Here is a 72,089-nt window from a genome sequence, read left to right as displayed (position 1 = left end):
ATTGTATCGGGTAGAGCAATGTTTTCTGAAGTTTCTCTCGTACTGTTTCTGATGGAGAAGCTAGATAGTTTGTGATATTTTGATTCTTGTCGATGACGTTAAGTTGAAGATTTTTTTGGTTGTACACCATTTGAAGTCGATCGGAGCTAGTTGAAGTTCAAGACCGTTTGAAGAAACAGGTTGGTTTATTTATGTTGCGGATACGTTCCTACTTTGGTGAAGACCCGTTGTGATGAATTAAAAAGGTATCTCTTGGACACTTCAAGAGTTTAAAGAATAAAGATATAATACTACAATGTTTATGGTTGTGTGGCTATGGAAGCTAGCGCATACTATTTGGATAAAACATGGTGCATGAATTTGAGTGGGCTACAATTTCGGCGTGTTTTTCCATCAACCTTTTATTATGCATTGGCTATTTGATTTCCTGATGATCGGTGTGAGACTTTCTATTGGAGACAACTACATTATAGCAATGATAGTATTTGGTTTTTGCTCGTCTGCTACAGATTGAAATTAATTTCAATAGTGACAGAGTCTGTGGAGATGAAGGTAGAAATTTCTATTGAGAAATTTGGTTCAGCAATGATATAGTTTCCGTCAAGTTATTATTCTCTACATAGCATGAGAAGATAAAAGGAACAACGTCTTGAATTTCTTGGAGCTTTAGGAAGTTACCAATGGTTTATGATTATGCACTACACCAAATTCCTGGAATAGTAACAGGGATTCGTAACGGCTTACGGGCCGTTACAAATTTCCTGTTACAAATGGACGTTACAAAAATTTCGTAACAGGTAGGAGTCGTTACTAAATTTTAGAAAATTAGTAAAAAGTCTCAGCCGTTACGAATTTTTTAGGGTCGTTACGAATTTTTTTGTAGGCGTTCCACTCATACGGTTGGTCACACTTGGGTCGTCACACCTTGAGTATGTGCGCCTGCGACTCACACGCCTAGCAGTATATTTCCATCCACGATTAGTTATACGAGAGGATATTTCCTCCCACGAGTGTGCCATTCACGTGATATCAGTAGTATAACAGATCGAGATTCATTATGCTTATTTTTTTTTCTCTTTTTTCTCACCTCTCTTCTGCTTCTGCTTTTTCTCTCCTTTCAGGCGATGAAACCCTAGTTTCATCACAGAGATCGTATTAGCCGAGAAACATCACATAAATCTCTTTAATCTTTTAAATACATTTAAATCATCGATCTGTGTAAGTGTTAATCGTTATAAGTTTTTTAATTTTTAGGGTTTCATCTTTTTTTTTAATCGATTTGTTATTTAGGGCTTCATTTCATTTTTATTTTTCCAGTTTTTAATCCGTGAATCTAAAAAGCTTTGTTTCGTATGAGTTATGTTTTGTTAATCTTTTTCATATAAATCTAATTCGATTTTTTTTTCTAATTTCCTGTTAGGGTTTGAAGACTTAGAAGGTATAAGTTTAGAAAGATTGAACTGATTTTAGGGTTTTATGTAAATTTCGAAAATTTATTTTTTTTTTTACTTTGTAACCTAATTTCTAGTTCGTAAGCTAATTCCAATAATTTCTAGTTTATAAGCTATTGGTGTTGATTGACATCATTAGCTTCACTTGTATGTTTTAGTTTTTGATCCACTAGTCCTCATGTGTAAATATGCATATTGTTGTTAGACATGGTGTAGTTTTTTGACTTATAAGCATAGTAAGTTGACTAGGCAGATTGCTACCTGATAAAGGTACACTGATGAATGTGCCCATTGAATTTTAATATTCATTGCTAAAGTCTTATATATTATTGGAATGTTTGATGAGAGCTAGATCATTCTCTTTCTTATTAGTAAGTCAATTGCTTAAGAAGAAAGTAATTGCTTCTCTCATAAGAAAGAGAGTGCACCAGCACTCTCTAAATTCCGGTTTGTATGGGCTTAGATGACTTATATTTCTTATTCTAGTTTTGGTTGAGTTGGCGCAGCTAGGAAACGTGTTGATTATATTCGTTATGTTGCTATGTTTTACTATTATCTGAAGATTTTTTCAATAAGTGTCATAATGAACTTCAAGAGTGAGATTTTTGAGTTTCTTGGTTGGGATAAAATGCTAGTTACAACAGATGTCCATGATGATTACTGGAATTTTCATTAGTGTGTGTTGTTGTGACATATGCTTTGGGTTTATCATTGCAGAATAAATGGATGATTATAACTTCACAATGTTGAATAATGTTCCATATCTTCAAAAGAGATTCAAAGTCGATACATTTTAAAATTTTGGCTAATGTTGTTTTGTATCTTTGGTCTTTGCAGAGCCAGGAGAGGATCCTTTTGGGAAGAGCCAAACAGAAAAGAAGCACCGGTTACGAAATCTGTTAAGGTAGTAACCTAAATTCCAGTTTGTATGTTTCATAAATATGCTCATCATGATTTGAAATTTTACTTCATGTTAAGGTAGTTTATTAAGTTTAAATGAACTAAAGTTAGGAAGTTTTGTTTTGATATTGACTGATTCTCAGTGAGCATGATGATTACAGTCTTAGTGGTTATTCATAAAAGCTACTTGTAGCTCATTTTCTCTTCTTTGAGGGGATGTTTCTGTCGCTAACTTGCAGGGCTTCGGAAACCCTGTAACACTAGGACTAAGTTATTTTATTTGGTTGATTATAGTAGAAGTTGGTATTAGCGTGATTATAATAGTCTGTATGTTAAGTTGTGTATAATTAAGTCTGGTTTTATGTATTCTGTGAGCATGATGATAACAGTCCTAGTGGTTATTTGCAAAAGCTACTTGTAGCTCATTCTCTCTTCTTCGAGGGGATGTTTCTGTCGCTAACTTGCGGGACTTCGGCAACCCTGTACCAATAGGACTAAGTTATTTTATTTGGTTGATTATAATAGAAGTTAGTATTAGCATGATTATAATTAATAGTCTGTATGTTAATTTGTGTATAAATAAGTCTGGTTTTATGTACTCTGTGAGCATGATGATAATAGTCCTAGTGGTGATTTACAAAAGCTACTTGTAGCTCATTCCCTCCTCTTTGAGAGGATGTGTTTGCCGCTAACCTCAAGGGCTTAGGAAACCCTACCACTAGGACTAAGTGATTTTATTTGATTCTGTAAATATCAATTTTTAAGGGTAATATGTCATCTGATGTGATTAAGAAATGGATGAAGTGTCCTCGAAGTCTTTTGAATACAGACAAGGTGTGAAGTCATTCATAGAGTTTGCCAAGAATAATGGTGGTGGGAGTCATTTATTTTCTTGCCCTTTTCGTCGTTGTATGAATGGTAAAGGATTAGTTGCACTGATTGAGATCTCATTGCATTTGCTCAAACATGGTATGCATGAGCTGTACACATCATGGCGCTATCATGGGGAAATTTCTGTACAAGCAGCACAATTAACACATAAGGATAATACTACAACTGAATGTGCAGCAGATAATGATGATGTTACAGTAGGTTTGAATGGCAATATTACCACATATGTGGATGAGAATGTTAGGGAAGGGATGGATGAGAATGTAGAAGCAGGTGTTGATGAGAATGTTACAGCAAGTGTTGATGAGAATGTTACAGCAGGGTTGGATGAGAATGTTGGAACCAGCAGGTGTGGTCAGAAAAAGAGATCAGCGGCTGAGAAGGAAAAAGAACCATTATATCCTTCATGTCCTAATGGAAAGTCAGTAATGTATGCTGCGATAATGATGAACAACATAAAGAATCAGTATGGAATTTCATACAATGGTGTTACCGCAATATTAAAATTGATGAAAGAGTTGCTTCCCGAAGGTAACAACCTGCCATTTAAGTATCCAGATATCGAGAAGATTATCAAAGAGCTGGGGATGGATTATGTGACTTATGATGCTTGTGTAAATGACTGTATACTTTATTGGAAGGATAATAGTTCATTGGTGAAGTGTCCTGTATGTCAAGAACCTCGGTATGTAAGAGTTTTTAATGATGAGAGAAAACTTACGCAAGTTGCGCAAAAAACGTTAAGGCATTTTCCAAAATTGTAAGGATAAAAAGACTTTATAGTATACCATGGATAACAGAGGCAATGCTTTGGAATTCTAGACCACGGAGAGATGTTAATATCATGCGTCATCCGGTGGATTCTACAGCTTGGCGGTGTGCGGATAATTTCTGTCCTGAATTTGCTAAGGAAGCACGGAATGTTACTCTTGGGATAACAACTGACGGCTTCAATCCAAATGGATGCTTTGGTCTGAATTACAGCTGTTGGCCGGTGATACTGTGTCCGTATAACCTTTCTCCTTTGATGTGTATGAAGCGCGAATTCTCCATGTTATGTTTGTTGATATCAGGTCCGATAGCACCAGGTAAAGATATTGATGTTTACTTACAACCATTGATAGAGGAGTTGAAAGAGTTATGGAATGATGATGTTATGGCATTCGACAGCTTCACGAACTCTGAATTTCTGTTGAAGGCAAGGTTGTTATGGGCCATTCATGATTTTATGGCATTGGGTACTCTAGATGGATGTGTGACTCATGGGTATTATGCGTGTCCTACCTGTGGTGAAGAAACAGTTTCAGAGTGGCTGCCGTATAGTAAGAATATATGTTATATGAGACACCGAAGATGGTTGCCATCCCAACACAAGTACAGATTTGACAAAAAAAAAATTAGTGGAGGAGTAGAAGATGGTAAAGATCCATGGCCACTAACAGGATTGCAAGTTCAAGAGATGGTGAAAAATATGAAAAGTAAACAGGGTAAGGGTAAACCACCAGCAAAGAAACGTAAAAGAGGAGCAGAAGCGGATAGTTTGCAACAGGGTGTCGATGAAGATGTTTCTGACCACTCATTATTTTCTCGAAGGTCCATACTTCATGATTTGCCGAATTAGGGATCGAACGCAGTCCGTCATTGTACAGATGTTATACATACATAAAAGAACATAACTGAGCATATTGTTAACACTCTCATGGGTAATAGTAAGTCAAAAGATGGTGTAAATGCACGTAAAGATATGGAAGCGATGGGTATTAAAAGCGGTTATGGGTGAAAGAGGATAGTGCAACTGGTAAAACAACAATGAAAGATGGATCGTTTGCCTTAGCAAAAGATGAAAAAAATATCTTTTTATGCAGTGCTGAAGAACTTAAGGGTGCCTTCTAAATTCTGTTCCAATCTTCGCAACTGCGTGAGCATTAGTCCACAGGAGATAAAGAATTCTCAAGTCACACGATTACTATGTAATGATACAATTTCTGTTTCCATTGCTAGTTCATACTGAGACTTCATTACCTAAAGATCTGCGAGTTTCTCTTCTCCATATTAGTATATTTTTCAACATTTTGTGCACAACGGTTATTAATAGAGATGAACTTCTAAAAACAAAAGCTAGTCTGGTGGAAGCAATGTGCGTAACAGAAAAGTATTTTCCTCCATCCTTTTTTGTTATTAGTATCCACCTGATGATTCATCTGGCCGATGAAGCTTTAATCGGTGGTCCGGTCAGATTTAGGTGAATGTACCCCTTTGAGAGGTAAATACAACATCTTATTTTGTTGTTTAATTTTTAAGTTGAGAATTGTTATTATTGAACTATTAATCATCCTTGCTGATCTGTTAACTTTTCTTGTAGGTTAATGAAAGGTTTTAAAGGATTGGTGCACAATAAAAGGTACATTGAGGGGTGCATTGCAAGAGGGTATGCGCTGCGAGAAGCTAGCTTATACCTTATGGAGGACGTGTCAAAGGATGGTGATGGTACTCATAAGCATACTCGGCAGGCTTTTTTGGATGATGACTATGATGGCGACGATGAGATGCATCTTAGTTCTCGAATGAGTATTACTCTGACTCGAGCACAATTTGAACAGTGCCGCAACTGGATCCTATCCAAGTATGTTGGAATAGATAACTGGCAAAGGTAACTCTTACTTAACTCTTTTTTATCTATTCAAATATGAATTCTGTTTAGTCCCTCCTCAACAGAAATGAAAATATTCATGTTAGAGTCTAATAGCATGATGGTGACTTCGTGCATATTAGTACATTGTTTTTGTTAGTTAACATTGAGTTGTTGTCTGATTATTATGTTTGCATCAGACTTCATGTTTTTGTAGTCTTTGAATTGGTATTGGCTGTAGGAAGTATGATTCTTATGTTTACGGTGACACGTCTAATGGTTAGACCTCAAAGAGTTTTCATCTATGGTTGCGCGATGAGGTAATGTGTTACCCTAAAGCTTTTAGTAGTGGTTTGAATACATATTATTATGGTTTTGGTTGTGATACTAACTCTTCCATGTTATATAATAGTTATTAAAAGCCAAAGAAACTGATTCAATACTTTGGAGACTCGTGCAAGGACCACTCTTCAAGGCACAATCATATAAACAATACCAAGTAAATGGGTTTACTTTTAGTAAACTATGTTCTGGGGTGAAGAATATATCACAGAAAAACGGTGTGTCAATGAAAGTTGTTACAAGACTGCAAGCGAAGTCGACCGAGGAAGCAGAAATAACTTATTATGGTATCATTAAAGATATAATCATCTTGAACTATTTAGAATTTGAAGAAACTATTTTTTACTGTGATTGGGTTATGTTGGAGATAAGAATGCTTGCAAAGTTGATGCAGTTTCAAAGGTTGTAAAGGTCAACTTATCGAAAATGAAAAGCATAAATACATTGGTGGATGAGCCGTTTATCCTTGCATCTGAAGCTACTCAAGTGTTCTACTCGAAGGATCTTACTGAAGAGGGATGGTACGTGGTGTTGCACTCACGACAGCGGTTAACGTCTTCAGTAGATAAATTTGAAGTTCCTACATCTTTTCAGTCAGTTCTTACTGACAATGAGAATTTGAAAAAGTTGATGATTACTTATTCTATAGTTTGAACTTACACAGCTCAAACTGTGTAATTTACCTTACCCAACAATTATATACAATGACTTCTATATTTTTGTGAATTGTTTGCTTTTATTTGTTTGATCACTTATTTTTGAGGTGTTAGGTAGATCTCTTTTGTTAATGTGGATGCTCTCTTTTAGCTCTGTTTGGTTTTCCCTATTTTGAGGTTAATGAATATGGACAACCAGTTTCCAGGAACGCAACAACATTAGGTCACCGGAGAGACGGCTTGGCTCGTACACATGTGCCTATTTCATATAAAAGCTGGGATGTTGTGCCTCCAAAGTATAAGGATGATATTTGGAAAACCCTTGCGCAGTTCAAATTTCGTATGTATGCTGAATGATGTGCATACTACTAGGATCTTTATTTTTTATTTTTTTGGTGGTTCACACTTTTGTACGTATGCTAACTGATGTGCATACTCTTATGCAGCCGTGCATAGAAAGAGCTTTATCTGAAGCAACTTTTTTTGGTCCAATGTAACTTTTTTATATATATGTGAACACAAACCGGCTTATTAATGGATATTTTCTTTCAGTTCATCATTTATTTTGGATATATATGTAGGTGGTTTTTGTTATGTTATATGTAAATGCACAGGGACTTCACACAAGGTCAGTCGAAGCAGTAGTAGCCAGTCGGGGAAATATCAATCCCTGGTAAGTACTTCACTTGGTTAAACTCAAACTATTAAGTTTAAATTTGTGGATTTGACACTCAATTTATACTTGCGAGGTATTGCACTGGTGGGAAGTGGACTACAATTGGGTTGGCATCAACTTGTGTACCTTCTAGATTACCGGGTAAGTACTTCACTTACTTGATTGATTTCTTGTTTCTTACAATTATACTCAGTTCTGGTGAGACAGCTAATGGACTTTGGTTTTCTGCGGGACCAAAGATAGTGCCAACTTATGAAGCTTCATCTTACCTAATTGCAGTTAACTAGTTAAGTATCTTTGGCTCATTAATGAAATATAGCTCTATCTACTTGGATATCATGCCTAAGATTGGCTTCCACATATACTACTCTTATTCACATGTGTCGTTACCTAGTATTTTTAGTCAATGTACATTTCATATGGAACAAAGACATGGTATTTGTACTCATGAGCTACAATTTATATATTGTAACATATGATTGTTCTGTCTGCTTCATTATTGCAGAGTTTTTCAACATGATGCCTAACAACTATAAAAAGTGTAGTATATTTGATAGACGCATTTATGTGTCTAATTTGTCCTCAGTGTCTCTATTGTTAGTGCTTGATTTTGTACTTATTATGATGTTTTTATGTTTGTGTAGGTGTTTTTAGAGAAATACACTTATGTGTAAAAAGTTGCTCGAATAGTGATGCATGCACCTCTCTGAGAAAATTAATAAAGGCACCTGCACTTTGGATAGGGTCACCAACTTCTTCTTCATTTTCAAACAGAATATTGTCGAGAGTTTGGGGTCGAGAGGAGGTCCAGAGAAGCAGAAATCAAGAGTTGATGAAACTCTGTTTCTGCTGCTGCTGATGATGAAGAACACCAAGAACACGAAGAACATACTCGCAGGGACAGTCGTTTATCAACAATATCTAAGACGGACATCCGTGGGTCGTAGGTGTGGGTCTTGGAACCACAGCGACAACATCACTTCTCTTTTATCGTTCTTTTGTGACGCTTTCTGTGGGTCGCACATTAGCTGTTTACACCATTTTCTCTTCTTCTCTTCATTGTAAACACCATTTGAGCAATAAATAAATATTTTGAGCGTGTTTTTATCATGATGAGCTAAACCCAACACTGGGACGACGGAGGAGGGTGCATTTCATACACGGGTAAATTTATTTTATTCTTTTTTTATGACTTTTGCATTAATTTAAAATTGAAATATGATTTGAATTAATTGGTTGTTATTTAATTTGATGATGTATGGTTAGCTAAGTTGTTTTGATACATCATGCTTAGGACTTACAATAAATGTTTTAAGAATTTATCTTGACAAAATCAGAGTCTATGTTAATTTTATTGAGTTTTAATTGTCAAAGAATATATGAATGAACCTTGTGTAGTGAATTCAGCCAAATCCTTAGTCCAAATACCTCTCACCCATTGTTAATATTTTTGTATATATAATTTTATTAAATCTAAAAATTCCATTTCCTTCACAAGTCTGAAACGAATCCTATTTACTACAACCCCATCAAAAATCTTTAATCATTTTGGCGCCGCCGACGCGGAATTGTGCTTAGGTAGAATTTTTAGGTTTTTATTATTTTATTTTTTTTATTATTCCATTTGTTCTTTTTACGTCTCTTTGGGTGTGTCATTGTATTACAGGTTTGAAGTTGGATACTAAAGACCTTGGAATCAAAGCTTAAAGCTAAAAGAGAAGGAAAAAAGACAAAGCAGAAAAAAAAAAAGAGGAAAAAAAAAGACAGAATTATTTTTTTAAGAGACTTTCCATTTGTTTTTTTTTTGTAATTATTATTATTATTATTTTTATTTCTTTTCTTTGGACAATCGGGACAATTATTTTAATTTTAAACCCTACGGAAAGGTTATAAGAAAATAATAATTAAATATAAACTGTTTGCAGGGAAGGACGACGATTACAATATCGTCTCGCCCCTCGGGTTCGCACACTGACACCGGAGTCAGTGGCCCAAGTCGACTACAGCGGTTCATCGCCCGTCTGGTACGGGAGGTAAGTCTTTCGAAACACCCTCAAATCTCCTGCAAGCGGGTTTACTGTATGCCTTAAGGTGATTATATGTTGAGGACTGAACCGGCTGCTTTAAATTCCTAGTAAAGGGCAAGGCCTGACCAATACAAGATAAGGGTTCGGATTTCATCACCGTTCCCTTCTTGCCCGCCTTAGGAAAATGAAACCTAACGCGAACCCAAGCTTAAAATTTGATTAGAACGAGACCGATAGGGTAACGAGCTTGGTAGGAAAATCTTTCGAAAGTTATTGGTTGCTCTTTAAGCATACTTTGAAGTTCATGAAGGCATCTGTAAGTTGAAACGTGCCGCCTTGTAATGCCGGTGAGGCCTTGGGTACCAAAGCTCCATTGAGCTTCCCTCGCCTCTGTTTCACTTACATTAGCTCAGATTGATTCCAGAGGGGTTTGCTCAAATTGTAACGAATTCCCTTTCGAAGGAATAGAAACTGGTCTAGAAACAATCTAAGTGGAGCCATCATGCTTGTTGTTTGCTAGATTTTATAGGTTTGATTTGGTCGAGTCAGCATTGTTTGTGATTGTAGAATTCCCTTGCAATTAAGAATGTCGAACTGGTATGGTAGAAGCCAATACAATGAGTATCGTCCTGAATTTGATTATGGACATCACCAGTTTTATGACCATGGTGGGAATAGTAGTTGGGAACGCCAACCTTTTCAAGGTTATGGTTCATACCATAGTGAGCCCAATTACTATCCACACGCGAATTGGTCTTACGAGCAACAAAATAAGGAGTGTTATAGTTCTAGTTCCTCGTCTTTGGACAATATAATGAAAATGTTGAAAACTAGTCCCTATTATGATCCTTATGAACCTGTTCTCCCTCTAGAAGAGTCTCTCAAACAATTAACTGAGAATACAAATAGGTTTGTGTTAGAAATGAATAAACAAAATGCACCCGTGAGTGAACCTTCTATACACGATACCATAAGGAAGTCATGTGAGTCGAGTCACGATAACATAAAGTAGTCATATGAGTCGATTCAAAAGATTTTGTTAGAGGACCAGGAAAGAACTGCTCAAAATAATTTCCAATACAACGTTTCCAGTAGTACCTTTGAAAATGATGATATTTATTTGCATAACCAAGATGACAAGTTTATAATTGGCAACACTAGTATAGATGAGGTTCGAACATTTTCGTATTGTAATGATGATTATGATGAGGATAGTGTTGATGAAGAATCTGAAATATGTAGGCATAGTGATCAGGAATATGTTAATCCAAATGAGCCTTATAATGATTATATTATTTATACTTCAAATCCAAATAATTTTAATGATTATTCACCTATTCAAAAGAACGAGGATTTGACTAGGAATACCACCTTTTTAGACGATGTAGTATTTCCTGTTGATTACGAAGCCGATAGTGGTTTAGAGGAACGGGTTTATTCCGAAAATGTTGTTTTAGAGTCTAGCGACTTAGAAACAATAGTATTAGACGAAGAAGATAGACCCGTAGAGATGATTAAAGATGCACTACCTGATAATAACTTAGAAGAATCAATTGACCATTTTCAAGAATCTAATGATTCAGAAATTAGGGAGATTGTGACTAGTCTAGCTAGAGACACTGAAAACTCTAAGTTTGGGGGTGATTATCACCTTCCTAGTGCCTTACCTTTAACTCACATAAAGTCCCCTAACTTAGGACTTGATATCTCTGCCTCGACCATTTTACAATATTACCTTCATACTCGTTTTCCTGAACCTAATGATGTCCAGGAAGAAGTTCAGTCATTAGAAACCCATCCTCTGGTTGATGTGGTTTGCCCAGGCTATGATCCCCAGATTGACTTTATTTTCCCACCAAATAGTTTTCTTCCAACTGTGGGAACGTTTATATTCCAAATGTGTCGAATATTAAGTTGTGAGACTAAACCTAAATGCTTTAGGAAATTAGAATCGACACATTTTCTTAAGAATGACCACTACTCTCATTGTGGTCAGTTATGTAAGTCAAATCTGATTGACTTAGAGGATCCACAATTATTTAGGTTATTATTATGTGCTTCTAAGTTTTTATTTGAGTTTTTCCATACTCTAGGACCTAATAATTTGGATCCCACCTATGAGAAAATGCATCAGAGGAAAATATTTTATTTAGACCCTTTCATAGAACCTGAACCTGAGCCACAATTAGCGATAGTTATCAGGAAACTAGGTAAGGGCATGCTTGTCTTGTTCATTTTCTTGGTTTACTACAATTTCCTTTGGTCAACTCTATTTGGTTTTGAAGACCCACAGTTATTCCGGCTACTGTTATACGGTTCGAGTTGACTGATCCTTTCCTAAGTCTGGCTGAAGACATTAAACTTAGCACTTCTTGGGAGGTATCCCATGCTCATGCAACACGGTAATATATTTCCTTAAATCTTTTGCTTCAAATGGTAACGGTTTCTCCTTGTTCATGCTTTTAGTTTCATCTTTAGAACATTGAGGACAATGTTATATTTAAGTTTGGGGGTACGGGAGAAACTTTTTAGTTGCAATTATTAAACTCCAGAGCCTAGAATTTTTTGCCTATTAAGGTTTGCACTAACCAATCTAAGTGGATGGGAACATCTTGGTTATATGAGTTGAGGAACCAATCTGATTAGATGGAAACATCTAAAGAGTCTATTCATAAAAGCACAGAGCTCAGGTGTTAGAATTAAAAAAAAACATGGTAGTTTCGCCATATCTCGTGACGGAAACATCTAAAGAATCCTGGTCACTTCTTTTTTCTCTTTTGTTGTTACCAGTGCTATGGTGAAATAGAGTGATTGGGATACCAAAATAAAATAAAATAATTGAGACCAGACCATCAGACCAACCGGAATAAATTCAATAAAGTCAACAACTGGAACCCTTGTATATGCCAGCTGTGTTGAGCTCGAGTTAGGATTATCGACTACCGGTTCCCTTGTATATGCCAGTTATGTTGATATTAGTCAGACCGGTATCTCAGTCTATTAGGATAGGTTTACCTTAGTCAACATCTACGTTTTTTTTTCTCTTCATCCATCTTATTAATCTTTTCATGTGATTGGTTGACTCCGGTTATGATGTCCAGAAACTATCAGAGTAGAGATCTGTCACTTTATATGAATTTTAGTATGCTTGAGTGCAAAATCGTGTACAACAATTGGAATTTCGCATTAGGGTACTTCCTCCTATAGTCAATGATTGTATGCCAACCAAGGAGATTCTTTAGTGCCTTCCAAGGTTCTGCATAGATAGCTAGGGTCTGGAGTAATGGTTTTGTGGGTACACCTCTGGTAAACCCTCCAGAGATTAACTCGATTTTTTTTTTTAGTTTTGCTCGAGGACTAGCAAATAATAAGTTTGAGGGTATTTGATAGACGCATTTATGTGTCTAATTTGTCCTCAGTGTCTCTATTGTTAGTGCTTGATTTTGTACTTATTATGATGTTTTTATGTTTGTTTAGGTGTTTTTGGAGAAATACACTTGTGTGTAAAAAGTTGCTTGAATAGTGATGCTTGCACCTCTCTGAGAAAATTAATAAAGGCACCCGCACTTTGGATAGGGTCACCACCTTCTTCTTCATTTTCAAACAGAATATTGTCGAGAGTTTGGGGTAGAGAGGAGGTCCAGAGAAGCAGAAATCAAGATTTGATGAAACTCTGTTTCTGCTGCTGCTGATGATGAAGAACACCAAAAACACGAAGAACAGACTCGCAGGGACAGTCGTTTATCAACAATATCTAAGACGCACATCCGTGGGTCGTAGGTGTGGGTCTTTGAACCACAGCGACAACATCACTTCTCTTTTATCGTTCTTTTGTGACGCTTTCTGTGGGTCGCACATTAGCTGTTTACACCATTTTCTCTTCTTCTCTTCATTGTAAACACCATTTGAGCAATAAATAAATATTTTGAGCGTGTTTTTATCATGATGAGATAAACCCAACACTGGGACGATGGAGGAGGGTGAATTTCATACACGGGTAAATTTATTTTATTCTTTTTATGACTTTTGCATTAATTTAAAATTGAAATATGATTTGAATTAATTGGTTGTTATTTAATTTGATGATGTATGCTTAGCTAAGTTGTTTTGATACATCATGCTTATGACTTACAATCAATGTTTTCAGAATCTATCTTGGCAAAATTAGAGTCTATATTAATTTTATTGAGTTTTAATTGTCAAAGAATATATGAATGAACCTTGTGTAGTGAATTCAGCCAAATCCTTAGTCCCAGTACCTCTCACCCATTGTTAATATTTTTGTATATATAATTTTATTAAATCTAAAAATTCCATTTCCTTCACTAGTCTGAAACGAATCATATTTACTACAACCCCATCAAAAATCTTTAATCAATATTCTGATTTCATTTTTCCATGACTTGCAGGTATACTGGTTAGCTACTTAACTGAGAAGTGTATCCATAACCTCTCAGTGTCTTCATGCCTTAAAAGGAGTGAGATGCAATTACGATGGTGTTGGAGTTTATCCGGTCTCGATCAGTGGTAACGTGTTGTGATAGCAACAGATGTGAGCTCGAGGGAATGTTGTTCAGTAGGTAAGTCTTTTCAATCTAGTTTTGTTTTCCGAAAATATGAATTTACATACCCCAATGGGCTAGTGAAACTTAATTGGTCACTTAGTCTTATCCATATTATAGTATTAGATTCTATAACCCGTCGTTGTTGAAAGAGTTATAGCGAAGGTCTTCCTATTAAATAAAACTAGCATAAATTTGTGAGTTTATGGAAATTATGGCACAGTCAGATCTAGCATACTGTTATGGTCATGTTTGAAAATCTCGTACACTTTATCCGCCATTCGTCTATCCCAGAATCTGAGACTCCCTATAATGTTGCATGTTGTATTTTACAGGGTTTCCTACATCGAGTTTTATGATGCTCAAGCTTTCAACAAAGCGATCCTGCAAAGGGATTTAATGAACTAGCTGTTGTTATTTGAATGGTGCTCTATTTTATCAGAAATACTAGAGAACAAAAAATCTTCAAGATTTGTAAGTTCCATGTATTCAAGTTTGTATTTGTTCCCTTAGAAATTTGGAACCTTCCATGTATTCTTGGAGAAATCTGATACTTAACAAAAAAAAAAGTTCGGTACTTAGAGAAAATTCAGTTCTTTTGTTGTATGAACCCGAGATGAATAGAATGAATGTGATTATGAATTGAATGAATGTTATTTTTCTTAGATTGAAGAAATTTTTGTTGTTATGAATTTATTGAAAGGTGTATGCAGGGTATTGAATTTAGAATTCCGGCTTATTTCCGGCGGAAAAATTACTGTCGGTCAAGGCTGACCGACAGTAATTTTTTCCTTGTTTCAAAAAAGTTCGTAACGGCTCCAAACTGTTACAATCTTCCACATAGTAACAACTCCCCAGCGTTACGATAGTGGTGTTACAAATAAAATTCGTAACGGCCCGTAGATGTTACCACGTGGAAGATTCGTAACGACTAATACCTATTACGAGCGCCGTTACAACCCTAATTCGTAAGGGCCACAAAGCCGTTACGAAAATTTGTAATACCCTCTTTTGCAACAGGAAATAACCGTTACAACCCGTTTTAGTAACGACTCTTGCTTGTTACGGATCCCAAAATTTGGTGTAGTGATGGCTGGGTGTGATTGGGTCTTTATGTGAAGGACGGATTATCAGATTTCGAACGTTGGTGTACATTTTTGGGACAAGATTAGAAAAGGGATATGCACAAGAGAGAATGTGTGACATTATGTATTGTTACAAGGGTAACAAGAAATTCTTCAACGATGGTCACAGTTCTATCTGAGTCCGATTGTGTTGTTGTTTGATTTTCATGAAGTCTAAACTACATGCTTTCTTAAGAAATTGATAAAATACTATCTTGACAATTATGCCTGTAAAAGGGACATTGTTGTCAAAACCCGTTGAGGTTGCGGAAGTGGTGTAGTAAAAAGATTGGTGTATCAGTTCTTGAAGTCTCTGTGAAGCTGGACACGTGTTTGGTATGCATGCAATGGTTGAAGATATGATGAGATTTTTAAAGGAGTAAACCTCAATTGGGGAAATATGGTCGTAGAATCATGATCCAGTCGGAGATATGCTTGTAAATAAAGATTCAAAGAGATGAGATCGAGATTGGCACGCAAGGTAAATGATCTATATATTGGTTGTGTTTGATGTAGTTTTGAAAGTGATAAGTAAAAGTTCGTTGCTCGGACTTGTAAGATTCGATTTTAGACTTAATAAAATATATACAATGAAGTTGTCACAGTATCGAGAGGTACTGAGACTCAGGATTCCACCAAATTCCATTCATCTGATTCAAATAATAATTCTAGACATTTATAGCTCCAAAGATAACAATTATAGACTCTGTTCTTTGCCAAAAAGTAGATTTTTGAAAAGCAATGACTGTAAATCAAAAGCATGATGTATCAAAAATACATATACCAAGCATACATCATCAAACGAAATCACACACATTCAATAAAAATCATAAATCGATTAAAAATCAATGCAAATAGTCATAAAAGAATTATTAGAATTACCACATGCGTGAAATAGGGCTTCCTCCGTCATCCCAGTGTTGGGGTTTAGCTCCTCATATTAATCATGTTCTCAAAATACATAATTGATGCTCAAAATTTGATTAAAAGAGTGAAAAAGTATAAAACAGTGAATATACGACCCACAAAAGGCGTCCATAAATCAACGATAGAAGCGTACTTCTGTAAAACAACGATACTTATCTGCTGCTATTGACACTGTTGAAGAACGACGGTCCTAGGGCGTCGTCCTCTTCTTCTTCTTCTTCTTCAACAGCAGCAGGAAACTTTCCTGCAGTTCTTTGTCTTCGCCTCTGCAACCTCCCTGTGGTCTCCTAATCGACCCCAAAACTCTTCTAAGGTTCTCCAAACTCCCTATCCTCATTCTGGGACTCGTAACAACTCTTTATATACACAAAAACCTAATCGAATCCGAGTATATCTCGGATTATTCTTTTCTGCCAAGTTACGGACTCTTTTTTTTACACGTCTCCTGTTGTACGTTTTTTGATATGTTGGAATTGTTTTCAAGTCTTCTCACGCGGTCTCTTGGTCACGTCCAATCTCCCCTAATCGATAATAGAAATCCATTTTATATCTGGATAGAAAATCTTCCAGAAGTTCACAGCAGAAGCCGTGAACTTTTCACTCTGTAATCCTTTTCCCACTATTCTGGCCCAATCTGTTCGCTCCAATCCATTGTACCAAGTTTATTATGATGTAAGAGGTCCAGCCCAACACAAACCAGAGATTGAATCTCTCTGAAACTCGCGAAAAATCCAACTCCAAATATGTCTGGTGAGAAAACTTTTTCCCGCCAAAATTTGTTTCAAACGGTGAAGGTGACCTCCCCCTTATCCAGTTCTGGTGTCCCTTTAGCACATGTCCAAAATGGGTTACCCCTTATCCATAGTGAGAGTCTGAATAACACTTGCCCCTTGGGTGCCAATAGTAATTTTTCTGAGATATTTTCAACACTTTTTCAGGGTTCCTCCGGGGTATTTCTGGGGTGCTTCCAACATACTTTTGGGGTGCTTCTGGTACGTTATCTACGGAGGTTCAAATGCCACATTTTGAGCCAATTTCACCGCAAAAGCTTATTTTTTCAAAAACACCTACAAATACATAAAATAACCAAATAAGTACAAAATCTAGCACTAACAATATATACAATTGGGACAAATTAGACACATAAATGCGTCTATCAGTGTTTGGTGCGCAGTGAGAGTCATGTTCATTATGATTTGGTACATACAAGATTGTTATTTTCTTGGAAGCTAACATAAAGGTTGGTTTATTACAAAGTAACATGAAGTATCTCGTTAACTCGCTTTGGAGGACATGTTCGTGGAAAGGAGCAAGTATGTATTCATTTGTTTTAAGAAGCAATTAACTCGGCTGGAATTTAGAGACGAAAATGAAGATTGTGGTTTTGCTAAGGTAATGCTTAGGCAGACGCACGCAGGCTACTGTGGTAGTTTCATTTGCTTATCGAGTAGTTATGGATGTCAACCCTAACGGATGTGGTGCGCAACTTGGATTTAGTAGCTTAGAAGAGCAGAATATTAACTCTGGTGGAGCAAGGAAGGCCAAATCGGAAATTTTTTCATATTATGGAGCGAGTTCAAATGTGGAAAAGGCTCAAGGGCGCATAATGACTATAACCAAGTTCGATGGAAAAATATGAACAATGAACGTGTACGGTCTGATTGAGTTGGCATACAATACACCTAGAATGATGCCAATCAATATGGAGTTGTGAACATAAAAAATTAAGGTGTTTCTCAAGATGTTGCATAACAGATGATCATATGATGATAATTATTGAGATGGTCAGATTTTTCACCATGGTGGAGATTTGTACAATCACTGGTAGGTTGGATTGTTAAGTCTGAGTTGATGACGTTCAAGTTTGGTTTTCTCTCTTCTGGTGGAGGTTTTACGGAACAATTTTTGGATGAACTGCATTTCTGTTTGATTCCTATTGAGGATATGTAGGCAACCAGTGATGGTGCAATCGATGTTCAGAAGATGGAGGGATAAGAAGTTGATCGTCTCATGCATGAATACATGATCAAAGGTAGAGAATTATAAGGAAACGTGGCTTCCTAGTTGAGTTAATTACCATATTAAGATGCGATACCTAAATTTACCATGGTTTCCTAGTATTAGTCGGTTTCCTAATCTAAGGAGGCCAAGACTTGGGAACCAAGATTGTGACTCCTATATAAGGAGATCTAGGCTAAGTGTTTTAGTCATAAAATACTCAATGTAAATCTCGTAGAGATGTGAGGGATTCATCCCACCTATTGAGGTGGTTATGTGAGAGACCTAATGATGGTAGGAGTACATCATTATGGTGCTTATGGGATACTTATCGATGTTGGAAGATATGTCGTTATGGAGTATTCGTATGGTGATGTTGGTAAGACATCTTTTTGAGGAGAAGATCATCTTGGTGGTGTTGGATTAAATTATTGGTGTTGAGCTGAAGGCGTCCATGATAATCTATATCAAGGTGTGCATATAAGATCATCTCGTTGTGGTAGATAATGTGGTAAACGTTATCTCGTATGGGTGAAGATGCTACTTTGGATTTTATAGGGTGCTTGTGAGAGTTCTTATGTTCGGTCACATGGTAGTGAGTCGATGGATTGATATAGTCAGTCAGTTGTGTAATTCTCAGTGGTGATTCTATAATAAATAAAGAGGTCGTAGCCGTTGGTGGATGTAGAAAATATTACATACATTGTGTATATTGTTGAACCACGTTAAATTCGTGAGTACTTTACTTCTTGTTGCTTTGTTTATTGCTTGCATATATGTGGTTGTCTTTCTATTCTTCTTATCCTAGATCGTAGTGAGGTTCATGGAGCAATCCGAGAGATCAAGTGTTTCTTGTTAGCTAATATGTTTCCGCAGGATTAGCATGTAAATGGCTGTGAACCCCAACAAATGGTTGTGACTTTAACGGTCATTGGTGAGATGGTCCTTGATCACCAAGTCCATGGTTATCTTTGTGTGGCCTTGTTCATACATGTTAAAGGTGTTTATTAGCCAAATCATCCTTGTGGTGTTCAAATCATCCAGAGTTCACTGTTTTGGTTGTTTGTATGACGGGTAGAGGTAGAGTTCAGTTTTTAAAAATCAAAGTTACAAATAGGAATCAAACCCATGATGCATATTATATTTCATGATCCTCGTTTATTGTGCTTGATTCATAACTAGAAATTGATTGGATAATACACATTTTGCTGATTTTTTGGTGGATACTCAACAGTGAGAACCAGGAAAGGTGACGCCTTGTTATTCTTCGGCCTCAATTTGGATACATCACAGGATCCAACAAGATTACATGGTAGCTGTCCTGTAGTGTTATCGAAGGTGAAAAATGGTCTGCAACCTGTAGTGGATCCATGTTAGAGATTTTGAAACGAAGAACAAGAAGCACCGACGCAGGATGCATAGACGAAGACAAACATTGTGAGCAGTGGGCTGCCGTTGGTGAATGTGACAAGAACCCATCTTATATGGTGGGTACTAAAGATGCTGCTGGATATTGTGGGAAGAGTTGCGGCGTATGTTGATTCTCTGGCTGACAAGAATCTTAATGTCATATTCTTGAGTTTTGTTTTCCTTGGTTTACTTATAGGGTAAGTCATATCGGAGTCTGAGCGGATCAAACTTCCGGTTAGCCCTTTGGAAGTATAATAGTGTAGTAGTAATTATAAGTGCGTTTTTTTCTCCCTCTACTTTCTACAGTGAACCCTAGACCCAAAAACCTTCTCTTGACGACGACTTCCAAGTAAACCCTCCGGGGTTTACTCTACAGTCTCACAATGGTGGTGATGTGAGGAAGGATACGAGGTATTTCAACATAGTTTTGCAGATCTACTATACTGATTTTGTATTTCGTTTTTGTTTATCCTCTCTACACTACAAAAAACCTGAGCATTAGCAACCATACGAGTTTAGTTACCTAATACGAGATTTGAGTTGCCAAACATTAGGACAACTTGTGGTAGTTGCGGAGCTTAAGTTTCCGTATGGGTTGTTTCGAAATGTAAACGCAACTACTACAACTGCCTAGTTGCTATGTGCACTATTAGAAACTTAATTTGTAGTAGCCAAATAGGCTGTTTGTTAAATGCCATAGACTGGACCCACTAGTTTTTATAGTTGCTAGTCACTTGCCAAATAATCTAACAACTAAATTTTTGTAGGTGACAGGTAGTTGCCAAACATTATGGAAACTAAGCTTATATCTGTTGTGAATTTATTTAGCACTTAATTTGGTAGTGGCCAAATATGGTGCTTTCGTAATTGCAATAGACTAAAGCAGCTAGGTTGTAGTTAGCAGATAATTGTCGAATTATTCAACAATCGAAGTTTGAAGTTTCCATATGGTTTCTAAATCATTCAACAACTAAGTCATCAACAGCATACTTTGGGTTGCTTGGTTTCTAAATCATTTAACAACTAAGTCATCAACAACATACTTTGGGTTGCTTTAGGATTTGAAGCGAGTACATGCAGTTGCCAAACGTCATGCTTTGTAGCTGCCACATTTAGACCAATTATCAGTTGCCATATTTAGACCAATGAGTTTAACTGGTCAAACACTTGGACGAATGAAACTTTGTGGATATCAGTGCCAGACGTTGGGACAAAACCAGCATTAATTAATACATTTAATCGGTGGCCAAACCCATTAATTGGTAGTCAAACACTTGGACCAATGAAAATTTTGCGGATACCAGTGCTTTGGGACTAAACCAGCATTAATATAAAATTAATTGGTCAAACATCGCAAATTTCGAGCAATGGGGAGTATATAAGTATTAACAAAAAAATAATAATTAAATGAATAGCAGAAATAAAGCTAAATAAAAAATTCCGAAAAGTATTTTCTTATTTGTTTATAGTTAATAATACATTTATCATTTCCATTACACCAAAATATAGATAGCAGATGACATTAAGCATATCATAAAAGAAGAGAAAAAACAAAAAAACAAAACAGAACACTGATCACAATCCTTGGTCAGCTCGAGCAAATGGTCCTTCCCGAGAGATGCACTACAAAACAAAAGCCACACAAAAAAGAGGATCAGATGAAATGGTGGTATCCAGTGAATAATTTTTTATCAGGTTATCTTAGCAATATATGGCAAGGACAACAAGTCAATATCCAATTACATTGGAAGACAACTATGTATGCAAAATAGCACATTCGAATTTACTTGACAATTAGAAACAAAACAACAATTAAGGCTCAAGTGTGAGACGATTTCAATAAATGTGAGGCTAATATATTGGATACATGAACATATGAGTCTACAGAAAACTTATTATGAACCTAATAAAGGTGATTAAAAAGAGATTTAGCATAGGGAAACCAACACAAAATTTCAAACGTCAAAGGTAACTAAGTTACGATGATTTCGATATGCTTGCAATCAAAATGTACACAATATATATTTACAAACACTCTAAGAACTATGTACCAAAACAAGTTTCACATCAGCACTACATAACATGTAACAATTATACCAAAAGATTTACACATGTAACTAACAAGGGCGGAACTATATAGTGGCTTTGGCTGGCTTCCAATTTTTTTTTTACATTTTACAGTGCTGTTAAAAAAAATCAAGGCTAAACAATAGGCTTAAGCCAGCCCAAATCAATCCAATTTGTTCAAGTCACCCCAACATTCATTTTCTAGCTCCGCCACTGGTAACTAAGTACCCAAGCCAAGTGAGAACTACACCATAAGAAAATCCACAAATACAATTAAACAGGTAACTTAAATCAGCACAAAAAGATAAAATCACCCACATACTAATAAGCCTTCCCTATGAACACATCAACTTAAGAGTTAAGAGCATACTTAAATTTAACTTCATGAAAAATGCATTGAAGTATTACAACCAAGCTTGTTCATTGTTCATTAAAGTTCCAGTGAACTCAAATCCAAAAACTATAACTAAGGCTACCAAAATCATGTAAGAACCTTTTCAATTATTGCGAGGCTAATATGATGAATAAAGAAGCAGATGAGTCTATAAAGCTTATTATGAGCCTAATAATGGTGATTAAAAGAGATACTACTAGTATCTGGAAACCAACACCAGCTGATACTAGTTTAAAGCAAAACGATGGAAAATTTTCAAACAAAACCTAGATGATACACTCACATAATAAAGATTCAATAACTAACTAGCATTACATGAGAGTGAATATACAAGATTCAATTTCATTTACAACAACACTATTTTGAGCTAACGGATCAAAAGAAAGTAAACAAACAAAATTAGGAACCTACAAAAAGCTTGCTAAAAATCTAGTAGAAACCACAAAAAAATAGCTACTGGATCATACAAAGTACATATAAAAATGTTAAATTCACATAAATCTAATTAGAGTAAATCTTCAAAACCCTAACTCATGAAAAAATAAGGATCCTAAACATACACAGTGAAGAGATGCAAGATTTACAAGGAATCCACAACTTCACCAATTGTTTCAAAACGCTTTACCTCAGACTTCATTTTGTTATCTACAAAATCAAGAAATTCCATCTAAATTAAATTAGAATAAATCAAATGACAACCAGTAAATGAGACTTAACCCATCAAAATCAATCAAAAGACAACCAGTAAATGGACTTAGCTTTGGTGGAGGTGTTCTATCTTGTAAATCCTTAAACTCCTATGTGGATTTAGGGTTTTGAAACAAACCGAAATCGCTCCAATAATTTCAGTTCTTCAAAACAATCCCTAAATAACAGAAACCCTTAAATCTCCTTCGTTTTCTTCACTTCAACTAGTACCCTCAATGAATTTAATCTTCCACTTCAACAAAAACCATTAACCCTCAACGAATCTCAAAAGACGAAGAGAAGAAAAGATGGAAAGAGATGTGAGGAAGCGGCGCAAAAATGGGGTATTGAAGAAATTAGGTTATGTTATGGGTGATTATATCACTAAGGGCATCATACGGTGTAGCAGGTTGGATGATTATACAGCTCTGACGCCTACTTGATTGGCTGAGGAAGATTTGATGGTTATTTTACAACCACGTGTAAACACATTAAACGATCATTGGATGCCTTTCCTCACTTGGACGTGTTTCACATCACATGCCTCACACTTTAGTGGTACATGGGAAAATTAGTTATAAAAAAAAATAAGGATTTTTTTATTGTATTTAAAAGGTACAATTGTCGATATAAGAGTGGCTCACTGATAAAAATATTGGGTGATGGTTGTATTTAGTTGCCTTTAACTAGTTTCGAAAGACTTTGGCAACTAATTTTTTGCGGTGGTTGCCAGATTTTAGTGGCCTTTTCTCAGATTTTTTGTAGTGCTAGGTACCGTTTGATGTTGGTTTCTCTTGCTTTATCTTTTGATTGGAGTGGATTTTGTTGGTAATCAATCTTCTTCTTGTTCTTTGCTTTTGCTTTTGGTGCTGCAAATCTCTGGGTTTGGTCGATGAACTAAATCATTTTCCTTGATTCTCCTCTCTGTTGCTTGGGTATTTTCGTTTCTATTGATTTTCAAAAATTGATTTTCTTTTTACCTTTTCAAAATCTATTTGTGTTGTTTTTTCAAAACCTTTTCCTCCTCGTTTCCAAAAATCTGTTATCAAACAAAATGTTTTATTTTCTAGTTTCCTTCTTTCTTTTTTTTTTCTTAACACTTGATTATCCATGGCTTTTAAAACTCAGAAAAGGAAATCAGGGGTTTCTATTTTTTGATTGTGTTCAAGTAGAGATTTAAAATGATTTCTTTCCATCCATTTCCTAGATCGATTTTGATTTTGAGATTTATAGCTTAGTTGGGTCCTTTTGTATATCTAGAGATCAAGATCAAGTGAATAAACTGTTCTTCATTTCTCTAAATCAGTTCTGGTTTATTTCATTCTTATCCTTTGTAATGAAATTTCTGTTGAATGGAATTTTTGCCTCTATGTTAGTTCTCTCTTTCCGTTCGTATCCTTCCTCAAGCAAGTTTGATCCACCCGAGTGCGACCCAAAGTAAACTCTTCCCCTTTATATTTTCCTCTGTTGTAGAATTCAGTTCGATTAGATTAAGTTCTTTTGTAATTTCTCAGTTTTGTTAAACACCTCTCCTCTGCCAGAACAATGAAACCTTCTCAACACTTTCTTGTTATCATATCATCACATGTTACTGACCTTTCTTTATCCTGGTCTTTGGACCTAGATCATATAACCGTTCGTTCTGTGTCTTGGAAAATTGGTAAATCATGTTCATCGATTTGTCTATTTTCTGCCGAGAAAATTGGTTAGATCAGGATATGCTTAATTTCTCTGTCGTGGAGGCCTCTTCGGAGGGCACCGGATCACTCTTTTTTTTTTTCGAAATATGTTATTCTTATCTTGATAGATTTATCTCTTGGGTTAGAGCTTGTGATGCGGGATGAGACTAGAAATATAGTTCAAGGTGAAAGAAGATTGTGGTGGCTGATCGTTGTCATTTATTTTTCAATCAATGTAATTTTCAGTTTTAGTTTCCCGAAGAGATCTTGCCCTCGATTTGCAATCGGGCGTTTAAGTATTGTTGGTATTTTAGCGATTGTAATCCTTTGACAATCATGTAATTGCTGGCTTAATCAATGTATAAGTTAGTGACTTTCCAAAAAAAAAAAAATTAATCAGTTTCAGTTTGACAAGTATGAAAAAGAAGTAATAATAATAATGATAAGTGCTGATATTTCTTGCATCCTCGTATCGAACTTGGTGAAGTGTAATAGAATGTTGGGTAATAATGTAGCTGATAGGTAATACTGTAGATGTAATGTTTAAGTTGTTGATTTTGGTAGTGCATAAGTTGATAATCAAGATTGGTAATGGGGGTGACCAAATTCTTGGGTGGTGTGCCAAGCTCAAGGTAAAAGTTGTTTTGTTTTATATGTAAAATTGTTTTGTTTTATTTGAAACTTAGTACACCCCCACATAATTCGGTCCCCCATTAGCAGCCTTGTTGAAAAGTGGCACCATCATTTTGGCTTGCATTTGCATCCCTATAGTAAGTTTGAATCCTAGCCTGGGGTTCCCATTGATACTACTAGCAGAATATATTGTGTAGCGGTTCCCATTGAATCGTTGTAAATAATTGCAAATAAAATAAAATAAAATTTGAAGTAAGAAAACTGATCCAGATAACTAGATTGATTATATAAGGTTTTATAATGGTTGGTCCTCGTAAGATAAAAAATGCAGCTACACTAAAATAAAATTCCTATTTATTGTGGTGCTAACTTGGTAGTCACAATTTTCATGCGCAAATGCTTCTCATATGAAAAAAAGTGAAAAAATAATTTTTTTCAAGCTCTTCGTCATGGAGGAATAATTTCTTGGTTAACCTTCGGGTGATTACAGGGTTACGATCTATGAGGAGCGGATCTGTTGGTTTTGATTCGCATAGTGGTGATGAAATTTTAGTTTTTTTCATTTGTTTTTCATTTTATTTGCTTAAATTTTGATCCTTTTTCTTTCCGGGTATGAATGCAAGTTGTAATTCCATTTGACACAGGTATTTGCTCGGATTTCTTCCATTTCTTTTGTTTCTGAGTGAATCTCTTTTCCCCTTTCTAGGTTGTTGTGTGTATTGTTGTATTAGGTACAACAACAACAGGGACCTGATTTTCTTTCAAATTTCTTTTTTGTTCTTAATTAGATATAGCTCTGCTTTGAATCATCAAGCCCCCTTGATTCTTCTCCTGTTTTAGGTTGTCGTCGGTATGGTGATTTTTGATACCAAACAACAGGGTTCTGGAATTTTGAATCTACCTTTAGTCTGATTTCCTTATACTTTCTGATTATAATTCCTTATATAAGTGTACCTGGATTGTAATTGATTAATTAGTTGTTTATACCTTAGCTGTGTATGTGGATTTGTGTTTTGCAATCCATATTTCTTTGCCTAAAATCCCAATGGTGATTGGGTCCTGTTTATTACTCGTTGCCTTTATGTTGTTTGATAATAGTCCCGAACTGTCGCCTGTGATTAATGGGTTCTCATGCATCCTATTTGGTGTTGTTTGAACACCTGGGTCTCTCCTGTTTAGTTTGCTAATTTGCTACAAGAGTGTTTAGTATTTAAAGTAAGTAATTTATGGATTTTTACTCTTGTTTAGGTGTAGGTGCATCTGTTCAAGTCATATTTTCAAGACTTATCCATTAGGTAAACAAGTGTATGTGCACTTTGTTTTTAAAAGAATCATGCTTAATTTTCTAATTTCTATTCTAATCTTTCGGGTTTATGGGATTGTTGCTCTCGTTTATGGTTTTGAATTAATCTCCTTTCCCCTTCTCTAGGTTGTTGTGGGTATTGTTGTATTAGATACAAAAGCAACAGGGGATTGGGGATTTTTTCCTGTCTTTGGTTTTAAGCTTCTCCTCCCCTGTTTAGGTTGTCGTTGGTATTGTAGTAATTGATACAAGAACAACAGGGGGGTTTTGAAGCTTGAACCTGCTTTTGCTTATTTGATTAATCTGTTTCTTTCTGCTCTAATTGTGTGGTGCTTGATCCATCCTTATTTTTGGTTTGTTAAACCCCAATGAAGATTGGGTATGTGGAGTTAAAATTGGTAATCGTTTATATCCCAGCGATGATTGGGTTTAGTTTAGCCTTTGGCTTTGTTGCCTTTCATCTGTTTGATAAAAGTCCTAAACGTGGTTGATTGTTTTAATCCTATATCCAATGTTTGATTGGGTTCTCATTCATTTTCTTTTGTCTTTCCCTTATTAATCCCTTTGTTGATTATATTTTGCAGATCACTTTCTTTCTAAAAACATTTTTGAAAATTAATCAGTTGTTTAAAAAAAAAAAATCAATCTATCTTTTTATTTTGGATCTTCCATTAGTATAATTGAACGCTTGTTTCTCTTTTAAAAGTTTTAATTGGGATCTAGGAATGGTTCGTAATCTTAAACATTTCAGCGATGTTGATCGTTGTTCAAGTGCATGTGCACTTGTTACTTATATTTAAAAAAAAAATGAATTAGTATCAACTCTTTCTCCATTTGGGTTGCTTTATGAAACAAGTGTATGTGCATTCTGTTTTGAAGGAAAGAAGGAGAAATTTTTAAGTTTTTATAAAAAGAAGAAAAATGATCTCTTAATTTGTGTATTATTGTTCAGAAAATAGATAGGTCTTCTGTTGGGAAGGTTGCAAAGTTGTTTTAAAGAATTTTATGGTGTGAAAATTGGTGTTATTATGGGTTCTCTAGTCATTTCAATTGCTTTGGTATGGTAAGAAATAATGTGTGATTACCTCCATCTAGAGTTTTATTTTATGAAATTAAAGGATATGTTGTGTTCCTTTTAGCGTTTATGTTAGTATAAAATTCTTTAGGACACCTTATTAGGAGTTAATCTTATGAAGATTCAGAGTTGTCTTATCTTTGTAAGTACTTTTGTCAACTTTGTGTGTTATTGGTTTGCAAATTCCTTCTTGCCTTCAGGTTAATTTATTTTTTTCATGTGTCTGCCCATCTTTGTTAAGGGTCTAATAGAGAGGTACCCTGACTCAGCTCTTATTTTTCAGCATTTTAGTGGAACCGTTATTATTTTCTGTGTAGTTATCAATTGCATGTTTTCTCTTTTGGTTGATTGATTTTACGTTAGGAGATAATAGTGATTAGTTTCTTCCCACTATTCAATGTTAAGTATTTACAACTAATTAAAGTAAAATCATCACACATCCAGTCATAAATCTCAAATCTAAACCTCCGCTCCTCTGACCCGACAAAACCCAAAGGTAAGCTGACTTCTTCTTTTGATTTCTTCCTGCAATTATCTCACATCTTACTCTTCATTTTCTTTCGTCGTAATTTCTTGTATTCAAGATTTTCTTTATATGGTTCTGGCATTTCAATTTGAAAGTGATTTCTACGGTCTCAACAAACAATACTTTACAGCAGGAATACATGTAACAAAAGCTTGAGGGTTGTATCCCACTCAAGCTTTTGACTTCTAAACCTTTAATCAAGTAGTATACATCAGCCTAATTCTGTTTTTCATAATATCTATAATTTCAGTTAACAGATCAAGAATCATACTTGTTATTTTCTCGGCTTTACTCATTATAAACCATTAGAAACTACAGTTTACTGCTCCCTGCTTTATATTACATTCCTATGCACTTTATATATCCTGCACATTTCTGTGGACTGAGATTGTATCTAGACTTCTAAACCTAGTTCAGCAACATTAAGAACACCAACAATAGGATACTGCAACAACAACTATTTACTGTCATATTGATTGTTTATTTTTGGCCAATCCTGAACTGATCTGTTGGAGTCGTTTCATTGAGTAAAGACTCAATCTTTGTCAAGACTGGTTAGGATAACAGACTAAAGTACACCAACATTGTTTTACTTTGAACTAGAAGTTGGAACATAAATCAAACTTTCTCATACACCCTGACTTAAAATTCATATATATACTTTGTATCTGCTTCATTGCTTCCCTTAATTTTTAGTGACACAGTTATAAGCATTGTTAATCTTTGGCATTATCAGGGAATTGTCCTTATATTATGACCATGCAAATCTTAGCATGGAACACACAAGGGTGTGGACAGAAAACAACACAACAACACTTAAAATCTCTCTTATATACTGAAAAACCTGACATTTTATTCTTATCTGAGACTAAATCTCAAAGGAGTTTAGTAAGAAAAATTTTAAACTTTTTTCCTAACTTTCATATTGTTGACCCGGAAGGTACTGCTGGAGGCTTAGCCTTTGCTTTGGTTGATGGATTTCACTTTGAAATTCTTCAATGGAACCTCAATATGATTAATGTTATAGTAAAAAATAATTTACATTCAAAGGAATGGTTGCTCACCTGTTTCTATGGTTCTCCAAAGCATGACATGAAACTGGAGGTCATGGGAAACCTAGGAAACACTGCACAAAGAATCAATCTCAATTCAATGCCTTGGTTAGTTATAGTTGATCTTAATATAATTTTTAATAGTGAGGAAAAGGAAGGAGGCCTTCCCTTTAACAGAACCAAAATGGAACCAATTTTAAACTTACTTCAAAGAACAGGTCTAGAGGACCTGGGTTTCAACGGAAATATTTTTACTTGGAGTAACAAAAGAGAAGGCATGTCAAATATCAAGCAAAGGCTTGACAAGGCCATGGCTAATGCTCACTGGAATTTAGAATTTAAATAAGCTTATTTAGAGAACTTGGTATCTGTTGGTTCAGACCATGGATCAATATGCCTCTCTCTAAAACCTTCTTCCTTCTTTCAAATTTTATGATACATGGTTAAAAGAACCATCTTGTTTAGAGGTTATCAAGAAATCTTGGACTCTAAACTCTGGGAACACAACACTAGATCTAATAGCAAATATTTCAACACTAACTCAAAATCTTGGTAACTCGAAAAAAGTTGTTTTTGGAAATCCTAACAAAAAAATCAAATTACTTCTAAAAGTAATTGACAATTTAAATGCTCAACCTACTTCTGTTGCAGTTTCTTCTCTGACTAACAAAAAAATACTAGAGCTGGAGGCACTGTACGATACACAGGAAGAAATAGCTAGGCAACAGTCTAGAAATAACACAATAGCCTTAGGGGAAAGAAATACCACTTTTTTTTTTCATGTAACAACTCTGAAGAGAAGGAAAAGAAATCATATAGAGTGCATTCAAGATAAGGATAATAAGGTCGTCTCAACAAGACAAAGATTAAAGAAGTTTTAACTTCTTATTTCTCTGATCTTTTCACTGAAAGTTCTTCTATTTCAGATGAACTGATTTTCTCACACATTAACCCTTGTATTTCTATAAAGGAAAATCTAGAACTGACAATTACACCAATTACACCAACCGCTGAGGAAATATGGGAAGTAGTCAAAAAACTGAAACCTAACAAAGCACCGGGACCTAATGGTTTTCCGGTGAGTTTCTTTAAACACAACTGAGGGGTAGTTGGCCCTCAGTTAGTCTCAGTCATCCAATATTTCTTCATAACTAGACAGTTGCACCCAGAGCTAAATAAAACTTTCTTGCTTTTAATCCCAAAGAAAAAACACCCTAAATCTCCTGCTGACTTTAGGCTCATTGGCTTATGCAACACCCCTTATCAAGTAATAACAAAGATTTTGGCTAATAGATTCAAGAAAACTATAGAAAAAATTATATCCACGTCAGCTTTTCTCTCTTCTAGGCAAATTTCGGATAACATAATAGTAGCTCATGAGGTAGTTCACTCGATGAAAAAAAGTAAAAAGGAAACAGGCCATATAGGACTCAAAATTGACATGTCGAAAGCTTTCGATAGAGTCAATTGGAATTTCTTAATAAAAACTCTAACTGCTTTTGGCTTCTCAGAACATTGGTGTCACCTTATACAACAATGTCTATCTACGTCTTCCATTGTTGTTCTTCTCAATGGACAATCTTGTAGAGATTTCAATCCTTCCAGGGGCATTAGGAAATGAGACCCTTTATCTCCCTACCTATTCATACTCTGCATGGAAGTCTTTTCGGTCTGTTAAATCATCTTCAAAAACTAAAAAAGTTCAGGGGATAAAACTTTCCCCTAAATTCCCCCCAATCTCTCACCTTTTTTTCGCCGATGATCTGCTCCTTTTCACTAAGGCTGATCTAGGTAGTTGCAAAAACTTATTAGAAGCCATACATATGTTTAGTGCAGCATCAGGACAAGTCATAAACTTTGAAAAGTCAGGTCTCTTTTTTAGCAAAAAGGTGCACAAGAAACACATAGGCATCATTAGTAGATTGAAGTCATAAACTTTGAAAAGTCAGGTCTCTTTTTTAGCAAAAAGGTGCACAAGAAACACATAGGCATCATTAGTAGATTGATGAAGATTAAAAAAAAAAAAACTTTAAAGATACACATTTAGGTGTACTTCTATTCATAGATAGATCTAAATTGAAAACCTTTGACAAAATCATAGAAAAAATGGAGCATAAAATAAAAACCTGGCTTCGCAAGATCTTGTCACAACAAAGTAAAATTGTTCTAAACAAATTGGTTATATCCAGCATGCCTATTTTTAGTATGGGATGCTTTGTTCTTCCAAGAAAAATAACAAAAAGAATAAATGACATCCAAATGGACTTTTGATGTGGAAGAAAATATTAATTCTAAGGGTACTTACATTAAATCTTTTGATTTCTTATGTAATCCAATAGACCAAGGGGGTTTAGGTTTTAAAGAAGCAAACAAGGCAAACCAAGCTATGATCAGTCGAATAGCTTGAGACTAGTTAGTAACCCTGGTGACTTTTGGGCTCAAATTCTTAAAGGAAAATACTTCAAGAAATCAGGAGCTTTACACTCCAAAAAGAAATCACAAGCTTCTTGGATTTGGAAGTGTATTTTACAAGGAATATCACAGATTAAAAAATATAGCATTTGGGAAGTAGGTAATGGCTTACTAATAAACACTTGGAATGATTTATGGCTTCCATCTAGAAGAGAGACTTTGGAAGAGTCTTTTCCATCTAGAAACACTACGTTGACACTTGTGTCTGAGCTCATAGACTTAAACACAACTAAGTGGAATACTGATCTGTTACACTCGTTATTTGATAACTCAACTGTGCAAAAAATTAAAAACATTAGATTATACACTACATCTGAAGGTTCTCTGAAAAGGGATAAACTTAGATGGACACTAACAAAGAATGGTGAATTCTCTGTTAAATCACTTTATGCTAAACTCTCTAATCCTTCTTGTTCAACTCCTGCCAAAACTAAATTTTTTTGGAAAGGTCTATGAACTATGGATACTTCACAGAGGATCAAATTGTTTATATGGAAATGCTTACAAGATGCATTACCAACTAGACAAAATATCAGATCCATGGATAATAAGTGTGTTTTCTGTAACAGTGTTGTTGAAACTACTTACCATCTCTTTTTTGAATGCGCTTATGCAAAGGAGATTTGGAATCTTCAGCCAATGGCCTCACAGGGAGTATCTCAATCTCAAAATTCTCATAATTTGCATAATACTTTCTTGCATAAATACAATGAATGGTTAGCAGGAGATACAAACTCAATTTCTATGGATCTTGCTGCAACCAAATGTTGGTTTATTTGGAAAGAGCGATGCCTTAGAATATTTGAGGAGAAATTTAGAACCCCTACACAGCTTGCCTTAGACATAATAAGACATTATGATTATTGGTATCCAACACAATTGCACACCACAACTCAAGTTAATATTAGTCGTATCAAAACCTTACATTACTGGCAATTCCCAAGAATGAATACTGTAAAGATAAATTCTGACGCTTTTTGGATTTCAGAGCATACTAATGCTGGTTTTTTTGGTCTTGTCTTGCGAACATCTTCAGGTACCTTTCGAGCAGCAGAATGCGGATGGTGCAGGACCTTCTCAGCTCAAGAGGCAGAAGTTGTAACTCTGGTAAGCGCAGTTCAATGGGCCATCAAACACAATGTTCAAAATTTGACGATACAAGGAGATAACCAGGCAACCATAAAATATTTACAAGGAAAGACAAAAGATGTGAACTGACAATGCTTAGGAATCTTGGAGGAAGTTCAACAAACAAGAGACAAACTAGTTTCTTTTAAAGGTTTTTAGTATGTAATAGACTCGCAAACAGGGTGGTAGACTTGTTGGTAAAAAAAGGGCGACAATCAAGTAACACAACTTTATGGACTGATCAAGCTCCTAGCTTTTTAATTGCTGCAATAGCTTTTGACACAGTCAAAGCATATGAATTATGTAACTCTATAATGACAGTACCTTTATATCTTGTTCAATCATGATTAATCCAACAAATTCAGTCATTCGACGAGCAATTCACCATGAGTTAGTCTCTGAAGATCCTGAATTAGCAGATTAATGATACCTAGTAATATATTTTTTATTTTCAAAAAAAAAAAATGCTTCTCATATACCTCATGTTCGCGCACTCACAGGAACCGGGAAAATGAATGGGGGATACATAGCAAAATCGATCTTTATGAATTAGTTTGTCGGTAATGTCAGTTCACCTCCATTGACCGTCCTCGGTAATTTCAGTTTTGACTTTTGAGGTTAAACGGAAGTTATTCTAGTTTCCAGTTTTGGATGTAACTCATTTGACATAACCTAGCATATGTATGGTAAACCTAAAAACTGTTAATGAATTTCCATTTAAAACAATCATATCCCATTTTCAAAATCTCCGATTTTATAAAAAATCAATTAAATAAAGATTTAAAAGGGAAATAAAAGCCAAATCAAGAACACAGATCTCTCCTAATAAATAATAAATGTAGTAACATTAGATTCTATTACAAAAATATCCTAACCGCAAATTTTTTATATCTATTAATTTATCCATAATTTCCGGTTTCCATTTTTACTGTTTTTAGTTAGTAGCTAAACGGAAGTTATTCTGGTTTACCAGTTTTGGACTAAATTGATTATATGTATGGTAAACCTAAAAAATGTTAAATGAATTTCCATTTAAAACACCAACATTCTCATTTTAAGATATTCCAATTTTATGAAAATAAATAATGGAAAAGGAAATAAAAGCTGAATCAAGTAACATTAGATTTTATTACAAATATCCTCACTCTTATTATTATATCCTTCATCATAATTACGTATATTAATTTCCATATAATTAAGTCTCTGATCTTATATATATGAACAACCGGTATTCAAATTAGCTATCAAAACCAGTATCATCTTTTCAGTTTTATCTCTTCAGCTCAGCAGATATGGTGATTATAATCCCTATCCCTGTATCTATCTCAATATTTTTATTATTATTATGATGCCTAACACTTGCTTTTTCGATATATTTTTTTGTAGGATACTTTGAGGGCTAGTTTAGTTTTGTTCATCGGTATCTATATCATGTCCGGCTGTGTTGATGCGACATACTTCAACGTCATGAGATATGGAGCTGTTGGAAACGGCAAGAAAGATGATTCTAAAGTAATTTCATTCTTCTTTGCGCATATGTGCTAGAATTTTTTGTCTTGCATGCATGGCCTCCCTGAAGATTTTAACTTTGTTGTTTAGTCATTATAAAGGTGTGCTAGTGGCCGTGAATGTCCTTGCATCACCTCCAGATCTCTCGTTTGAGTGGCTGGAAGATCATAGCTCCTTTGGTAACAAGGATCATAAATGATATCTCTTTTTAAATGGCAGAAATAGGTTTCGAAATTAAAATAATAATAGAATGCTTCTCAAGAAATTATATTTTTGTCTCCAGATGTCGTCCTAATTTATTTTATTTTAAAGTCTCAAATTTATCTTCTTGTAAAATCCTATTAAATAAATAAATTAAAATTTTACACGTTTGATTGGCAACCTTCAACCTGGACACCAACCCTTTTAAAAAAAAGTATTTCTTTTATAAAAGGTTAAATTTCCAAAATCAAAGTTATATAGTTCTAAAATTTAACTCAAACTTTATAAGAACAAATATTTTTGTTCTTTTCAATAAAAATCCTGGAGCTGTATTTTAGGAATAATTGTCAGCTAATGTGAGAAATATAAATAAAAACAACAATTATGCCAGTTTTTATTTTCTCTGTACATTGGGAAAGAACAATTGATTTCATTTTTGTCCGATTTAGGCATTTTTGAAAGCATGGGAAGATACGTGTGGAGCAAAAGAGCCATTAGTCATGGTAATACCTTCGGGAAGAACTTTTCTTGTTAAGCCCATGACCTTCAGTGGCCCATGCAACTCCGGAAGCGTATACATCCAGGTATTTTATGTTAGAAAAAACGCTTTAAAATTACCAATTTTTTCATGGACTATGTTTTGATCCCTAGACCTATTGCCCATTAATTGTTTTTTCTTTTGAATAGATAAAACAATAGTCCCACACTGACTAAAATCTAAAGAGTTTTAGACATAAATACCATAGAATTGGCTATAAGGGCATGGCCCTTGGGTCATTAGACTTTTGTGCTTGGGGGGAAGGCTTAGACTAGGGCAAGGTTGCCTTTCCCGTACGCATAGAAGCACGCACGCCGCCGCAGCCGTCCGTCTGTCCGGTCGGTCGGGCTCGGGTGTGGGTGTGGGTGTGGGTGTGGGTGTGGGTTCATTAGATCCTATCTTTTTGCTGAAATTTTTGGTACGTGTTTTCCACACAAGTAGAAGAATCTGCACGAGTTTTGTCCTGACTTCTTTGTCTGAACGTGCTTGTCTTGGCTTCTTTGTTTGTACGTGTTTTGTCCTGGCTCCCTCGTATGTACGTATTTGGCTTGGCAGCAACACACTGCTCCATGCCTGACAAAACAACTTTTCTTGCACTATCTTTAACCCAACATAACCAGTTTTTTCTGTCATACGCATGGGTTTTCTTTCTTGTTTGTAACTACACAAACACTATATAAGAGAGTAGTTGTAATCTCAGAAAATAGAACACAGAGAAACATCTCTTCTACTCTCCCTCTGTTTTTCTGTAAACATTTCTTCTATTGTTTTAAGTTCTGCCAAGCTCTAAGGGTACCCTCATTGTATGCTACATTGAGGGGTACTAACTGTAGTTGTATCCTGGAGGTGACTCGCCAACTGCTGTAGCATCTCAGAGGAGTGGCAGGCGATATTGCCTTTAGGACAGCGTAGTTTACGTGCCTCTACATTTTCTGTGCAGCAACATCAGCAACATTATTTTGAGCTAAGTATCTTCTTCTCAGTTACTTTATTAGTAATTTACCCAACAATCTAAAGGCAATATCCTCTTTACTATATTTTGTAACAACATGGGAAAGAGTACTGTAGACAAACCCCCAAAGTTTAGTGGCAAGGACTTCAAACGATGGCAGTCCAAAATGTTATTCTTCTTAAAAGACCAAAGGCTAGATGAAGTTGCCTTAGAAAGACCCTCAAGAAGGCTTCATGACCGTGGTTATGAAGATAGACTGGATAGGTGGACTAGGAAAAATTACATGTGCAAAAACCATATTCTTAACTGTCTGGATGACTCCTTGTACGACTTTTATAATGCAAAAGAGAATTTTACTGCTTTTGATTTATGGGAAGCCCTAGAAGAAAAATATCTTGCTGAAGCTGCTGGAAGCAAGAAGTTCTTGGTGGCTAGGTTCCTGGAATATAAGATGACTGATGAAAAGCCTGTTGTAGAACAATTCGTCGAACTCCAGCTACTCATCAACGAAATTCTTGCTGAAGGCATGCATATTGATGAATCTCTACAAGTATCTACAGTGATTGAAAAGCTACCACCCTCATGGAACGAGTACAAGAGGAGGCTGCGACACAAGAATCGTGAAATCACCATGGTGGAGCTGGGGAAAAAGATCCAGGTGGAGGAACTTCTGTGCTGCAAAGACAAGAGCCTGATGCTGAGCAAAGACATGTCAAACAAAGCTCATGTCCTGGACGATAATGCTGCGTCAAAGAAAAGGCACGGAGAATCCAGCAAAAATGGTAAACGTAACAAACAACGTAACTCCAAAGGTAACCATCTTAAGCCAAAGGGTGGTGTCTCCAAAAACACCATCAAATGCGACTGCTATAACTGTGGGAAAACTGGTCATATGGCCAAGGACTGTAGGGCACCTAAAAAGACCAAAAATGATCCTAAACAGAAAAATAAGGCAAATGTAGTAGATGATTCTGGATATTTTACTGGCATGGTGTCTGAAGTCAACCTTGTCTCTAATGTGACCAATGTGAGAGACTGGTAGCTTGATTCTGGAGCCACTAGGCATGTCTGTAAGTTCAGAAATGCTTTCTCCTCCTATAACAAAGTAGGAGACGATGAGAAATTGTTTATGGGAAACTCTTCTACCTCTAAAGTGGTAGGAAAAGGCAAGGTTGAATTGAAGCTCACTTCAGGAAAAACTCTCGCATTGAATGACGTGTATCACGTCCCGGACATATGCAAGGATCTTATCTCAGAAACCATCTTACTTGGAAAAGGTTTTAAATTTGTAGCTGAGTCTAACAAAGTTGTAATCTCTAAAGGTGGTGACTTCGTAGGAAAAGGATATGTCACTGATAACATGATTAAGCTTAGTGTACTTTCTTTGAACTTGAATGATAATGCATCTTCTTCTGCTTATGTTTGTGACTCCTCACATGTTTGGCATGATAGACTAGGACATGTTAATTTCAAATCTATTGAAAGACTTGCTAAATTAGGCTGCATTCCTAAAATAATCTTTGGCAGAGGTCATAAATGTGAAATTTGTGTTGAATCTAAATATGCTAGAAAACCCTTTAACAAAAAGGTTGAACGTAGTACAACTCCCCTAGAACTAATCCACTCCGATTTGGGAGATTTGAAATCAACACCAACTAGAGGTGGGAAAAAATGGTACATCACTTTTATAGATGATCACTCAAGATACTGTCAGGTTTATCTTCTTAGAAGTAAAGATGAAGCCCTAGACGCTTTCAAATTATATAAACTTGAAGTAGAAAACCAAAGAGGTGTTACTATTAAAACTCTTAGGTCGGACCGAGGCGGTGAGTATGTGATACCTATAGGAGAATTCTGCAAACTTAATGGCATCATTCATGAAACTACTGCACCTTATTCACCTGAGTCGAATGGAGTAGCTGAAAGGAAAAACCGAACACTCATAGATATGGTGAACGCTATGTTAGCTAGTTCAGGGCTACCTTCGAACCTGTGGGGGGAAGCAATTCTCTCTGCTTGCTATATCTTGAACCGAGTTCCATTTAAGAAATCCGACAAAACTCCATATGAGTTATGGAAAGGAAGACAACCGTCCTATGCATACTTTAAAGTGTGGGGGTGTTTGGCCAAGGTGGCCACTCCTCGTTCCAAGAAAACCAAAATAGGACCTAAAACTGTAGATTGTGTTTTCCTAGGATATCCTGAGCACACTAGTGCTTATAGGTTCATGGTAATTGGTGAGAACACCATAATGGAATCCAGAGATGCAGTGTTTTTCGAACACATTTTCCCTTTAGGGTCTGGACCTCATAAAAGGGTCCGCGATGATCTCTCAGATGTTCCTTCGACTAGTCAACCCCCGTCTCTAGATGCTGAAACCGAACCTAGAAGAAGTAAGAGGGTCAGAACCGAGAAAGGTTTCGGTCCAGATTTTGTGACTCTTACGGTAGAGTCTGAACCCCAAACCTATAAGGAAGCTATGACTTCTCCGGAAGCTCCCTTCTGGGAAGAAGCTTCAAATAATGAGTGGGATTCCATTCAACAAAATGAAACTTGGGAGCTTGTAGACTTACCTCCTGGTAGTAAAACCATAGGTTGCAAGTGGGTCTTCAAAAGGAAACTTAGAACAGATGGAACTATAGAAAAACACAAAGCTAGGTTGGTAGCTAAGGGGTACAGACAACAGGAAGGATTAGATTTCTTTGATACCTATTCACCGGTCACTAGAATCACTTCTATCCGGATGCTGATTGCTATTGCTTCTATTTATGATTTGCATATACATCAGATGGATGTTAAAACTGCTTTTTTATATGGTGAATTGAATGAAGAAATTTATATGGACCAACCGGAAGGTTTTGTTGTGAAAGGTTTTGAAGATAAAGTATGCAAACTGAAAAAATCTTTGTATGGTTTAAAACAAGCACCTAAACAGTGGCATGAAAAATTTAATCATGTAATGATATCTAATGGCTTCAAGGTTAATGAATCTGATAAATGTGTTTACATTAAATCTGTGGATGATTCTCATGTTATTGTGTGCCTATATGTTGATGATATGCTCATATTAGGTAGTAACCTTGATAGTATCAATACCACTAAAAGCATGCTTAACGAAAACTTTGACATGAAAGACTTAGGCCCTGCTGATGTAATCTTAGGGATGAAAATCAGAAAGATGTCTGATGGATATAGTCTTAGTCAATCTCATTATGTTGAAACTGTGCTTAAGAGATTTAATCATGAAAATGCTAAACCTGCAACTACTCCTTATGATCCCAATTGCAAATTGAAAAAGAACAAGGGTGAGGGTATTTATCAACTTGAGTATTCTCGTGTTATTGGCAGTCTTATGTATTTAATGAACTGTACAAGACCTGATATTGCCTATACTGTGAGTAGATTAAGCAGGTACACTTGCAACCCTGGGAAGGATCACTGGAATGCTCTCTACAGAGTTCTACGGTACCTGAGAGGAACTTCAAACTATTGCCTAAGTTTTGGGAAGTATCCTGCTGTGCTAGAAGGGTATTGTGATGCTAACTGGATATCAGACTCAGATGAGTGCAAATCCACTAGCGGGTACATCTTCACACTTGGTGGTGCGTCTGTGTCATGGAAGTCTACCAAACAGACATGTATAGCCCGATCCACCATGGAGTCTGAGTTTATAGCCTTGGAGAAAGCTGGAGAGGAAGCTGAATGGATACGAGGTTTCCTGGGTGGAATTCCACTCTGGCCCAAGCCTGTGTCTTCGATCGCAATCCACTGTGACAGTCAAGCTGCTATTGGATGCGCAAAGAATAGTGTATACAACGGAAAGTCTATACATCTTCGAAGAAGACACAAGACAGTGAAACAACTACTCTCTACTGGCATCATCTCTATAGACTTTGTAAGGTCTAAAGAGAATATTGCAGATCCTTTGACGAAAGGGTTATCTAGAGAGGTAGTTAGATCCACATCGAAGGGGATGGGACTCAAGCTCATAGAATAAATCGCCATGAAGGACACTCAACCTTGTGAATGGAGCTCCAAGATCAAGGTTCAATGAGATAACTAATTTTTGGTGATGTCGAGAGAAAGCACTATCTTTGTCCCTCCCTATGGTGTAACCATATGATAGTGCTGTCTGCATGTTTTAGGATGATCTGTCAGGATCTTAATGAGTTCCATGGCTTTACTTAAAGCGGAGTGTGGCAGGACACTCTTAATGGACTCACCTATGTGGATGTTGGAAGTGGGGCCGCTTCCTATGAGAATTTGAGCTTTTTCTCTAGAGACATTCATTAAGTCCGGGATTTAGCCCACGGCCAAAACGGGCACAACGGCAAGAGCTTGGCAGCTTTCTTTTTCTTTGAGACATCAAAGTGTGGTTGTTATTTCTGAATTGCACTCACTGTTGACGGTTCAAGACATTGTGTTCACCGAAACAACAAGCAGTTCCGGTAACCTCTCACTATGTTAAGGTTCAATCTCTGGGACACCTTAGCCTAATATTGATGTATTATGTTTTCTCGTATTTCGTCGATATGTTTTATCATTCATGTGGGGGATTGTTAGAAAAAACGCTTTAAAATTACCAATTTTTCCATGGACTATGTTTTGATCCCTAGACCTATTGCCCATTAATTGTTTTTTCTTTTGAATAGATAAAACAATAGTCCCACATTGACTAAAATCTAAAGAGTTTTAGACATAAATACCATAGAATTGGCTATAAGGGCATGGCCCTTGGGTCATTAGACTTTTGTGCTTGGGGGGAAGGCTTAGACTAGGGCAAGGTTGCCTTTCCCGTACGCGCGGTGCTTCGCACAGAAGCACGCACGCCGCCGCCGCCGTCCGGTCGGTCGGGTCGGGTTCGGGTGTGGGTGTGGGTGTGGGTGTGGGTTCATTAGATCCTATCTTTTTGCTGAAATTTTTGGTACGTGTTTTCCACACAAGTAGAAGAATCTTTTCTTTGTCTGCACGTGTTTTGTCCTGACTTCTTTGTCTGAACGTGCTTGTCTTGGCTTCTTTGTCTGCACGATTTTTGTCCTGACTTCTTTGTCTGAACGTGCTTGTCTTGGCTTCTTTGTTTGTACGTGTTTTGTCCTCCCTTGTATGTACGTATTTGGCTTGGCAGCAACACACTGCTCCATGCCTGACAAAACAACTTTTCTTGCACTATCTTTAACCCAACATAACCAGTTTTTTCTGTCATACGCATGGGTTTTCTTTCTTGTTTGTAACTACACAAACACTATATAAGAGAGTAGTTGTAATCTCAGAAAATAGAACACAGAGAAACATCTCTTCTACTCTCCCTCTGTTTTTCTGTAAACATTTCTTCTATTGTTTTAAGTTCTGCCAAGCTCTAAGGGTACCCTCATTGTATGCTACATTGAGGAGTACTAACTGTAGTTGTATCCTGGAGGTGACTCGCCAACTGCTGTAGCATCTCAGAGGAGTGGCAGGCGATATTGCCTTTAGGACAGCGTAGTTTACGTGCCTCTACATTTTCTGTGCAGCAACATCAGCAACATTATTTTGAGCTAAGTATCTTCTTCTCAGTTACTTTATTAGTAATTTACCCAACAATTTATTCGCACTCAATTTCTCAAATCTCTACGGTTGTTTCAAATTTTCTTATTTACTTGGCTGTGCATGCAGATTTTCGGAAAAGTAATCGCGCCAGAAATGTCATCGTGGGACGATAATGATGACAAGAGTTGGTTGGTATTCGATTCAATAGACGGACTTACAATCCAAGGACCAGGCCAATTTGACGGCCGAGGTTCATCATGGTGGAAATGCAGAACGGATCACGTAAAATTTTCATGCATTTTGCTCTTCTGCTTATTTCAAATCAATATCGGCTTGCTAAGACCCTTTTCCTATTTTACTAACTTTTTATTTATTTATTTTTTATACAGAAATGTTCTCGTGCACCCACGGTATGTTTTTTAATGCTAAATACCTGCTTCAGTTCGTTATCTTCTATGCTGCGGCAGGTGCTCCTGCACCAGCAGTGACGAGCACCAAGAGATCTTTCATGACTTTTGTTTTTGTGTATTTCCTTGCAGGCATTTGTGGCCAATCACTGTAATCACCTGAAGATTGTTGGTGTGTATTTCGTAGACGCTCCAATGTTTCATATAGTCATAAACGGATGCGACAGGGTTGCAATTTCTAACATTCATATAACCGCACCTGAAGACAGCATGAACACTGATGGTATTCACATCGGAAATTCTAAAAACGTGTATATTGATCACTCCATTATCGCAACAGGTACTATGAGAGAACCGAGATATATATGCCAGAAAAATTAATATTGTTCAGTCAAGTGTACGTACGTCTTAACCAGTGATTTCTATGTTGTAGTTGATGACTGCATTTCTATTGGGAATAATAGCTCCTATGTCTTTATTAGTAAAATTACATGCGGACCAGGACATGGAATAAGGTATATATGAGACGTTGCTTCGGCGTGTATATAATTCTTCGTTCTGTCATTTCCTTCTGAAGATGTATACATTTGGTAATGATTTTTATTTACAGTATTGGAAGTTTAGGAGCAGATAAATCGAGTGCCGCCGTTGAAATGATACGTGTTACTAGTTGTAATTTTATAGGGACTATGAATGGGGCGAGAATCAAGACATGGCAGGTAAAAATATTGATCCATGGAAGACAAAACAGAAAAACCTTTTTACTGATGAGATCTTGCTAACATTTATATTCTGTCATCTGCTTGTGTAGGGAGGATCTGGTTATGCAAGAGATATCAAGTTTGAAAACATATATTTTGATTCAGTTGATCACCCCATTATCATTGACCAGTATTACTGCAATGGTGATCATAACTGTGAAACACATGTAAGCCCCCCATTATCCCCATTTGCATGTTGTATCATGTGAATCTTTTAAAGAACTGTCCTCGTCGATCCTTGACGCTTGACATTTTTGTTTAATAGAAATCGGCCGTGAAAGTGAGTGACGTGACATTCAAAGGGTTAAGAGGTACATCAACAAAACAAGTGGCTATCGATCTGGCTTGCAGTAAAACAGTTGGCTGCACAGACATTACTCTCGAAAGAATTCAAGTGAAGCATATCAAAAGGGAAAAAGATACAATTTCTAACTGTATCAATGCCCATGGAATTTCTCAAGGTCCTGTTTCTCCACCTGTTCCATGTCTTTCCTAGTGGAGTCCTTGTAAAACTTGAATATTGTGTGGTGTGGCTGATAGATTAAGTATTCCAGACCCCCTTAGTTTGTAAGAAAAATGGTGGCGTGGTTGATAACCAAAGCATTGCAACCCCCAATTTAAATCCAGCGTAATTTTTTCGTTTGCTAGACAATTATATTTATGTTAAACGAAGATAAAATGTTTCATTTAACATTATCTCTACGATGTTCAATAAAGTTAGTTGTTGGTCTTACTTGGTTGTGTTATGTATTTCTCCTTTAAGCAACAAATGTCAAGTGATCAAAGTTGCACAAGGCTACATACACGAGCAGAAACAAATGTCAAGTGACCAAAGTTACACATGAGTGATCAACCTAAGTCGGTTGAAAACAATAAACAAATGAAGAGGAAAAATCTTGAAAGGGATTGCATTCAAATCCAAAAAAAATTAACTTTTGGTTTATGTAGTTTAATTTTTTTTGCTTTTACTTTGGGGTCCGATTTTATTGTACTATTAGACGAATGCAAAAAAAAAAAAAAAGTATATTAGGAAATTAGATTCTTATGAACCAAAATTGTTAATTACATACAAATAAATTGTGTTGTTTGGTTCAAAGAATTGGCACCAAACTGTCAGAGATACCTAGGTAACAAAATATTAAATATTGTGAAGAAGAGATTAAGTTGTTGGACATTTTTCTCTGATTTGATTTCATTTAAATTGTTTTCTTGTTACAGATAGACACACACATAATTCAGACTATTTAAAAGAAGATGCAATCGGGGGATATGAATTAATATCCCCATCCAATAGTTTCTGCTAAGTTTTTTTTGAATGACGGAAATATTAAACTACCCTTTTAAACAAATAAAATCTAAATCAAGTTTAAATATTTCCCACTCCATTTCAAATTCTCTTATCCTTTGCAGTCGGCCCCTCACTTGAAAACAATTTTTATATCGCTGGTATTTTATTATTGATGAAGACCAAACCGGAAGTGATGAATATCATGCCGAAAGTAACGAATACCATGCTAGATTTCAAATTCTCTTCTCCTTCGCAGCCGGACCCTCACTTGAAAACAATTTTTTTTTATATCGCTAGTATTTTATTATTGATGAAGACCAAGCCTGAAGTGATGAATATCATGCCGAAAGTAACGAAGACCATGCTAGAAGTGATGAAAACCATGCCGGGAGTATTTTTTTACATCGCCGACATTGTATTAGTGATGAAGACCATGCCGGAAAATGGTGCCGACGTGCTCGATAAATAACTTACACTGCTGGCACTGTAAGTTGGGAGTACTGATTTTCTGTAAGTTTTGGAATATTTGTCGACATTGATTTTGTCGGCGTTTTGTATGTTGGAGTACTCATTTTAACCAAATTCGTATTACCTCAAAAAATTCCTTCTACTCTCACCCAAGTGAAGTGATTATGATTTATATTTATACTAATACTAATCATTATCAAACTAATTTATTAATTTATCTAATTATAATTAATCATTAAATATGATTACTGAGGGGTAGATTAGGAACTAGTTAAAATACATGGACAGGGGGTAACTTTGATTTACTATTTAAATCCTTATTTTGTCTTATTATCATATCCCTCAATTGCGCATTCATTTAAAACACTTGATTCTTGTGACTCACACAAGCGGTGACTAGCGTACACATTAACAGGCACCTGGCAGTTACCACACGCACATTTCACACAGATTTATATATGTATCCTAACACACACACACACCTACACATACACCACCACCACCACCAAGTGCAGGGTCTATGGATGACCAAAGACACTGAGCTTGAATCTAAGCACAGATAACTGAGTACTAGATAACCCTTTTGTGAAAATATCATCTATGTGATCCTAAGTGGATAGGAATCGCACATCCAAGGATTTTGAAGCAACCAATTCTATGACATAATGAAATGTAATTTCTATATGTTTCATTTTTTTCTGAAATACATGATTTGTTGTTAAGTAAGTGACTGCCATGTTACACCGTAAACTGGTACTCTTGGAGTTGTGAAATGCAGTTCATTGAGCAAATATTGAACCCGTACCAATTCATATGTTGCATATGCTAATGCAAGACATTCTGCCTATGTACTAGATCTAGAAACAGTCTTCCATTTTCTAGAGCACCAGGAAATGTGTTTTGGACCAAGAAAAACAGCCATTCCACTTGTTGAGCGTCTGTCAGTCATGTCACCATCCCAATCAGCATCTGAATATGCCTGCAACTTAAGAGAGTGTTTAAACTGTAGGCCATAGAAAATTGTACCTAGAAAATATCTCAATATTCTTTTAACAACTGACCAATCTGCAGAAGTAGGATGTTGCATGTGCTGACTAGCTTTATCAACATGATAAGCAATATCAGGTCTAGTGATTGTTGCATACTGAAAAGCACCAACAGTGCGCACAACTCTCCAATTAGGATTTTTACAAGCCTCAGTGTAACATGTGTTGGACTGTCATATCTTCACAAACAGACTGAACCTCTGAAGCAAAAAATTCTTGGTTTTGATCTAGAAACACCCATTTTACCTCTTGTAATCATTGTATGTGTTAGAGCACTGCTCGGTCGAACTCGCAACAAGTTTGTTTGTCAAGTTTAGTTGTCAAAACTATAAGTCTTGATTTATAGTCTACTTATAGGTGTGTCTCGGATTATGATAGAATGTTAGTTGAGCTTTATACTTCACGGCGTTCACCGATTGAAGACGAAGATCTACTGAGGGGAGCTTGGAGTAACTTCATTAATTACGCACCTCTCTATGGGAACGATCTCTTTCTACCGCTATATATTACTAGTTAATTAGTGGGAAATATCTTTATTAATTTGTTGAGCCTACGATAGCCCATAAACTACATACACTATTAAATAAATTCATATATATAGTATATTATTAAGTATTTTATCTTGATTTGAATTAGAGCCGGACGGTTTTTTATTTTAAAATTGAATTTTCAATTATACTGTATGATTTGTAACAGGCTTGAAATACTACGAAGGAGTTTATCATCTTTTGTACCAGTACAAACTTGAAGGTTGTGTAGTGAAATATTGTAAGGGCACATCCTATATATCAATTGATTTGATAAATTGGTTTTGTTTTGAAAATGAGTAGTATCTATATATCAATTGATTTGATAAATTGGTATTGTTTTGAACATGTGTAGCATAAAATAGCACCATAAGATATTTGGGCCGTGGTAACCATGTAGACATGAACCTAGCCACTATGCCTAACATAGTACAGGATCATGAAAGGTTTGTTTTTATGTGATCCTTATAAATAAATCTCAAATTGTAAGAAATCAGAGGGCATATTGTAGCATATTATTTAATAATAAGATAGTTTCTTATTCTATGGCCTTGGACCCTTAATTAGTGTTATTATGTTTATACTTCGGGGGTGTGTAGTCCAGATTATGGCAACTATGACATGCATTGAACCATGTTGTCCACTTATATCAACTACAACATGGATTGTACTCTTCCAAACAATTTGGTACAGACGAATGTTGGTGAGCAATTATGTTATTATACTTTCTTGTTACAAAACTGTTATATATTGAACCTCCCAGGTAGAGGAACTACTAAACACAAAGCTAATAATCTAAAACATAATACAGAAAAAAACTTACACTTCATTGAATAAGAGACCAAAGTTGGATCCCTCCGCTTGGAGGTAAAGATCCTCTATTTATAGGGATCAAGAGACACCTCTTATATGATCTAATGCTCCTCGTGGAAGTGTTATACTTAAGTTTTAATATGAAGAGTATTCTTATACATGAATTTTGTGAATTCCGTCTTTTACTTGGCTAAGAATATGAGCCTAATTTATTTATTTTTCAAAAACCGTCCTACGTCTTTAATTTTTTTTTTTTTAACAAAACATGCCAAGTTTGCATATGGATGCTCAACAAAATTGAAAAGGCGAGGGTATCCAAATATACCTCAAGCTAAAACTTTTTTTTTCTCTGAAAGTGATTGTTTATGGACTGAGTCGAGACAACACAAATAATCGGTTCACATTTCATGTGATCATCTATGGATACGAGATCGAGACAATACAACAACGAAGTATGTTTACTTGATACAAAGATTCGGACTTAACCAAACACAATAGGATTGCTTATCAAATAAATAGGAATTAACGTTTGTGTAATTTACTTTAATTAAAACAAAACAATTATAATGCAGAATATAAAAGTAAATCACTCAGGGCCGGCCCTGGGCACATGCAGGCAATGCCTCGCATTGGGCCACAAATTTTAGGGGTCACATTATACATGGTCTCCGCATTAGGGAAAAAAAAAGAAGAAGAGTGTTTTTCTGTAAACGAAATTTTTGCAAAGGCGCAAACAATAATTTGTAAGGGTCTACAAAAAAAAAGTTAGTTATATCAGCGAGACATCTTTCTATTATCAAGGAATCACGTCTTTCTCTTGGGTTTTCAAATCAAATTGGAATTAACCCTAATACCCTATTTTGTTCGTTGCCTATTTAACCAATTTACATTGAATTTGAATCATTATTTATAAGTGAGCCATTAAAGACTTCCAATGGCTATTACTTATTATTTCCCATAAGTGTGTACACGTTTTATGTAGATATGCACAGAGTGAGGGGTTAAGTCATTTTGTGGTTTTGTTTTGATTGGAAGGGGCATAGAGTGTATATTTTAGACCAATACTTTAAACTAATTCTTTTTATTTCTGGTTTAAATTTAAAATTGTGACTTCAATCTCTTAATTGATTGAATTGACATTGTGATCACTCCAATACAATATTGTTCGGTTGGATTAATTGTTTTACTAACTCTCTTTTTGAATTAGTACTGATAAGCATATCTGTCTAAGGCAATATAAGTAGTCCTTGCAGATCAGAAATTATTACTGGACTAGCAAGAAATAATTGCAAGATCATGGAAGGAGGTCCCAAAAAATTACTGTGTTGGACTTAACAAAGTTTGATAATGGTTTGTTGCAAAGCAAAGAGCTTTATCAGGTAACTCGTTAGTCTCAACTTCTTATTCATAGCTTAAATTGATTGATTTTTTACCGAGTGTTTTAACTATTAGTTATTATAGTCAGAAGTACCAATCTGCTTTGAGTTAGGGGCCACAAAATTTATTTTGCATAGAGCCACCAAATTGACCAGGCCTGAAATCACTACAAAAATAGTTCCTATTAGTGAGGGTTTTTTTAGGGGAGTCACAAATAGCCACTATTTGTGAGGGTTGTTTGACCAACCGTAGGAAATATTAAGATTAGTCAAAGGAGCAGTTTTTTGGTCGATTTGTGCTTCCGACAGAGTAAATGTTTTCCCGACCAATTTTTTTTTTTTTTTTTCCTCGGCCTTATCTTCTCAGAATCTCAGACAGATCTGGTTTTCTTCACTTAACTTTTCTATTTTTTCTACGCCGAAAAGCTCTCGCCTCTTCCCTGTTACCTCGTCCCTCCTCCATCTCTTTTTTTTTATCATCGTGTCCATCTCGTCTCTGTCGTTCCATTAATGGGTTTTCACAGAAGTTGATTGAACACAGAAGAGAAGAAAATGTGATGTTTTTACTGATAAGATTAAGGTTTCAATGAAAATCGATGATGAGATAAAGATTATGAGTCTGAGATTTAGAGAAATGGAATGAAATCAGGGATATTTGATGGTCATGGTGTCGATCCGTGTGTTGATTCAAACTCAACAGAAAGGTAAGTTGAATTTAGGGTTTCTTTAATTAACCTTGTTTTTATGTGAAATTGATTTATAGATCGATCAATCAGTGATGGGTTTGCTTTTAATTGAAGTTTGGATGGGTTTAATTTCAGTTTCCATAATGAATCAATTGGGAATTAGGGTTCATCCCAAATTAGGTTTTTGGTTATAAACTTAGACCAGTGTTTTTGAGTTTGGATGATAGATAAATAGGATGAGATAATAGCGGTGGCTCTGAAGAATGTAGAAGAACAAAGATAATAGGATGAGATAATAGAAAGAGTAATACTGATGTTGAAGGTTTGATGTTGTTACATGTTAGGGTTAGTGATTGCATTTGGGTTCTGAAGAATGTAGAAGAACAAAGAATTCATAGAACATTTGCACTTGTTATATTCATAAATCCAAATGAGACTAATTTTATTAAGTCCAAATCTTTAGCATAACACAGATCTTCAAAATATCATTGCAGTACAATTTGAGATTCAGATTTGATCTCTTAATGACTTTTTTCTTTGGATTTCATAAACATTTGGCATTTATTGTTTCATATCCCATGTTGTTGCTTGTTAGAGCAATTTCTAATCTGTCTTGAAAGTAGATTTTATTGTGTCCTGTGATACTAGACATCTAGTTTCCTTTTTTGATTGTATTTATTTGATTTCTTGTTCATTGATTTCGTCAGAAATGTGACCAAGGCGAGGGTTTGTAGGTGGTTCTACATGCCAGGACCCAAAGTATTATTCACTGACAGACAACAACAAATTTTCACCTAGATGACCGCTGGGGTTCAATGGTAATAATTTTACTAATCAACCATTCTCTTTTTGATTGATTTTGTTAATTATTTTATTTTATCATGTGAGTTACTTAATTTCTCAACCTTCTCAAGGGAGTAGTGAAGATTAAACAGTAATGAAAAGAAGCGCAAATCCCAATTTGAAAAAGGCCTTCCAGTCCGGTTCTGTTCTCAAGGGGCTTATATAATGATCCGGTACCAAAGCAAAAGAAGCGCCAAAAACAAGTGGATCAAGAAAATGAGATTGGATACACACTTGAATCTCATAGGTTTAAGAAAACTATCCCACCTTTTATGTCATCCCTGCAAAGGTTTGCTTTTAATTCCCCTCTTCTTTGAGTTTACTGTTTTTCGATTCTTCCCCTGTTAAAAATGGGATTTTTAGGATCTACCTTCTGCTTATAGTTAGCTTTCCTTCTTTCAAATAGACAAGTAGTTTATAAATAGACTTCTTGCTGTCGATCTTGTACAGACGGTATCGTTATATTAGCAAAAGTTGGTGATTTTTGTATTTTTGTTTCTAACCCTTATCTGTTTATTTTCATAATTATCTATCTTCTTTCTTTCAGTTAGAGAGGTATTTTTGAAAGAATAGAATTATAAATAGTTGTAAACCTTCAGATCACATCTTCTTACAAGTTTTAAGTAATGATGATCCGATGTTTAATCTCTTAAATCTTTTATATCTATTCATCTTTGTTCCACAGATAGTAATGTATGTATTTTGCCTTTTTATTCTTTTCAGTGACACTGATATGGAGGGTAGAAGAAGACCTTGGAGAATTCTGTTGAATGTGCAACTAATTTGTAAGTGTAATTTTTTTTATAAATGTGATTAGCAGACCCTTAATAGTTTATACTTAGTACAAGCTTTATTATACATGCTTCCAGCATTGGTGCATTGTTATGGATATTATGTATTTGAAGTTGATAGGTGATTGGATATATAAGAATGTAGTGCCTTAGCTTGTAATAAACCAGTTATCCGACCCCTTTGAATGTGACAGAGCAATAGGATAAAGAATCTTCTTGGCTATTTTTGAAGTTATATAGTAGTTTTGACTTAAAATGGACTGCTGATGGTTATTTCGGATCTAGATATACAGAATATTTGTTTGTAAATTATGGAAAAATTGTTTGTGGTAGTTGTGTTCATACATTGTGGATATCTTTGTGTATTATTGCATCGTATAAAACGTTTGTCTTCAATACCAGGCTGCAAATTTAACATATCCAAGCAGTTCCTCCCAATTGAATGGTTTCTTTGTATTGAACCTTGTTATCAAAATGTTAGAATAATCCCCGTATTTTCTCAAAATTAGTAGGCAGTAAAAATAGTAGCTAAGAAATCTCAATTTGGCAACGATATTTTGGAAAGTTCATTGCAAGCTGGAGATGAATGTGTAGATTCTCATGATCTCGATGTTGACAGTATGCAGGATTGTCATCCAGATGCAGTTCGCATTTAGGCTTCCAAGGCTCTTCTCAGTCAGCGGTAGCAATCTGAGGAAAATAACTCGGTTCTGTATTTCAAAAACAAATCTGCACCAGACACAGATGGACCTGGCTCTGTGTCTCCGAGGTCGGCTACATCTAATACTATAACTACTTTCAGTCTTGAATTTGTTTATTTTTGAAATGAAAAGGTTGAATAATTGAAAAGAATTTTTTTAGAAGTTTGTATCATAGCTTAATGCTTCGCTACAGAATTCCAATTCACAAAAACTTAATTAGTTGGAATTCTCAAAGAAGTTAGCTTTGTTCACGAACTCTGCTTCACTTCCAAGTCTCCTGCCAAACATACTTGTATTTCTCTCCTTCCATAAAAGATAAAACTCTGCAGATAACATGTGTGCGTGCATCCTTGGATTCATATTGATAAACTTTTGTCTGTTCTTCTTTTTCGTTAGATTTCAATGACATGAAGATAATTTAATAGGTGCTAACATGCTACTTTTTTGCATTGCAGCCTGGTATAACAAGTATCTGGACCAGGTCCTGATGAGGAAGGGAGAAGCAGAGTCGTCGGATGATAAATGAATGTCATCATGGAACTTAGAGAAGAACCAGTAGCTGCACAGATAATCCATCTTTTGTTCTTTATTTTTTGTTTTCATTCCATATGGTGTCTTCTTATCATGTCCCGAACTTTCCACTGGCATTTTTGGATGTGGATAATCCAAGTTACCGGGTTTTTTAACTATCTGGGTGTTGTTCTGTTGCCCAGATTTATGTTTTTTAAACAGTTTAACATCTTACTGTCGGATTTGTAAGTTTCTATGGTGTAACAATGTAAAATTTTGTTATGAATAGTATAAGTTTCATTGTGAATGATGCCAGTTTTGTAATTCTGAGAATCTAATTTCCGGCACCGGAGAACAGTAACCCGCTTCCGACAGCAGCAAGAAAACAATTTATGACAGCTTGACTAGACGTCACAAATAGAATAACCATTCCTTACTGTTGGACAAATGTCACAAATGATCTCAAACCGTCACATAAACATTTGTGACACCCAGTAGTATCGACGAATTCCCACCGGTCACAAATGGGTTTTGTGACGGTCTTTTAGATATTTGTGACGGTTTTGTTTATGACGGTTTCCTGTTACAATAAAGATAAAAGTTGCAAACCAGTTGAAGAAACTGTGACAAGCATTTGAAGAAACCGTTACGACGGATGAAGAAACCGTCGATGTTTCCCTGTTCTTCACGAGCAGCAGCAGCAGCAGCAACAGAGTTCTGAAAACTCTTGATTCACGCCTCCTGAGCTCTCCTCTCGACCCCAAACTCTCAACTACCCTTCTATGGAACCTTGTGACTTTATTTATACCCAAAAAAGACAAGAAATCACGTCCAATTACTCCAAATATTCTCTCATAACACCCATGCATGGAAAAGAATAATTTCCATTTTTAGCTTAATCACGCGTCGAATTTCGTGGTGCACACATCATACGCAGTCATTCATGCCCAATGCACGATTTAGAAGCTTCCAACACCCTCCAATCACACTCAAATTTCCCACAACTCGTGCAACTCATATTTTACTCCAACTCCCTGTTTTCCTTTGATGCGAAGATTACAGGAATTTCTAGTCGACAACATCACCCATAAGAGCTTATTTATGATATATCACAACTACCCAACAAATTTCAGCCCTTTAGTCTATCCAGAACTCCTTCAAATCATCGATTGAAACTCTGCCAGTGATATGAAATATTTTCCCGCCAAAATAATTTTTTGAATTTGAGAAGAAAGTGTCCTCCCCCTAATCCTGTACGGGTGTCCCTTTAGCACTTGCCCTGGGGTGCAAATAGTAATTTTGGGCGTAAATAGTAATTTTTCTAGGATGTTTTCAGAACTTTTTCTGGGTTCCTCCGGCGCATTTCTGGGGTGCCTTTAATACTCTATCCTGGGGTGTAAAACACCACTTTTCGAGCCAATTTTGCCGCAAGAGCTTATTTCTCTAAAAGTACCTACAAAGACATCAAATAACAAAAGAAATACAAAATCGAGTACTAACAATACATACAATTGAGACAAATTAGACACATAAATGTGCCTATCAACACCCCCAAACTTATTATTTGCTAGTCCTCGAGCAAAACTAATATAGAAAATAAAATCCTAACTCACTAGGTGTCCCTAATGACCGAGTTAGTCCCGGTAGGGTTTACCAGAGGTGTACCCACAAAAACAATACTCCAGATCCTAGCTATCTACGCAGAACCTTGGAAGGCACTAAAGAATCTCCTTGGTTGGCATACTCTTATTGACTACAGGAGGAAGTACCCTGATGCGAAATTCCAATTGTTGTACACGAGTTTGCACTCAAGCATACTAAAATTCATATAAAGTGACAGACATCTACTCAGATTGTTTCTGGACATCATAAAAAACGGAGTTAACCAATCACATGGATAGATTAAGAAGATGGATGTAGAGAAAAACGTAGATGATGTTAATAAGGTGAACCTATCCTAATGGATTGAGATACTGGTCTGGACTAATATCAACACACTGGCATATAAAAGGGAACCAGTAGTCGATAATCCTAACTCTAGGTCAACACAACTGGCATATACAAGGGTTCCAATGGTTGAATTTATTGAATTTATTCTGGTTGGTCTGGTCTCAATTTTTTTTTTATTTTTTTTTTGGTGTATCTCAGTCACTCTATTTCACCCTAGTAAGTGATCAGGATACTTTCGATGTTTCCATCACGAAATATGGCGAAACTACCATGGTTTTTTAATTCTAACATCTGAGCTCTGTGCTTTTATGAATAGACTCTTTAGAGTTTTCCATCTAATCAGACTGGTTCCTCAGCTCCTATAACCAAGATGTTCCCATCCACTTAGATTGGTTAGTGCAAACCTTTATAGGCATAAATCTCTAGGCTCTGGAGTTTAATTATTGCAACTAAAAGGTTTCTCCAATACCCCCAAACTTAAATCTGACATTGTCCTCAATGTTCTAAAGATAAAATTAAAAGCATGAACAAGGAAAAATTGTTACCACTTGAAGCAAAAAGGGTTAAGGAAATATATTACCGTGTTGCGTGTGAATGGGTTACCTCCCAAGAAGTGTTAAGTTTAAAGTCTTCAGCCAGACTTAGGAAAGGATTAGTCAACTCGAACCATAAAGTAACAGTCGAAATAACTGTGGGTCTTCAAAACTAAATAGAGATGACCAAAAGAAATTGCAATGAACCAAGAAAATGAACAAAACTAGCAAGCCCTTACCTAGTTTCCTGATTAAGAAATTTATATCTAATTGTGGTTCAGGTTCAGGTTCTATGAAAGGGTCTAAATAAAATATTTTCATTGGCTGCGTTTCTTCAAAGGTGGGATCCGAATCATTAGGTCCTAGAGTCTGGAAAAACTCAAATATGATCTTAGAAGCGCACAATAATAACCTAAATAACTGAGGATCCTCTAAGTCAATAAGATTTGAATTACAAAATTGACCACAATGAGAGTAGTGGTCATTCTTAAGCAAATGTGTCGATTCTAATTTCCTAAAGCATTTAGGTTTAGTCTCACAACTTAATATTCGACACATTTGGAATATATACGTTCCCACAGTTGGAAGAAAACTATTTGCTGGGAAAACAAAGTCAATCTGGGGATCATAGCCTGGGCAAAGCACATCAACCATAGGATGGGTTTCTAACGACTGAACTTATTCTTGGACATCATTAGGTTCGGGAAAACGAGTATGAAGGTAATCTTGTAAAATGGTTGAGGCACATATGTTAAGTCCCAAGTGAGGGACCTTTCTAAGAGTTAAAGCACATGGAGAACGATAATCACCCCCAAACTTAGAGTTTTTAGTGTCTCTAGAAAGACTAGTCACAACTTCCCTAATTTCTAGGTCATCAGATTCCTGAAAATGGGCAATTTATTCTTCTAAGTCAGGTACATCCTCACTCATATCGACGGGTTCTTATTCTTTTTCTAAGTATATTGTTTCTAAATCGCTAGACTCAAAATATACCCGTTCCTCTAAACCATCATTAGGTTCGTAATCAAAAGGAAAAACTACATCGTTCTAAAACAGGGATATCTCTAGTCAAATCCTCTTCCTTTTGAATAGGTGAATAATTATTAAAATTATTTGGATTTGAACTAGAAATAACATTATCATTATAAGGCTAAATTGGAGAAACAAATTCCTGACTACTCTGCCTACATATTTCAGATTCTTCATCATCAATATCCTCATCATCATAATATAATTTTTGACATTCAAGAATTCTCAATCTTTGTTCCAAACTAAGCGGTATGTTTTTATAATACTTCTCGTAGATCGTTAGAGGTGATTCCTCGCTTACCGTTGGAACATCCAAATGTCGTTTCCCATCCATATATTCACGAAGAGTTATTTTAGATGACGTCTCCTGATAATGAGAATTTCTACGCTTATATTCTCGTAACGTCATCTCAGGTGGCGTCTCCTGAAAAGGATTCATCACCCTAAAAATACAAACTACAGAGGAATTCTAAACAATCACAAACAAGGCTGACTCGACCAAATCAAACTATAAAATCTAGAACAAAAAGCATGATGGCTCCACTTAGATTGTTTCTAGACCATCTTCTATTCCTTCGAAAGGGAATTTGTTACAATTTGAGCAAAACCCTCTGGAATCAATCCGAGTTAAAGTAAGTTGAATCGATGCGAGGGAAGCTCAGTGGAGCTTTGATACCCAAAGCCTCACCGGTATTACAAGGCGGCGCAGTCACGCATTCAACTTACAAAAACCATCAAGAACCTTGAAGTATGCTTAAAAGAGTAACCAATATTTTTCGAATGACTTTAGGCTCGTTACCCTATAGGTCTCTTTCTAGTCAAAATTTTAGGCTTAGGTTCGCGTTTGGTTTCGTCTTCCTAAGGCGGGCAAGAAGGGAACAGTGATGAAATCCTAACCCTTATCTTATATGGCCAGTTCTTGCCCTTTACTAGGAATTTAAAGCAGCCGTTCAGTCCTCAACATATAATCACCTTAAGGCATACAGTAAACCCGCTTGCAGGAGATTCGAAGGTGTTTCAAAAGACTTACCTCCCGTACCAGACGGACGATGAACCGATGTAGTCGACTCGGGCCACTGACTCCGGTGTCAGTGTGCGAACCCGAGGGGACGAGACGATATCGTAATCGTCGTCCTTCCCTGCACACAGTTATATTTAAATTTTTTTTATAACCCTTCCGTAGGGTTTAAAATTAATAAAGTCCCAAAGTCCAGTCCAAAGAAAATAAAATAAAAAATAATAATAATTACAAAAAAATGGAATGTCTCAAAAAAAATAAAATAAAATAATTCTCTCTCTTTTTTTCTTTTTCTCTCTTTTTTTTTCTTTTTTTTTTCCTTTGTCTTTTTTCCTTCTCTTTTAGCTTTAATCTTTGATTCGAAGGTTTTTAGTATCCAACTTCAAACCTGTAATACAAAGACACACCAAAGAGACGTAAAAAGAATAAATGGAATAATAAAAACCTAAAAATTCTACCTAAGCACAAATCCGCGCCGGCGGCGCCAAAATGATTAAAGATTTTTGATGGGGTTGTAGTAAATAGGATTCGTTTCAGACTTGTGAAGGACATGGAATTTTAGATTTAATTAAATTATATACACAAAATATTAACAATGGTTGAGAGGTACTAGGACTAAGGATTTGGCTGTTTTTCATTTTCAAGAGGTTCAAAAAATAATCCTAGGCAATTATAGCTCCAAACACAAGAAATATTAACTCTATTCTTTGCGAAAATAGATTTTGTAAAACATTAATTGTAAATTACAAGCATAGTGTATCAAAAGCACCTTAGACTAAGCATACACTATCTAACAAGATAACAATTGATTAATAGAAATCATAAATCATTTAAAATCGGTGCAAAAAGTAAACAAGAAATTAATTAAATTACCCCAAGGATGAAATACAGCTTCGTCCGTCGTCCCAGTATTGGGTCTATCTCATCATGTTGGAAACACACTCAAAATATGTATTCATGGCTCAAAAAGTGTTTACAAGAAGAGAAAATAGTGAAACAGGAAATCTGCAACAGCAAACGCGTGTTACAGACCAACTGTTTCAACTCTCAAATGTTATGATGAAGATAACCGTTACAAATCTGAAGATAAATGTTGCAGAAGAGGATGAAAAACTGTTACGATAAAGATAAATGTTGCAAACCAGTTGAAGAAACTGTGACAAGCATTTGAAGAAACCGTTACTACGGATGAAGAAACCGTCGATGTTTCCCTGTTCTTCACGAGCAGCAGCAGCAGTAGCAACAGAGTTCTGAAAACTCTTGATTCACGCCTCCTGAGCTCTCCTCTCGACCCCAAACTCTCAACTACCCTTCTATGGAACCTTGTGACTTTATTTATACCCAAAAAAGACAAGAAATCACGTCCAATTACTCCAAATATTCTTTCATAACTCCCATGCATTGAAAAGAATAATTTCCATTTTTAGCTTAATCACGCGTCGAATTTCGTGGTGAACATATCATACGCATTCATTCACGCCCAATACACGCTTTAGAAGCTTCCAACACCCTCCAATCACACTCAAATTTCCCACAACTCGTGCAACTCATATTTTTCTCCAACTCCCTGTTTTCCTTTGATGCGAAGATTACAGGAATTTCTAGTCGTCCCCATCACCCATAATAGCTTAGTTATGATATATCACAACTACCCAACAAATTTCAGCCCTTTAGTCTATCCAAAACTCCTTCAAATCATCGATTGAAACTCTGCCAGTGATATGAAATATTTTCCCGCCAAAATAATTTTTTGAATTTGAGAAGAAAGTGTCCTCCCCCTAATCCTGTACGGGTGTCCCTTTAGCACTTGCCCTGGGGTGCAAATAGTAATTTTGGGCGTAAATAGTAATTTTTCTAGGATGTTTTCAGAACTTTTTCTGGGTTCCTCCGGCGCATTTCTGGGGTGCCTTTAGTACTCTATCTTGGGGTGTAAAACACCACTTTTCGAGCCAATTTTGCCGCAAGAGCTTATTTCTCTAAAAGTACCTACAAAGACATAAAATAACAAAAGAAATAGAAAATCGAGTACTAACAATACATACAATTGAGACAAATTAGACACATAAATGTGTCTATCACATATCCATAGGATCGGTTCCCCTTTTTGCTATGAACCTTGTTGCACCCCATACAAGGATCGGTTCCCCTTGTGATGTACTGCACCTCTTACTAGGATCGGTTCCCCTTTCCAAAAATTGGTCAGACACACAAACCCGATGATACCACAGGTGATTACTTAAGATCAGTTTTACTAATAAAATTTATATTAATCCATAAGTCAGGCCTTGGTGAATAGTTTTACCAAGAGCACAACAAGTTGTGACCGGTTATACTCTATTACACATATTGGTTGTTCATAAGATATGCAATGAATAACAAAACCAATAACACCTGTAAATTTCCTTTTCGGTCCACAAACAAGTTTATGAACTTACTTCCTTAGAACACATGTAAACATTGTTCCCTAGGATGAAATCCTCACCTCATACACATACATAATCACAATAGCATTCAAATGATTATGGCGATGTATTATCTACAAAGCTTAATGGTTAAGCAATAAACCTCATATTGTATTCCTTAATACTATGTAATCTAGAGTTCAAATATGCTTCGCAGTTATGTTTTCAATATGCACGACTTGAAAGATCCGTTAGCGAATAAAACAGTTCAAGTCAAATATCACTAACCTCAAGTAGAAGGATGATTGTTGTCGTTGTAGCTCCTTGATTCTTCACATCTTCAAGACTTCGCAATACTTGTAATGTCTCATATCCTAATACATTCAAGGTAACCTATACGAAGTTGACTCTAGTACATAATAAAGCGACTCTTAACATGAGTTTTGATTCACTAAAATATGACAACCAAACTTGACATACCAACGCTTGGTGGGTTCAACCAACCCATGCTCTAATAATATCCCCCTTTTTCAATTTTAGTGACAATACTCTTAGATCATATGGATAAACAAATTACAAGAATTCATTACACATCTGCTTGATTCCGGATCAACAGCACAATAAAAGTGCTTACATTCAATCCTTGAAAATGCCGCTGTTGACATTATAATAACAAAGCTAATACTCTCCCTAAGGAAGATGGGTAGATATTCAATCCGCACGTCTTTGTTATACCACTTTATATGACATGTTACTCCCCCTTAGTCTGTGCTTTCACTCTTTCGTTAGATAAACATTCAAGTACCAATGTTATTTTCCCTAGCGATGCCAATCAATATAAAATCAATGCCAACATCACCTGTTTACTCCATATATTTCTCCCCCTTTTTGTCACAAAAATGACAAAGAAACGAAAAAATAAAGGACAAAACGAAAATAATCTTACAAATCTCAGAATAGACTTGCAAACCTGTAGAGTTAGGCACGAGGGTTCCACACATCATGTTCTGATAACCAATATCAAAACCGAAACTACAAGTAGTCTTATTTTGATATGTTACCAAGGAAACAATTGTCCGAAATAATTTTTCCAATTTAGTTTAGCAAACCAAAAAATAACTAAGCGCCTTAGTCCCTTAGCTAAACCGATTGTTCAAAAACAACAGCTTAATTCGATAAGACCAAAATAAAGATAAACTCCATTTTTCTCATCAGGTTCTAATTATCCATAAACTTAGATCTTTCAATTTAAAAAAATAGACGTACTAGGTTTGTTAACTAGCATTTATTGTTAAGGCATTCAATTAGACTTGAATAACCGAAACCTCACTTCGATAAGTCTAACTAAGATCAGAATTAACTTAGTTTCTCTTATCCGGAATACAATTGGACTAAACAACTCATCCCGTACACAAATTATTTCGTTAAGCCATAAATAATTCATACAAACCAAAATAAATCAACTTGCATAATTATTCACCTCAACCAGAAGCAATTGAAACAACATAGACATTAAAAGCACCGCAATTGCACCGAAATTTTGTAAGCCTAAACTATTGATACCATACAAAAGCAAGATAAAAATAGTTTTTCTTAACCGGAACCAATTGAATCACACATACACATCAATTTTACCGAAATTTTGTAAGCCTAAACAATTGATACCACACAGTAAAGCAAGATAACAATAGTTTTTCTTAACCGGGACCAATTGAATCACACATCCACACACACACATCATGGAATAAACATCAATTGAACCGAAATTTTTTTAAGAAAAATTAAAAGAATATATAAAATATAAACTCAGGCTTTTCTTAAACAGGAAAACAATTAACTAATAAGATCGTTACCTCAAATTTCGCATCCAGTTCTCCAATATGATTGCACCTTCGTCCAGGGAGAGTTGAATCAAAATATCACCACGTTGTTATACTTATGCATAAACAAAAGAATAACAACACACCTCAACCTTTACCAGAAAAAGGTTGAAAACCTGTTTTAATAATTGCAAGCAAAAGTTGAAAACCGTCGAAACACATATGCTTTTATGCTAAACCAAAACCGATTCAACATATTGTGAGTTTTTCACATATTGTTTCTATCATAACCCCTCATGATTCTTTGATATATCCTACCAACATGGGCTAGAACTTAATCTTGCTAAATCAAAAAATCACCCAAACCATAAGGGTTCACAATATTATGAGATTGGATATCAAGGTAGTAAAACTGAGATCAACATCCCATAAACCAGTTTTCAATAGAACATAAATGAAATAAAATATTGAAATTACCTCTATATTGTAGGTAATTAAATTGCGAAACCAACACAAAAATTGAGGTCATTCCGCGTTCGGACGAAGAAGTTATGGGCAAAACAGTTTTACACTTCTTCGTATGGGGACCTCTTACTAGGATCGGTTCCCCCCATTGCACCTATCACTAGGATCGGTTCTCCAAGTGAAAAAGCTGAAGTCTAACAATACCACCTAATATTTCGCATAGAAATTTATATGGACTAACTCCGAAACACTTTCTAGATAATCATGACAGTCAGACTCAATCTAGGTAAAAGTATCTCAAGGAGTTAATATCTCTCTCTTGTTTTGATTTACTCAAGTCTCAAGCTAATAGAAATCAGCGAGTCTTTAATCGAACATAAGGAATAACTTGGATGTTACGAAAGACCAATATCCAAGGATCAATCAATATCAATCAACAACCAAAAGGTCGGATTTCCAATTGATTGATTCAAACGTACAACTTGTATTATTTCATTATATAAACAAATATAATGTGGAAATAAAAATAACACAGACACCAGAATTTTGTTAACGAGGAAACCGCAAATGCATAAAAACCCCGGGACCTAGGCCAGATTGAACACACACTGTATTAAGCCGCTACAGACACTATCCTACTCCAAGCTAACTTCGGACTGGACTGTAGTTGAACCCTAATCAGTCTCCCGCTTATCCAAGGTATATTTGTACTCCCTACGCCTCTGATCCCAGCAGGATACTGAGCACTTGATTCCCTTAGATGATCTCACCCACAACTAAGAGTTGTTACGACCCAAAATCGCAGGCTTTGACAATAAATTTTTTTATCTCACGTAGACAAATCTATCAAAGGATCAATCTGTCTCACATAGACAATTCTATCAAAGGATCAAACTAAAGTTTTGTTCCTTCTTTTGATAATAATCAAGGTGAACAGGAACCAATTGATAATTTGGTCTTATATTCCCGAAGAACAACCTAGATAAATCAATCACCTCACAACAATCTTAATCGTATGGTAGAGAAACAAGATGTTGCGGAATCACAAACAATGAGACGAAGATGTTTGTGATTACTTTTTATATATTGCCTATCGGAGAAGTTAGTCTCAATCCAATCAATCTGATTGTATTCGTACGATAAAAGATGCAAGATCAGATCACACAACTACGATAAAAGTAGTATCGGTATGGCTTCACAATCCCAATGAAGTCTTTAAGTCGTTAACGTGGTTTTAGAAGAAGAAAACCAAAGGTTAAAGGATAACCGACTCTAGCATGCAAACTAGTATCACACGTAAGGTGTGGGGGTTAGCTTTGCAGAGTTTCTAGATGTCCCCTTATATAGTCTTTCAAATCATGGTTTGGCCTTGGTCACAAAGCAAACAATATCCACCGTTAGATGAAAACCTGATTTAGAGTCAAGTTAATATTTATCAACCGTTAGATCGAAAACTTAGCTTGTTATATACAAATGAAATGCACGCTTCTAGGTTTGTTAACCATACCCAAACGTGTACATTGTTGGGTCAACAATAGTTAACCAAAAGATTATCCATATGAGCATTTCATATCAATCATGTTCTTTTTCACCATAACTAGTTCAAATGACTCAAATGAACTAGTTATTGAGTTGTTCAATTGCAAGGAAATCTCATGTACTGCACAAGACACAATTTAAGCAAAGATGATTTGATTCACATGAATCGGTTCATGAAATTTTACATCCACGGTTTGCAAATTGCATTTCTTAGTCTTTATGAGTTTAATTTCAGAAATCATCTTCAGATATATAACCTTCTTAAGTTCGCACACTAGGTTCGCGGACTTAAGCAACCGGGCAGAGTTTAAAAACTCCAGCAGAAAATCTCGGCAAAGACTTTTCGCTGGTTCGCGGACTGGGTTCGCGAACTGGTACACGCAACTAGTTTGTCAACTCCAGCAGAATTTCTCGGGATGAGAAGTTCGGCAGTTCGCGGACTGAGTTCACGGACTTGGCACTAATCCATTCTTCTGGTTTCTCTTGATAAACAAAGTTCACAAACTTTGGTTCAAGGAATAAGACTTATGCACATATGTGTTTCCACAACAAGAATTATGTCCACCATTGGTTATGTAATCTAAACTCTCATTCCAATCATTGGAATATTCTTAGAGGACGTTATATAGTAGTTACACCATTTCTAATCAAAGAAATTTTCAAAGTGATTGAAACATGTCATGACTTTCGTCGCTAGGTAAAGATAAACACGGTCGAAGCGAAACTCTTACCAACACATATTTCGAGATATAGATAGGCGAGGTATACTCGGCTCGAAATACCAAATGTGTATAATCTAAGTCTATATATATAGCGTATGATTTTTTGTCTCCAGAAGTAGGAGATAGAATAAATAGACTTTTGAGTGACAGATAAGTTCAAGTCTTCACATACCTTTTTGTCGAGAAGTTCCACCGGTTCCTTGAGTAGTTCTTCTGCTTGTATGATGAATATCCATGAAGTCCTTGAGCTCAACTACACTTACTATCCTAGCCCGAGACTTAGCTATAGTAGACTAGAAATCAAGACTTATAATTTGATCACTAACATTGACAAATATGCTTGATATAGCAATGCATGCGAATTCGACCGAGCAGTTCTCTAACACCAAGTGTTACTTGTGACGGATCACAACACTAAACTGTTTTCGACATAACTTTTGCATACGTCTGATTTTAGTTATTTTTGGCTCGTTTTAACCGTAAAACACAAGATATACACATATATGATCAGTATATATTAACGTCATCAACTCAAAATTACCGTTTCTATCAAAATCTCAAATATAGATAGAGAAGGTATGAGTATATAAAAAAAATCTCCCTAAAGATGTTAATTAGTCATGTAATAACCGAGAGATCATGTGCTCAGTTTTTGATGTGCTTTCTCATCTTTAAAAATATTGAGCACTAAGGTGATCATGCACATTCTAACACAACTAAGTTGTGCTAAGTTTAGTCTTGTCTTGTTCGTCACGAGTGACTAAGACATAATCATCATTTTTGACCACTTGCTTGGTTTGTTTTCTCTTGTTACATATCTTGTTTTTCTTCTTTGACTTGTGATGAAGAGTGTCATTATCACAACGTTCACTAGTACAAGAGATTTCAGACATGATGTCTTTCTTTAGTCTTTCAAGAAGACTCTTATATTGTCACCAACAATTAATAGCTGAGTGTTATTCTTGTGACTAACTTTTGGTCCCTTCTTGGCTATGGAGGACTTAGGGACCCATTTAGAGTTGTGTTTCGCAGGAGAAGCTTTCTCCTTCATACCATTAGGATCATTGTCCTTTTGAATATTTTGCGAAACACCTTTTCTCCAACTTGGAACATCAGATCTTGTTTTTGCATTTACAAAGTTATCTCTCTTTCTATATTCGGGTATTTTATGAGATGACCTTGTCGAGTGATATGCAAAATTTGAACTATCATTATAATAATTCTTTTGCCTAAACTTAGGACAATAATGATCTGAGTTCTTATGAGGATAAAACTTGGCCAATTCTTTTGATACAATAGAAAGTGCATCTTGCATCTTACGAACTTTGCATCCCCATTGCAAGTGTCCTTTATTACCACAATAATAACAATGTTTAGTATAAATATACGAAGTATGAGTTTTAATGTTACCTTTTTGTGGATCCTTTTGCATTGGAGATCGACGAGTCTTCTTCTTCTTCCTCTTATCTTTGTTCAACGTTGTTGCTTTCTTGATATTAGAAGAAGTGCCTTCTTTGATTACTGCTGGTTGAACACTATCAGTAGTGGAAATCAACAGTTTCGCGACCGACAAAGCAAGTCATTTAACTCGTATCTATGACTTGTTTTGTCGGTCGAAGAAAGGGTCGTTGTTTGAGCGTTTTTTTCAACTATGACGTGTCTCTGGGGGTCGTTGAAAATCTTATATTGACGACCGATTTTAACGGTCAAAACGTTATGACTGTCTTCAGACAGTCTAGATATAAATCTTAATATAAAAAAAACAGATTCAGGTTGGCTATCTGGCCTGACTGAATCTGAAATCAAACAGAAATGAAACTCAAATTAGAATTCAAATGAGAATCAAATGAAACTCAAATTAGAATTCAAATGAGAATAAAATGAAAACCAAATTCAAGTCAAATAAAAATGAGAATCAAATGAAACTTGCACGCAAATGATCATTCAATTTAACATTCATTGATTCAGCGGTTTCAAATTACACAAGTGATTAAAATCTGTAGTTCTAACCAGTGCAATCTGTAGTTCTAGGATTCGATTACAAACGATGAACTAAAAAACTATTGATTAAACAGCAAAATTGTAAACTCCGATGATGATGATCCTAATTGAATACCCTATCTAATTCCATCATCTACAAGACCTTTGAACCTAAATGAAAACTTGTGCCTTCACAGAATTCTCCCCCTGTCACCCAGAAGAAAAAAAAAGATGTATCAATATCATCAAGCTCTACTTATAGATATGTATAAAGATACAACACCTTAGGCTTCATAACCTCCATTGTATATGTACATATTGCAGCAATAACAAACCCTACGCAAAAATGCAAGCAGATTTTGTAAATTCATATCCATAATCAACTACACAAATTTATACATGTCTAATACATACATTATAGCACATTTTTAAAGGACGAAAATGTACCACAAATCTTAAGCTTGTATGCATCTGAAAAAGCACACGTCTCAGATACTGAGGTGTCTCTAAATACTGTAATATTCTTATAAGAAATTGTGTACCGCTCTCATTACCATCGGCATCTTCTTTCATTGCTAACCTCAAATCATAATCTGAACCACTACTATTGTCAAATATCACCACCTGTTTACCCAAAACAAAATCCCTCTCATAAAATAAATTCACTTAACTCTTCTGTCTCTGAGTTTCTCAATAAACCCACAATTCATATTTCCTTAAACCCTCAAACTAATCATTTTCTTTAATTGAAAAAATGAAGCCCTATGATCAACTCCACTCATTTTCCCTTGAAGACGAATCCCTAGATACAACAATAAATGAAACCACATACAATACAATCTTTAAATAGTCTTTTGTTATTTTTCTGAAAATTTTTGAGATTTAAGAACTACAAAAATAAATTAGCATTACGAAACAAAACGAAAACCTAATTAGAATATAGCACTAACCTCATCGACTATGAAAATTATAGATGCACGAGCTATATGACCAGGTGAAAGCAAACACTTCAGGATGTAACCATCATGTGCTTGTAGTTTATGAAGCGGCTCAAAATTTGTCATAGTCTGCATCATAATACGAATGCTTAAGATTAATCAAAAAAGGCTCAGACTCTTATCAAAACAGTACATGCCTTTTTGTTAATAAAATTAAGAACATATATTGTTACATAACTGATACGAAACCTGAGTCCCACGTTGCAAGCGCCAAACATAACAAGTTTCATTATTGTTTGCCGCAACAACTAAGCTTTCATCCCACATTACTGTGACAGATCGTACGGCCGTATCCACCTCTGGCACCTGAATTATACTGTAAACTTGATAAAAGGTTTCTAATGTCTACAATTGCTCCTAATCATAAGGTAATAGAACTGTTATTTGAAACCAAAAATGTTCAACATAGCAATAAAATATCCAGTACATACCAACTCACAACTGCATGAATTTGCTATCAAATCCCAAACACGAATATTTGCAGTTCCACCAATGATGAATTTCCAACAATTACAAACCAAGGCTTAACACAATCAATTACAAAATCAATTTGAGCATCAACCCCAGAATTTGATCACATACTACAACTCCATTTGAGCAACAATGCAAAGTTTAACTACAAAAATCACATGCATGGGTCATTCTTAAGTATCAAAACCCATTATCTCAGGCTAACACAACATACAATCACTCATTTTGAAACCCCACACTAAAATCCTCTTCAAACACTAATAATTATTAATCAAAATCAAATCAAATCCTATAAGTCGGTCAAAATTGTACATCAAAAAATCAAGAAAACAAAAACCCTAACCAGAAAACCCCCTCAAATCAACCCTGATTTACTAGTCATACTGAAAAAACTAAAAAACATGGAAAAAAAAAACCCAAAACTAACAAAAATGGTGTAAATAGAGATATAGATAGAAGGAGAAGAAATATCCTCACAAGGATTGCACTGCGTGAAAAATTCTTCCACATCTACAATCACACAAAACACAAACTGAAACGAATTAAAACCAAAACTCATAAACCCTACAGTAAAAAAAAAATCAAAATTAAATAAAAAAACTGAAGATAAATTGAATACTAACCAGAAATAAGAGCATTAATCTTTATTCAGGGGATTCAAAGTCATCGACCTCCATAATCTCATCATCTGCAGCAGGAACTATTATGCGATCTTTATTTTTGAAAATCGACAAAGACCATTTCAAATCTGATTTAGGAAGAACAAATTATTTCAGATCAAGATAAATAATATACAACATTCTAACTCATCCAAACAATCGAGCCTTAAAATTTATAAAATCAAAATCCTAACCCCCAAATTATAATACAAGAGAAAACCAAAATAAAAAACTTACCATGTATCATATTCATTGTGAATCTGTAGTCAACAACACTGTGAGATTCACCGGTCTAAGATTGTTCATATTCAACCCCATGCCTTCTTATACTTCCTGATTAAACACCTTCACCTCTATTTCTAGTAGCGCAGAAAATCAAATTCCGGTATTCTAGTAGACATGACTATCAAGCCCTAAGAGAAATGATTTAGAGAAGGATTTGATGTGCGGCTGTGAGAGGAAGAAATAGAACTGAGTTTCGTTCTCTTTTGATAGAATAGATATAAGAAATTGAAAGAGATACACGTGAGGAGGTCAAAAGAAGAAATAGGGTTAGCTGAATCGTGGCCATCAAAAGGTGGGGCCCTGGAAATCCTAACTATAGTAAAAACTAGGATCATCGGTCACACCGTGGGTTAAAGAACAAGGAATAAAATAGTAATAAAAATTCTTATACCACGACCGTTTATGATACTCCTAGATGTGCTCTGCATTTTTATTAAATATAGGACCCTTTTGACCGGTCCACGGTCAGTTGACCGCCATTAAGGGTCGAGGATGTGGGTCAGAAATACCCCATTTTCCACTAGTGTATTCTTAGGCTTGACAGACTTTTCTTCTTTACAAGAAATATGAGCATCTTTGTCATCAATGGAAGCCTCTAGTTTAGAAGAATTTGTATCTTTAATAAATTCTACCTTTTTGCTAATATTTGAAGCATTTATTCCCTTGTAGCCCAATCCTCGTGTATCACGATGATTTATACTTGCTTCTACCATTGAGGTTAACTTGTGTGAGCTTTTATTGGACTTTTTCACTTCCAAATTTTGTTCTTCCAACGTCTTGATTTCATCAAGAGCACCGGCTATAGATCATCCTCAAGGCGTTTTTATCGTGAGAGATATACACCTTCTTTCTCTTCAAAACTCTTTTGTTGAGAGTTAATACTTGCATCATAATCAGCAAGTTTCTCTTCCAACAAATGTACTTTTTCAAGAGTAGCATCACGATCTATATCTAAAAGTTCCGCTCGAGAAAGACTAGAACTTTCTTTTTCCTCAAGATTCTGTATATATTTAGAATCAGGTATTTTCTTTCCTTTCTCAAGGCAATTGTTCAACCTTTCTTTCAGATAATGAAGCTTCATTTTTTAGAGAATCAAATTCAGAGTTTGAGGAGTCAAGACCAACGATAAGTTGATCAATCATACCTTGCAGACACTTTATATCGTCTAATTGCTTCTTTTCTGTTTCTAATGCAAGAATTAGTTCAGTTGAACATGAGATAATTTTTTCACTTAATTCATTTTGATGAAATATTTCTATATTCGATGAATTAATGTTTTTCTCATCATCAAGAAGAGTTCTTTCAGAGTCTGAATCATTGACTACGCATACAGGACTTAACTTAATCTCGTCTTTAGAACATTCGGAATTATTCTCAGAAGAGCAAGTTGAACTTGACGAAGAAGCCCCTTTTAAACATTTATTAAAATCAAAACTTTCAACGTATTGCGATACGTTAAATGAGTCTTTTTTTAGTTTTCACTCTCTCTTAACTTTACTTTGACTCATGTCTTATAGGTTGGATCGCATCAAACACAGATTGTTAGATCTTTTCGTGTTTTCTTTCTCTGATACCAATTGAAAAGGCGAGGGTACCCAAATATACCTCAAGCTAAAACTTTTTCTACCTAAAAATCCTTTCTCCGAATTGTCTATGGACTGAGTCGAGAAAATACAACTAATCGGTTCACACTTCGTGTGATCGTCTATGGATATGAGATCGAGAAAATACAACAATGAAGTATGTTTGCTTGATACAAAGGTTCAGACTTAACCAAACACAATATGATTGGTTATAAAGTAAATAGGAATTAACGTTTGTGTAATTTACTTTAATTATAATAAAAAAATTATAATGCAGAAAATAAAAGTAAATGACACAACAGAATTTTGTTAACGAGGAAACCGCAAATGCAGAAAAACCATGGGACCTTGTCCATAATTGAATACTCTCGGGATTAAGCCGCTACACAAAATTACACCTACTTCGTATAGTTGAGACCAAGTAACTAACCCTATAGTTCACCTAGTTTTGTATGTATTCCCACGCCTCCGAATTATGAATAAGTCACATACTTGGAACAATTCCTTTGGTTCGTATTTCAAACAGTAAAGGAACAACAAATCTGTTTGGTATCAACTCTATTCAACCAAGTGATATGAGTCGGACAAAGGCTCTTCCGTTTATCTTAACATAAACTCCTTCATCAGGTCCTTAGATCTATCTTATGTTCAATTACCGAAGTAATCGTTTAAGATTAAGCCAACAACACCTTTAATCCGAAGAACCGTGTTGATGCCGATATAGTCAATTAATCAATCCAATCTACCAAAAGGATAAACCGATTATTAATTGGATCCTCTATTACCGAAACAAATATTGTGCACACCAAAGATTATAAAACCCAAGTGAGATCTTCAATATCTTATTTGTCTTCAAATCTTCTTAAATCTTCAATAAAAACCTGCACACAATCACTTGAATCTCTTGTGATCAATCACGCATAGAACGCAGTCTGTTAACAATGGATTATTACAAGATCGTCTTTAGAACTAACAACAGTCTAAAGATACATGTTGAAAATCTGAACTAGTTTGAGTGAATCTTATATCAGAAGAGAAGATTCTCAAGAATAAACAAACTAGGTGCAATCAGATTTCAACCACAGTTAGTCAATAAAATCAATCGAAAACAAAAGATAAACCACAATTATCTAGTTTCCCACCAACGGTACACGCTAGTGCTTCTCAATCCCAAAGAAGACTTTAAACTGAGCGGACGTAAGATATTTCTCCTAATTAGATTACTCTCCTCTCTGAATATGCGGCTACACCAGTAACAACAACAAAAGAGGAAGTCTTTTGTTACGAAAGATTAGTTTGCTAGAAAGGAAAACTTCAAGTATTTATAGACAAGGAAGTTTGGACACCAAGGAATTTCCAAAACCGAAAATATTCTCAAGATACTCAATAACGTACAATATCGGTTTTCATAATTCCTGGAAATGCTATGTCCAAAGATAACGATCGAAATCTCTCGGAAAATCTAATTAGTAAATGCACATTACTAATTATGGAATTTCCTTACAAAATGAAATTAATAACCTTAATTAAAATATTCTTACTTACTTATGTTTCGATCTTGGGATTCTCTTCCCTTAGACGTTAACGAATATCTTTGAATAATTAAAGAAATAAACATTCACAGCACGTGTTCAAAGTTTGTCGACATATTTAATTATTAAGTTCTGTTTCACGCTTACAACCTTGAAACCGATTTGCCACACTTCCAAAAAAGTTTAGAATTGGTTCATTTGACTTTCAAGAACTATGTGATTGATCAAACCAACATTCAATCACAATCATGGATTTAACGGTTCCACCAAAACAAGTTTCAGTTCTACCTCCATGTGAGTTCTGTGCATAGTCACACTAGCTTTTCGAAATTCGGGTGACTAGGTACTAGGATCGGTTCCACACATATATATGGTATATAACTTATATGTGTTGCACATGTCAATAGGATCGGTTCCCCTTTCCGCTATAGACCTTGTTGCACCCCATACAAGGATCAGCCCCCTTGTGATGTACTGCACCTCTTACTTGGATCGGTTACCCTTTCCCAAAATTGGTCAGACACACAAACCCGATCATACCACAGGTGATTACTTAAGATCGGTTTTACTAATAAAAGTTATACCAATACATAAGTCAGGCCTTTGTGAATAGTTCTACCAAGAACACAACAAGTTGTGAGCGGTTATACTATATCATAGATATTTGTTATTCATAAGATATACAATGAATCACAAAACCAATAACACCTGGAAATTTCCTTTTCGGACCACAAACAAGTTTATGAACTTACTTCCTTAGAACACATGTAAGCATTTTTCCCTATGATGAAATCCTCACCTCATACCCATACCTAATCACAATAGCATTCAAATGATTATGGCGATGTCTTATCTACAAATTTTAATGGTTAAGAAATAAACCTCGCATTGTATTCCTTAATATTATGTCTATCTAGATTTCAAATATGCTTCGCAGTTATGTTTTCAATATGCACAAATTGAAAGCTACGTTAGGGAATGAAACATTTCAAGTCAAATATCACTAACCTCAAGTGGAATGATGACTTTTGTCATTGTAGATCCTTGCTTCTTCACATCTTCAAGACTTCGCAATACTTGTAATGTCTCATATCCTAATACTTTCAAGCTAACCTATACAAATTTGACTCTAGTACATAATCAAACGACTCTTAACATGAGTTTTGATTCACTAAAATATGACAACCAAACTTGACATACCAACGCTTGGTGTGTTCAACCGAGCCATGCTCTAACAAAAATTAAGGAGAAAACGAAAATTGTTTCTCCCAAAGAAAAAATAACTCCATTATGCAGAAAAACACTTATAGAATACCCCTCACTTCATTCTCCTTTCCAAAAGAAACGGTACTCCAATTTAAGGCATTGTTGTAGTATCCTTTGGACTAAAGCTGAATAATTGTTGCATTTTGCTACTATATGGGTATTTTCGTAACGCCTGTAATTTTATCATGATTCATCAAATAGGAAATATTTGTTAAAGGTAAGCCTTGATCTTAATAATACGGATACCAATCTCTTAGTTAATATTTTACTAGCAAATAACGATAT

At 35.6% G+C, this 72,089-nt stretch overlaps 2 protein-coding genes and 1 long non-coding RNA gene across 10 annotated transcripts; 2 read left to right on the top strand and 1 right to left on the bottom strand.

Annotated features, from left to right (window-relative positions):
- Nucleotides 1-25,337: 25,337 nt before the first annotated feature.
- On the top strand, nucleotides 25,338-32,989 carry LOC113317940. Its single transcript, XR_003344132.1, has 2 exons — nucleotides 25,338-27,927; nucleotides 32,518-32,989. It is a non-coding gene; the product is annotated as an uncharacterized LOC113317940 (long non-coding RNA).
- Nucleotides 32,990-33,901: 912 nt separating this feature from the next.
- Nucleotides 33,902-42,999, top strand: LOC113315439 (probable polygalacturonase At3g15720). The gene is made up of 9 exons (XM_026563715.1): nucleotides 33,902-33,925; nucleotides 33,996-34,121; nucleotides 41,462-41,617; nucleotides 41,725-41,745; nucleotides 41,875-42,082; nucleotides 42,176-42,257; nucleotides 42,353-42,461; nucleotides 42,554-42,670; nucleotides 42,769-42,999. Exons 1-9 carry the CDS (start codon nucleotides 33,902-33,904, stop codon nucleotides 42,997-42,999), a joined length of 1,074 nt encoding a protein of 357 aa, XP_026419500.1.
- Nucleotides 43,000-64,967: 21,968 nt separating this feature from the next.
- On the bottom strand, nucleotides 64,968-67,616 carry LOC113319153 (target of rapamycin complex subunit LST8-like). Of its 8 annotated transcripts, none has more exons than XR_003345169.1 (7): nucleotides 67,376-67,616; nucleotides 67,103-67,227; nucleotides 66,957-66,989; nucleotides 66,440-66,624; nucleotides 66,198-66,314; nucleotides 65,961-66,077; nucleotides 64,973-65,812 (listed from the first exon to the last, which is right to left on the bottom strand). XR_003345169.1 is itself a non-coding variant. In XM_026567431.1 (7 exons), the coding sequence occupies exons 2-6, from the start codon at nucleotides 67,115-67,117 to the stop codon at nucleotides 65,302-65,304; spliced, it is 327 nt and encodes a 108-aa protein (XP_026423216.1). In that variant the 5' UTR covers nucleotides 67,118-67,227; nucleotides 67,376-67,616; the 3' UTR covers nucleotides 64,973-65,217; nucleotides 65,294-65,301. The 8 variants fall into 8 exon arrangements, 4 of the variants coding, with proteins under 4 accessions (XP_026423217.1, XP_026423216.1, XP_026423218.1 ...); XR_003345170.1 differs by having other exon boundaries at nucleotides 66,440-66,531; XM_026567431.1 differs by lacking the exon at nucleotides 66,440-66,624 and having other exon boundaries at nucleotides 64,973-65,217; nucleotides 65,294-65,346.
- Nucleotides 67,617-72,089: the final 4,473 nt, after the last annotated feature.

This window comes from Papaver somniferum, chromosome 10 (assembly GCF_003573695.1).
Source record: "Papaver somniferum cultivar HN1 chromosome 10, ASM357369v1, whole genome shotgun sequence".
Lineage (NCBI taxonomy): Eukaryota > Viridiplantae > Streptophyta > Magnoliopsida > Ranunculales > Papaveraceae > Papaver > Papaver somniferum.
Note: the sequence above shows the minus strand (reverse complement) of the source record. Positions and strands in the feature narration are given on the sequence as shown.

What these genes read in the sequence shown, in the direction of transcription:
- LOC113315439 (XM_026563715.1), top strand. Translation starts at nt 33,902, where the DNA reads ATGGTGATTATAATCCCTATCCCT. An exon ending in CGAGAATCAAGACATGGCAG is followed by an intron (nt 42,462 to 42,553) that starts GTAAAAATATTG and finishes CTGCTTGTGTAG; the next exon opens with GGAGGATCTGGTTATGCAAG. An exon ending in ATCATAACTGTGAAACACAT is followed by an intron (nt 42,671 to 42,768) that starts GTAAGCCCCCCA and finishes TTTGTTTAATAG; the next exon opens with AAATCGGCCGTGAAAGTGAG.
- LOC113319153 (XM_026567430.1), bottom strand. An exon ending in TTTCACGCAGTGCAATCCTT is followed by an intron (nt 66,315 to 66,956) that starts GTGAGGATATTT and finishes AGTATAATTCAG; the next exon opens with GTGCCAGAGGTGGATACGGC. An exon ending in GCTTGCAACGTGGGACTCAG is followed by an intron (nt 66,078 to 66,197) that starts GTTTCGTATCAG and finishes ATTATGATGCAG; the next exon opens with ACTATGACAAATTTTGAGCC.